General features: G+C 39.8%; 3 protein-coding genes and 3 long non-coding RNA genes across 7 annotated transcripts; 2 read left to right on the top strand and 4 right to left on the bottom strand.

The window, feature by feature from the left end:
• Nucleotides 1–1584: 1584 nt before the first annotated feature.
• On the bottom strand, nt 1585–7946 carry LOC147331710 (uncharacterized). Its single transcript, XM_086290452.1, has 10 exons — nt 7842–7946; nt 7602–7696; nt 5445–5658; nt 5255–5330; nt 5083–5113; nt 4842–5033; nt 2272–2477; nt 2096–2192; nt 1833–1995; nt 1585–1692 (listed from the first exon to the last, which is right to left on the bottom strand). Exons 1-10 carry the CDS (start codon nt 7944–7946, stop codon nt 1585–1587), a joined length of 1287 nt encoding a protein of 428 aa, XP_086146578.1.
• Nucleotides 3509–4600, bottom strand: LOC147331711 (uncharacterized). Its single transcript, XR_015128715.1, has 4 exons — nt 4563–4600; nt 4212–4253; nt 4059–4132; nt 3509–3706 (listed from the first exon to the last, which is right to left on the bottom strand). It is a non-coding gene; the product is annotated as an uncharacterized LOC147331711 (long non-coding RNA).
• A 2443-nt stretch (nt 7947–10389) lies between the features above and the next one.
• On the bottom strand, nt 10390–12082 carry LOC147331712 (uncharacterized). The gene is made up of 2 exons (XR_015128710.1): nt 11550–12082; nt 10390–10922 (listed from the first exon to the last, which is right to left on the bottom strand). It is a non-coding gene; the product is annotated as an uncharacterized LOC147331712 (long non-coding RNA).
• Nucleotides 12083–14303: 2221 nt separating this feature from the next.
• Nucleotides 14304–16117, top strand: LOC147331713 (uncharacterized). 2 transcript variants are annotated; one of them, XR_015128712.1, is made up of 4 exons: nt 14304–14333; nt 14783–14851; nt 15058–15132; nt 15528–16117. It is a non-coding gene; the product is annotated as an uncharacterized LOC147331713 (long non-coding RNA). The 2 variants fall into 2 exon arrangements; XR_015128711.1 differs by having other exon boundaries at nt 14783–15132.
• A 12058-nt stretch (nt 16118–28175) lies between these two features.
• LOC147331714 (uncharacterized) lies at nt 28176–39916 on the top strand. Its single transcript, XM_086287908.1, has 13 exons — nt 28176–29252; nt 29871–29991; nt 30296–30458; nt 30623–30815; nt 31001–31072; nt 31362–31433; nt 32257–32362; nt 32932–33002; nt 33083–35111; nt 35174–35410; nt 35482–35529; nt 37665–37763; nt 39056–39916. The coding sequence occupies exons 2-13, from the start codon at nt 29874–29876 to the stop codon at nt 39289–39291; spliced, it is 3444 nt and encodes a 1147-aa protein (XP_086144034.1). The 5' UTR covers nt 28176–29252; nt 29871–29873; the 3' UTR covers nt 39292–39916.
• A 28670-nt stretch (nt 39917–68586) lies between these two features.
• On the bottom strand, nt 68587–70145 carry LOC147331715 (uncharacterized). The gene is made up of 5 exons (XM_086287917.1): nt 69798–70145; nt 69180–69241; nt 69041–69103; nt 68897–68956; nt 68587–68814 (listed from the first exon to the last, which is right to left on the bottom strand). The coding sequence occupies exons 1-5, from the start codon at nt 69988–69990 to the stop codon at nt 68587–68589; spliced, it is 606 nt and encodes a 201-aa protein (XP_086144043.1). The 5' UTR covers nt 69991–70145.
• Between the last annotated feature and the right edge of the window lie 1793 nt (nt 70146–71938).

A 71938-nucleotide genomic window follows, 5' to 3' on the forward strand; every position in this document is an offset into this window, starting at 1 on the left:
AAAAAAAAAATGAAAAAAGAATGTTGCAGTTATGCTAAATGTAAATATTAGACCATGTAATTTTAAAATCTGTGTTTTTCTCAACACATGACAAAATAGTGAACTTAGAAAATATACACAAATTGTGAAATTGCACCTCTTTAAAATGCAGCTCAATTAAACCTAGCTCCAAGAATAATTTTCACCGACAGTTCTGAGATAAGCTGCATGTTATTCTTGGATGCGGTTGTAGGACCGGCTTTAAAATCGAATGACAAAAATATCATACACATTAAAAAAAACTGTATCACCAACGTAGCCTGGACAACATTTGCTAGTTAGATGAAGTCAGCTATCTCATTGTAGCATATTTATATGCATATTTATAATCATACGGTTCTTGGAGTGAGCGCATACACTCGTGAAGTTTAGTAACTTCCGGTCACTGCAACAAGCCCAGGTACAGTTTACCGCCGGATGGGTACAGGACCTTGAAATGCACCGTGTAGAACGAAAGACCATCGTACGTATCACAAGTTTACCAGTCTCACAAATCGTCGTCATAAATACACATTCCTTAACCATTTATTAATAGGACCTTTGAGCTCAACGGTAATTAATTAGTAGTGGAAATAATTTCTGGTACGCGTTACAGAAATGTAGCAGTGACAATAATACTGTATGCTGTAATCGTACTGGGCAATTAGTGATACAAAAAACCTGTTTTATCCTGTGAATAAAAGTATATGTTTTTGTCAATGTACCATAATAACAGAGGCGAAACGCAATATTGTGTCAGGACAATTCACTATTTATGCACAATAAATAAAGGAGCATAGCGCGACAATTTCTGCTCAGTGCCAGACTTGCTTGTAACCTATATCACCAATTATGTTATGAAAATGACGTATTAACTACTAAAAAACACTGACCTTCGTGTAAATGCTTGGAGCAGACTAACCTGAGCTGGAGTGTTCTGGGACGTTATATTTGATCTTTGAATGGCTGCAATCCAGGCCATCCGTCGCGTCTTTGTTACTTCGGAAACATGGCTCGAACAATTTCTCTTCAACGACGTAATCCGATAACAACCGATCTCTTTACCCGTCGGCTTCCCGTGGCTGTCATGCGACCGGCTATTGCAGTTAATAATACAACGGCTTCTTGACATTTTTGTGTTTCTTTTTATCGCTGTGTGACTGATTTCAATTGAAAGCCTGCGTGCGCTAGTACCTCTTGCCACGAGTTCCCAGAATCCTTTGCGGTTTACCCCTGAATGACGTCACATTTTCAATCTCTATATGCATGTTAAATTTTATATTTGGGGTGAAATATCAAGTCTTTTCAAGTAAACCGGTTCAAGTCCAATTCAAGTCCCAGGTCATTGGTGTAAAAGTCCAAGTCAAGTCACAAGTCTTAGAACATTTTTTCAAGTCAAGTCTAAAGTCATAAAATTAATGACTCGAGTCTGACTCGAGTCCAAGTCATGTGACTCGAGTCCACACCTCTGACAACAGCACTGAAATGCAGAAAGGAAGAAAAAGTAGCATGCTGCTAAATGAAAAAAAAACAACTTTTTTTGGGGGGGGAAACAGTAAAACAGTTTTACCGAACAATTTCTTCTTTCTTTTCGACATTAACAGGTCCATGATAGCCACAACTCAAAATTTCATCAGTGAGTTCTGTCATTTTATCTTCTGTGGCCGAATCAACCTTAAAGGACACAAACATACACATTAACATGACCAATTCCAGAGTCCTATAATTTGCAAATAACATAAGGGATGGTAAAATCTGTGCTAAACATGTAATTCAAAACACTGTAGAGCAGTGAAACCTTTAAGACTTCATACCTGGGAGATAACAGAAGTATAATGAACATCACAGACATCCTCTTTCCTAATGTTCTCAATCTGCAGCTCTCCACTGCACAAGTACTGGTAACACCAATCTTTGAGGCAGCAGGGTGGTGGCCCACCTTGCGCCAGACTAACTGCCCAAATTTCACCAGCACTACTGTGAGAGGAGAAGAGATAAATAACATCAATCAGGTAATTTCCAATGCGTGTGTGTGTACACACAACTGCAGACCCCAATGCATGTGAGAAAGGCCTACCGGAAGTTTCCTAGATCGAGATCCAGCAATGAATATTTGGGAGCCTTCCCAGTCTGGTCACCCTCAAATAGCCGTTGCTCCAAGCCTGCAACCATTTCTTTTAACACAAATAGTTAGTCCGGTTAAGTAGCCATTTTCACTCCTATCAATTTAGATCACATTTTAAATATGAGTACCTGTGAGGAATTCTTTCCGTAATGCCCCTGTATCAATTCCTGCCTCTCCGATGAATGTGACCCTCAGCTGATTTGTAGGCAATGCCTTTTTTTGCCTCTTCCACTCTGCAAGTCCCCGCTCCACCATATTGGATCTTGAGACAGTGATACGGAATTCTTCCTCTGTATTCACAGCAGTACTTATGGCCTGCAGGATTTCATCCAGGCTAATGGAGAAAATACTAATTACTGATTACTTCCCCAAAAAAGTAATCCCGTTACTTTACTGATTACTTATTTTCAAAAGTAATTAATTACTTAGTTACTTAGTTACTTTTTAAAAACACGATTTACAACCTGAAGAGGTGATAAAGCGATAGATCTTTCAGCCCAATTCTACTTTTTCTACATAATCCATCATACAAAATGTAATCAAATGGAAAAGTCTCTTTTTTTAACTTGTTTTATCATTTTTAATCTTTTAACTTTATGCATCAAGCAAAAATGTAATTATATGCAACATTCTCTGAGTTGAATAAATGAGTTTAACATTTAAACCTATTTTCTGCACATTCCAGCACATAAAATAAAATAATTTTTTGTGTTTACACTCACTCTTTCAAATAGATGCAAGTAAAACACAGCAGAACATAAATAAAGTCAAAGACTCAGCGGTCCTGTTGCTCTATTTTCACCTGTAAAGCAGGACTGCAGTAGGCGGAGGTTTACCCTGGTGCAGGTGTGCAGCGGTCAGTGGAAGGATACGGCAGTGTCTCTGTGAGTTTCCCATTACGTCGTTGCGCTCTTGGTGCTTCCTTGGAAGTTTAGGGGTTTTTTTCGCTGTAAAAAGAAGTTTTCTTCCCACGCACGATGGACGCTAATGTTTTTGTCACTTTTTATGGAATCAAACTCAAAGTAAGGTCAGTACTTCCACGCTTTAAACGCTGCATGCTCATACTCTCTCCCGCACTCGATATGTGATCCATTGTTGATCTGCACACAGCTGTTGTCACTAACGGCGCACTCGCTTACGTCACTGTCGTGAGACATTCTCGCAAAAAATCACGGTTTTAGTAACGCAGTGTTCCTACGGGAAAGTAACGGTAATCTAATTACCGATTTTGCAATAGTAATCCCTTACTTTACTCGTTACTCGAAAAAAGTAATCAGATTACAGTAACGCGTTACAAGTAACTCGTTACTGCCCATCTCTGTTCGTTAATGTCTTTTAGGTTTTCAAACTGAATTGTGTCACCACTAGCAGTATGTGACTTTGACCTAACAGAAGAAGAAAATGCAGTAGGCAGGCTAAGCCTTTAGGTAGCTGGATTCCTTTACACAAAGGGTACTTGGCAGAAATTGTTTGAAAACCACTGTACAGAGCATTGAAGAAAGACTACTGATGTGTACAAACCTAGAAATGCCCATCCTTTGTTGTGAAGGTAGGTTTGCATTGCTGTAATGAAAAAATGCCAGAGTAAAAACCACATCACTTGACCTCAAACATGTACTGTACAAAAGCAACAAATAAAACAATACCTTTAAAACTTAAGAGAACTTCTTCAACCGTGTTGTAATAACTTCTGTAAGACTTAAACAATTAAAAATGTTATGGCAACAATGACAAAACCTAATGCAAAAAAAATTTTTTTTATAAGGATCAAAACCAAAGTATAACATACATGGCACAATCACTAACAAAGCATAAAATGCTGTCTATCAAAATATAAATTAATAGGTGGAAAGCAAAAGGCTTGTAGGAAAATTCTCAAACATACGTTGGAAGCCATATTAAAAGACTGCATTACCTCTCACAACACTCGCTTGCATGTGCCTCCACCTCATTCTGAGGAAATGTCTCACCGCAGACAGGGCACACAATCTGTAACAGGAAACAATATCAACGATAGAATCAATAATGCCTCAAAGACAGACATTCAACACGTTGCACTCAACATTACCTTTGCAGTTGAGGACAAAATAATGACATCTTCCTCCACATCCTGTCAAGACAAGCAAAGAAAGGGGAAAAAACCAGCAACTTTAAAAGAATGGAATTGTGATGTGATTGCATACATCTGATGGTTGCTTATCTGTCAACTTTCATTACAAATACAGCTTACATGGGCTACCCACTTTAGATATAAGGAATAAATCCAACCTCTAATAATGAACCTCTTCAACTTGGCTATTGTAGGACACTTTAATCAAACTCAATTTTCTCCCCATTCAATGTAAGGCATCATATTTATGTTCCTGTCTTTGTCATGCACAGTCAAATAGATAAAGGTTAAAGGGGTACAAAACTTCACCTTTAGATGTGAGTTAAGTTGATCGTCTTCTGTATGTGGTATGGGATGTGGTGTGTCCTCTATGTCTTCATTACAAGTCTGATAAAGGAGAATAGCAAGTACAAACTTAATAAATTACCTACAGAAACACAAGCAAGTGTAGTGACATCCATTGAACATGAAGCTCCTGACTGATAAAAACATTTTCAAAACATGTTTCAGTCATTACGTAGTTTTATAGGACAAAGCTACGTGTAATGTGATCTCCCAGACTCATCCATGCAACGGGACTGTACACACCACTCTGCATTAGTATCTGAAGGCTGACATGTTTCAACATGCATTGCTAAGAGTTGAAGTGGGTAGCTGGTTTGACATGAGTGGCACATCGCTTTTGGCATATTGGAAAAGGAGCTAGAGTCAGGAGGCAGCGGCTGAGTGTCTAGCTCTTCCTGGATTGGAGCAATGTAAAGGACGGTCATTCCCCCAGCACTTGCATTTTTTTAGCAGTGACCCAGTATATCCACTGTCCTCAGGAGGCACCATATTTAGTTTCCGAGAACCCCATCCACCTGTCGAGAAAAGTGAGTGACTCAGTACTATTTAAAATGTGGCAGTACACATTGCAGTGCATTCATGGTCATGATATCATCAAAATTCTTCTATAACTATCAATTCAAAAGTTGGAATGGCCATTAAGAGGTTTTTTCTACCTGCTCCTTTGTAAATCAGCCAGCCCCCAGAAACACTTTCCAGTTTTGGATACAGATCTTTGAGTCTTGAACATACCTTTGAAATAAACCATCGGCCAACAAATTAATTGACTCTGAATAAAGACAAACACTTTTTGCTCGTTAACTTACAACAAATATATTTTCCTGTCAATGTGGAGCAGTACCTTACCTCATCATGACTGTAGCTGTCAGGTATCATTGTAGACCTACGTCCCAAACCAGCTTGCAGATGGACAAATTCTTCACTGCCTTTTGGAGTAGACTGAACAAGCTTGGGTAAGAGATAAAAATTAAGTTGTATCTCTTTAACTGGTGTGAATTGGTTGGCAGGCCCTCGAAAGCATCGGCGCTTTGCTTTGTTTCCATAAAGAGCAGGAAAAGACCTGTGAAGACATGTTGTAAGTTGATATAAAACAATACAATTGTACATCTGAACAAGTTATGGGTATTGAGAACTTAAATGAGTAAGTATAAGGAACAACAAGTCTGACAAAGGAACAAATACAACAAGGAACCTAGTCATTTCTGTGTGGATACTTGGTCGGCCATCTCTCCCTCTCTCCTGACTCGTTTCCTGTCTGCTAGAATGACACAATATTCAGAAGATGCATCACATCATTTTATGCTAACTAATTAATATAATACAACAGTAAAACACATGTCAAATGATTCAAAAGTCATTTGGTAATCTGTGCATGTGTTGTTTGTGTCTAGCTTCACAAAACCTGGGAGGCTCTTGGTGAGTCTGAACACTGGGCTGAACAGTGGTAGAAGTTAGTAAATTTAGCAGGTGTCTTGCTGACCTGACAATTGAGTATGTTAAGAATTGAGGAGTATGTTAAGTATGTTAAGAGTACTGTGTATTTAATCATACACTATGTAACAGAAAAGTTATATATCATATCACACCGAAGTGATCAGTAATGATCCAGACACTGATGAGTGTTAGACTAAATATACACTGTAGCTAAGGGTTTTAAGTAAGCTAAAGACTTGGGATGCTGTGTGAGACATAAGAAAACCCAAATAGCAATGGTTTTGACATTCTTTTGCACATTTTCCTACTGTAGGGGCCTCTGCAAGTGTGGAGGACTCTGGAGGGCTACAAGATGACAACTTTGGGATTCTATTGAAAGGAGTCTTTCATATTTGTTTGTCAACGCTGAACCCAGGGCAATCTACGCTAAATTAGCGTTTTTAGCTAACAGCTACAACACGCATAAACGTTACTGTACGGGTATTATTTGTTAACATGACGCTTGTTCTTATACATGTAATACATTTATTACCAACCTGAGAGTTTCTCAACTGGTCATTTGACATCACGAATGTCTTCAGAAGAATTACTCCAGCTCCAGCTCAAGATGTCGTAGATTGCCACTTGCGGTCCGCTAGTAAAACGAAGTTCGATTACTCTGCGCACGATTACACAAGAACCGGATGAAAGTTCCAAAAAACTGAATTGTAGAACTGAAACTGAATGGTGAGAAGTGAAACTGAAATTATTCGAGAGCTGAATTTTTAAAGGATAAAATGTCGTTTCAAAGCAAATGAATTCATTTTCAAAATATAAAATTCAATTTCAATTTAGTGATGATCATTTTCAAACCATAAATTCAATTTCAAATTAGACTAATTCAAATTCAGTTTTCAAAAGCATTTATTCAAGTTACAATTCAGATTGAATCTAAGCAATTCAAATTCAAATTTAACTTATTCAATTTCAGTTTCTGATGCCACAGATTTCTGCCCATACATTCTGCTGAAAATTTAAATAAAGCCTTTATTGGACAGCGCATAAAATGTCAAATTTCAAATATAACACCAAAAAAACGATAATGGCCAAATGGAAACAGCTGGGAGGAGATCTGCATAAACAAATTAAGAACAATAAGTAATACGAAAGAGAAAACAAAAGTTAAAAAAATGTCATTCCAATACAGCACTTATTAATTGAAACGAAAGCAAAAAACAATAACAATAACATCCAATTAAAGAAGAAACCACCAATTGAAATAAAGTAACAAATATACCAGAAACAGGGGGTATAGCGGAAGCTGAACACCAGTAAACCATGAAACAACATATATATTAATTCTTTTCCCACAGTACCTATAATGTTAACATGTTAGGAAACAAAAAATAATTGAATAATCCTACAAACTAATTCAAATCAAAGCTGAATTTTAATGTTGTTAACAATACAGAAGCACACACAGCAACACAAACATAAATAAACAACTAATTAATATTATTGGAGACAACGATACAAAACACACACATTTCAAAGCCTCAGAAAAATTGCCAGAGAACCTAACTGTCTGACCAGCATGCTTCACAGACAAACTTGTTTTCTTTGCTCTTGCGGGGCTTCTTTGCACAGCCCCTGTGGTACCACCGTGGGCAAATGTCACAGCCAATCTGAATTAGACAAAACAAGGAAACACAAGTATTATGTTAACAGTGTTGTACAAATAAGTATATAAATAACAATTTTGCAAAATACTCAGATCATAAAGCAGTCCACCATTCATTGCAACTACAATAAGTCAGATGATGTATTCACGTGGTCTGTGACATTTTTAAAATTAGATTTGTAGAGGCTAAGCCTACGCTTGAAGCCACTGAGGTGGTCGTTAACGGGGGGCGACGCGATGTCACTGGTATGCATGAATTAAGTTCACAGTCCAATAAATCCAGCAGTATGTATCTTGTCCTTTTTGGTCTTTATTCTGTATCGACTTAGCATAACAGCGCAACGGTCACAAACTGTTTGCCTTCTTAATGAAACACCTGACGCCGATTACGTGCGTCTACCTTAAATACCTTTACATTACATAATCAAAACAGAAAAAGGTGACCTCTAGTGACCACATAAGGTATTAACCCAAGAATGGCTCCTACACAGCAAATCTAGCATGTCCAAATTAACACTGTCGGATTTGATTTCAACACTATTAAAGTGTCCATATGGGTCCACACCAGAGAGTGTTAATTTAACTCTTTTTAGAGAGTTGGTACGTTAACTCTGATTTAGTGTTAAACACCAAATCTGTCTGGAGTTGATAATTTAACACTTGGTGTTAAGAGTTTATATATTAACTCTCAAAGAGTATTTTAGTTTAACTACGTAAGAGTTATCTTCTAATTCATTCTAAAAAGCAGGAATTTTACGGTTCTGAACTTCTAGAAATTTCTTTTGGAAATAAACATTTACTAAAAAGATGCAATGGTTTTTGAAAAACATTTATTCTGAACTGTGCACAACAATTTCAAAACATTTTCTGAAAGATGTACAGTATACATGTTCTCACTTTCATTAGAATTGTGTTTATCAAAAGGTCTGACATGGTAAATGCAAATAACAGCATTCTCATCACTTATTTCTTCAATACAATATGCTTGTCCTTCATTCATCACTTTGTGGAACTTCAACGCACTTCTGCTCTCCCCCATATTCCATCTTCACAAGCATATCCTGTGTGGAGATTGAATAAAAATTAGTTGACACTAATTAATGGCACAAATAATCCAGTAAACAATTGCAGCACAGTTAAAAAAAAAAAAGGAAAAAAAAGAATCCTCTTTGAGCCACTACTTGTGTAAAGTATTTTCCCAAAAGACAAGGACACAGGCAACCCCATACGGTAAAAAAATACATTTTTCCTGGCCAAAATATATTTCAAATATATGGTAAATATATTTTGTATTTGTGATGCTCCAAAAAAATATATTTTTGAAATTGAAAATATATTTCTTTCAAACCAAAATACATTTCAAAACATATTTTAGGGTGAAGAAAATACATTTCCAACCTTACAGTAGAATGTATATCAAAGTATCCTTTATTTAAAATATATTTAGTGCAATAATGATGATAATGATAACAATACTAAAAGTAACATGTTTTATGCACATCTGCAAAAAACAGTTGGATTCAAACAAAACAGAGTCAAAGGTCTATCACGAATTAGGTTGTTTATTCATTTGCTTACAGTATTTCACATTACACAATATCTCACTATAATGTAGCGTTCATTGACTTTGAAATTATCTGTCAGTGATACAGTAAACAAGATACAACAACTGCTATGTACACTTTAGTTTTTGACAATATATACAATTTAGTACTTAAAGGAACACACTCCACTGTTTTGGAAATAGGCTCATTCTCCATCTCCCTCAGAGTTAAAAATGCAGCGTCTTCTTTCTAGATCCGTACGTTAATAGGGCTCTGGAGCGTGATCTTACGGGATGGGGCGTAGCCAGGATTTTTGGTCAAGGCGCCATATTAGCAGGCCAAACAAATGCTTGCTGTGTGGTCGGTTGTAATGTTAGATTGCACTACCGACAAAGGAATAAGCTTGAAAACAGGCTCTCTTTTCATTGTTTCCTCACCTGGAAACATCATGAGGGAGCTTATGTGTTGGATGTTACCAAAAGAAGGCGTCTAGCCTGGATAGCAGCTGCGAGACGAGCTGATATTCAGTTCTCTACCAGCCACAGATATCTGTTGGTGTGCTCCAGTATTTTCATTCAGGTAAGTTCTAAATAAGTTCATATTATTATTTATAGTCTGTTAATTTTATTTTCAATAGCACAAACTTAGAACAAACATGCAGAACTACCTTCTATTTATAGAGTTGCTAATTATTTGGCATTATTGCAACAAACCAGCCTATGAAATGAATGAAACAAATCCTGACTGGGTTCCAACACTACACATGGGGCACTACGAAATCCCTGCTTCAAACTACATGCTACATACCACCATGCCAATCAGATTACTTCTTCCATGTGAGGGTAAAAAGGTGACCTTCCTGGATAAGATGGCAAAGGTTTGCTGCGTTTTGGTGAACATGTGCCCCAGTGTGGTAGTAAAACCAGGGAAAAATGCTCTTGTTAAATACTTTTAAGTCTTGTGCTGTTTATGTAGTGATAAGTTTTCAAAAGAGACAGTAAATTACAGAATGCTAGTAGTGGGTGATATTATACAAATGCTGTCATGATTTTATGTGAACATTTTGTCATTTGTAAACTATACATAACATTTTTTCTACATTGTAACTGATGTGATGTTCGACAAAGTGCTTTTAATTAAAAATAGGCAAACATTTCTTTGTTTCTTTATTCAACTTTTGAACAGTGGTATTTAGTAAGTACATATTCAGTAAATGCAAAGTATTTACATGGCCCCCTAAATTAAAACATTATGGGTTATTCAGAACAGAACTATGCTTGGAAAAATATTGTCCCATCAGTTGATCCAACTCCTCCACAGTAGCAGGTGGAACCTTTCTTTTTTGAGGATGGCTTCTTTTACCTGTCACAACGAATGGTCTGTTTATGTTTTGATCAAGAACCTTTTTTTTGGGCAGCTGAAGAGGAGAAGTCTATCTTATGGCCAACCTCTGGCTGTATCTTGGTCATATTACCCAGCAAAACCCAGTATGCAGGTTCATCTGTAACAGTCCTTGTGCCACAGATCCTCACTGTTGCTTCTACATTAAACAGAAGAGCAGTGACATGGCTGCAAGTCTCCACGACTCTAGCCATACAGCTGCAGTGGGCGGCTTCAACCTTCCCTGTGATGCTCACAATGACCTGTGGCTGCAATGCTGCAATTCAGTCTTTAAGAGTGCAGGACCTAAAACACACACAGACAAAGTTCATTTAAAGACAAGAACTTTAATAAGCCAAGTCCGACACAAATGTGTTTTATTTACTTTCAAATCCATTTATCATAAATGTAACAAATAAAGTGTTTTTATGTATCCATCTATAGAACGCTGCATGTTATATTCTAAATCTGCATGTTTCTTTTTAGAAACCTATCAGCAAAAAATGAACCTAAAGTATGTAATGCAAGGATGTAATCACTTTCAAGAGGGAGAAAACATAAAGTTCGACTTTAAGTGACAACTATGGACACCTAATATGACAAGCAGATTCTGCAGGTCATTAATCAATGTATAAAACTAAAACAGAATGTATTTTTAGTGACACAGGACACAAACAAGGAAGCAAGATGTGTAATTAGGATTATTTATAATAAATATGAATTAATTAGGGCAATTTCTTTAACCATAAAGAATAACTAAATCCTTCAGGACAATGTCACATCAATGCACTGAACTCACTATGTTATCCCTCTAACAGAGCTTCTACATGTTCTCACTGTAATTTCCCCCTCACGAATGAATTTTTGCTAGCACTAATTTGAATGCTGGGGGGAATCAAACGCATTTTACTCGCAGTACTCAAGCTGACTTACCTTTGCTTGAATGACGGCGTACTCACAACGTGGAGGCTTAAAAATAGCCAAATCTTGTACCCAGTCCTTGGTGAATTGGATGTGCGCCTCCAGAGATTTATAATTGCGAAATTGGTGCGCCGTGTATGCTCTGACTCCACAGACAAGGTATGAGAGTAGATCATGCTAAGTCAATAGCGGTTTGGTCTTCAGGGTTTCTACTCCACGGCTATATTTCATACGGGTCCACATTTCAACAATCAAGTACCGTCTCTTTGCATCTGGACAGAATCTGTCTCTATACCGTCATTTTCTTTTGAGCTACGTTTCAGAATGGTTCGTAGCAATCTTGTTTTGATTCGTGACCTGCCAAGATGGTGCTGCGCTCCCACAATGCATTGCGACATTACGTCAACTCCAAAGCCCTTTGCGTGCAGGAGTGTATGCGCATGCGCATTGCCACGGTGGTTTAAAAAATAAAGATATAATGAAAAGTAATTAATAAAAATTAAATATTTAAACATTCCCACAAATGTGCAATGAGCGTGCAAAAACTCTCTTTAGTAGTTGTTACTGTTTCTTTCTTTCTTCTTTTTTTTTTTTTTTTTTTTTTGAAAAATAACGACGTCTCTGAGGCGCGAAATCTGACAGCGAGAGGAACGGCCGGATACAGGAGACGGGAAGAAACAAGCCGATTATGTTCGCGTTAATTAAGTGGTTGGAAGATGTAAAATTCTCAATTCTGCCAACTGAACATATACGAGATTTTAATGAGGATGAATAATTAGCTGGCATGGAGGAAACGGACCTTTATTTCGTGGAGTGGCGACAAGAAGCCAAGGCGGGTGGCCAGTCTAAGAAGCCTCCATCATCAAGCTAGCAGGTGCCTTTTCCCATATAATATTACTTTATTCTCGTGTATTTGGAACGGAAGCGTAGAGCTGCCACCCAGGCAAAAGAGAAATATAAGTATATCACGTTATAACGTGAAAAGTTTATCGTTCTAACAATATACTATCATGTTTGAACAACATTGTACGAAAAATGTACATAATTATCACGTCCGTACAATATTGTGCGAACGTGACAATTATGTATATTATAATAACGTGATATTATATTATACAAACATGAAAAGCATAATGTTAGAACAATAAACATTTCACGTCATAACGTGATACAGCTCTATTTTTCTTTTGCCTGGGTGGCAGCTCCACGCTTCCATAATTTGGTAATCAAAATATGTAACTTAATTAATTATATTGTGACGTACTTTTGCCTTTTCTTATTATTCTGCCTTCTCAATAACTATCAAAGCCTATTCACATTTAATTTGGCTTTCACAGAAATCCTACCTCTCCTTCTGGCTACAGAGTACTTACCAAGGTTAGAAACAAAGAACAGTTATGCTTTATTAATGTTCGCTAATTACAATGTTCCACATTTCCTTGCTTTTTAAGTCATTTTTAGGCTTTTTAGAGTTTTTGTTTTTTATTTTTTTAGCAGTAATGTTTCTGCCTATTTATTTCAGCCCATGAAATCGAATGCAGATATTCCTAATGTGAGATTTACATAAATGTAAGTAATTTTGTTTGTCATTGTCATTAATGTTGTTGCCGTTGTTGTTTTTGTGCAGTTTGCAATCATATAAACCTAGCAAGCATCAGTCAGCACAGTGACTAACCTAAACAGATTCTTGCTTTATTCACATATATTATATGTAATTATATATACCTGCACATTGTACCTAGGGTTGCAGCCACTTGGCCCCACCCCATTGTTGTGACAGCCCTGATTGTACTTATACACTGCATCTGAACAGGGAACAATCTGCCACATTAATGTATTTTTAAGTGACTTGTTTGTAATACATGAATTTGTTTTTTACAGATGTCAAAGTCTCAACCTCATGCTGCCCTCCCCCATCCTCCTAAAGTAAGTATTTGTTGTTGTAGTTTTTTATGCGGTGTCTGTGTCACATGCTAATCATAATTATTGAAATAACTGTTTTCTAACAGATTTTCCAAAACACTAGTTATGTTTGTTGTCATTCAGACCAATACTACTGCTTAGACATTGTTTAGTGGTCATGCATGTTTGACAAGCTCGTTATGATACCAAAACAGTAGGCCTATCACAATAATCGATATATCGACTTAACACACAATACATGTACATGACCTCAATAATTGTTGATGATGTAATTTATCCGCCATTATATTTACAAAAATAAAATATAATGATAACAAAACAATAACATTAAATAACATTGTTTTCTATTTGTTAGAAAATTTACTATTTATTCAAGTTTTTAAGGTATCTAATATTTTGATTCCTAATTTCAATGATCTAAATACTTTAAGAATTAGATGTTGGTTTGTCAATTGAAAGTGTGTAGATCTTGCATTATTATGGTGTTATATTATGATTATACATTCAAAGACATAAAATGGTCTTAAAATGACAATGACATAACTTGTCGCAATTGTTTATGGGGCAATATACCGACCAACAAAAAGTCGCTATCGTAACAGGCCTTCAAAACAGACGGTTTTATGATTGATAAATTCAAAAAATAAATACATTTAATTTCTCTGAGATTCTCTAATATTCAGTTACAGTTCACAACACAGTTACCCGTACATGCAGTATTATACTGTAAATATAAATCTCTGCATTTAGCATCCCACTAGAAGCGTCACAGTTACTTCCGGCTTTTTTTTTTTTTTACAAATACCTGTACTATCACTAACACATTTACTGTTTTACTTTTAGCCTGTGGATACAAATGCAGATTTCCTTAATGTAAGTTGTGCATTTTAATTACATCATGTTATTTTTATTATTATTTATTTATTTATTTTATTTTACATTCAAATATTTCAAGCTTCTTGGTTAAAGAAGCTTGATCGCTAGTAGGTAAAGAATAGTTCACCTATAATTCATATTCCCAATTAATTTCTCACCTCTAATTGAATGCCTTTGTTTGTTTTCCTTTTGACTATAACAAAACATTTTTGCTGGATATATATGGTGAATTTATATGCATAGATACAGTCGTAGTGCTTGACACATGCAAACAGCAGTAGATGTACTAAAAAGGAAATAATTACAATCATGATGTTGATTGCTGATGTCAGTATATATATTTTAGAGGAATGTTTTGTTTTTCACCCAAAATGAACTATATTGCTTCAGAAGAGATTTATTACCCTACCGGACTCTTATATATTGTTTGTTTTTGTTATTTTCAGGTTCAATGGTGCGTGTTCTTCTAATGGCCGCCTTCCCACTGGAGGTTTTGATCCACAGCAATTTAAAAGGTAATCAGCTTTGAAAGTCAGTTCAAATGGTTAGCTAATAGTACTTTAAAAAGCCTACAACTCTGTCACCAGTTTCTTTACCAAAAATTACCCATAAAAGTATCGCTCAATAGCATATATTGTAGTTCAAATGTTTAGTTGTACAAATATCAAATTTTTGGAAATCTAAAACTAGTCAAACACTCAAATGTTCATGCTTTTTATAGGAGGACAGAGCAAAACGGACATCGGCGCAGAGTGAAGAACTGCCCTTGATAAGGACACTATGACAGCCATATATAGTAAGTGAAGACTTTCTGTGTATCTAAAATTGCATACAGCACAAGTAACTTACTTTGCAACCATTAAAATAGGTTGTAAAGTAAGTTACCAATACAAATAGGTGATGATGCATTGTAGTGGTTGGTCTCAGACAAAGAAGGTCAACAGATTTATGAATGCTGGAAGGTAAGGAGAGATGACCAAAAGGGGTGTTAGCATTACTGTAATGTGAACTGGATAGACTTCCCATCTAGGAAAAAAAAGAGGTAAAATTATGCGTAAAATATATCTGTATTAATATCTGTATCTATATAAACAGAAATATCTGTTTGCTAAATGAAGCCAGCTAACATAAATCACATTTTTATTTTAACTCTGATAAAAGTAATAGAACTGTGACTTTTGTTTGTTACAGTGGCGGTAAGGAAGGGGTTTCCCAGCGTGTCCAGAAGGGCTTTGAGGATTGCCGTGAAAGCTGGGGGAACTGAGACTGCTGGAAAAGGAAAAGAAATTACATTTTAAGTATGCTGACTTATGTTCATACAATCACACACACATACACACACACACACACACACACATGTGCGTTGGTAAACATGTATTAGCTGGACATTTCGTCTGAATACACACCACACTAGAAGGACATTTTGAATTAACAGGACAGAGGCGGTGTCCTGCTAATTTTGACTGAAATCTAACAACGTAGAGTGGTTTCTATTGGTCCACTAACCCTAAAAAAACAAAAAAATCAAGATGTCGGTTTAATACATATAAACTTGATTTTGTGTTAAATCTGTGTATCACCAAGAGTGTCCCTGGTGGTAGCGTGTGTAATAGCAGGACCTCATGAATATTCACACATGTGTGAATAATAATGAGGCTTGTGTGTAGTTGTCCCGCCAATTCTTACACAGTCCTTCCAATTCACATGTGGGTTAGATAACTGGTAAATGTTCCAAAATGACCACACCAAATGAACCACTGTATGTTGAACTTAATTGTAATAAAAGCCTGCTTTACCTTGTTGGAAAGAAGACATATGAAGCTTTGCTTTTATATGAAACACTAAGGTTTTGTGTAATTATTCACAGTTATACTAAGTAAATACAGTTACGTACTTACAAAGTGGTATGAAAAAGTATTTGACTGATAAGTTATTTATTTTTTGGTTTGTTCTCTCATTTATCTGTTATCAGATTAGATGAAGAGAACCTGAGTGAATACAAATATAGGTTGTTTTCTATTATCTTATTTTTCAAGGGGAAATGCTTTCCTGGCCCTGTGTAAAGAGGATATTGCAATTCTAAAACAAATGTAAAAAAGAGTGACCTTTATTGGGTACACCTCGAACTGCTCGTTAACTACTCACTAATTGGGCAATCACATAGTGGCAACTCAATGCATTTAGGTGTCATGGTCCTGGGTCTCTCGACCCAGCATTTTGAGTTTGTGGTTATTTTTTATTCACTGTTTTAGGTCCTCTTGCCTTCACGTTTATCTGTGTTCCCTGGGTCTTGTGTTCACCCTTTCCCTTCACTGTGTGTTTTGTATTTATTGCTGTCTGTGTTTTGGTTTTTTGCTGCTCCATGCTTTGTTGTTCTGCTTTCTTAGTGTACAGTTTTGATTATTATTTTCCCATGTTTCGGTTATCATGGTTTGGTGTTCTGTCTCTGTGGCTGTATCCCAATTCAGGGTCTGCAGCCTTAAAATACGCAGCCTTAGCAGTCCACAAGGGCCGCGTACTCAAAGACCGCTAAGGTCGGAAGTGAGAGGCTTGTGAAATGGGACGGTCTAGGCTCCGTCGCACTGCTCAGGTTGCCTAGCAACCATGATACTCACCGCTGGAAACGTTTCTGTTGGATTGTGTGTCCACAGGTGTTTGTACTTTGCGTCACAATAAAATGACGGTAAAAGGCTCCGCCCACTTCCTATCCATGTCTCACCATGCAACGACTTTGTGAATGGACTGGAGAAGTGTAGTGGCAGAGTCCTCCATCAGAAATAAGATATGTGTGTTGACTTTTTATTCTCCCTCAAAAATATTATGCCATGACGTGGCCCAGAGCAGCTCTGCTAACAGGTTATGGGCCCAGCACGCTTCCGCTGCGCAAGTTACCGGCAGGTGTTAAAAGTTTGGCACGATTGAGTGAGTAAGCGTTTTTGTGCATCATGAGCAGACGCACGGCAGAGTCGGGCAGTCGATATTCCCGTTTGCAATTTGATGGAGATGAAAGGAAATATGAGATATGGGAAACGAAGTTCCTTGGTCATCTCAGACTACAAGGTTTGAAAGATGTCATCTTAAAGGCTGAGGGTGATGAAGAAGCCGATGGTGAAGATGATGACAAAAATGCAGAAGCATATGCAGAGTTGATACAATTTCTGGATGACAAAAGTTTATCGTTAGTTATGAGAGATGCAGTTGATGACGGACGGAAGGCCCTAAAAATTTTGAGAGGTCATTATGCAGGAGTGGGCAAGCCAAGGATCATAAGTCTGTACACCGAACTCACTTCTCTCACAAATGAAAAGAATGAAAGTGTGACGGACTATATTATCCGAGCAGAAGCAATTATCACAGCGTTAAAAAATGCGGGTGAGTCACTAACTGATGGACTTCTGATCGCAATGATAATGAAAGGTCTACCAGAGACGTTTAAACCCCTGATTGTGCACGTTACACAGAGTGAAGCAAAAATCACATTTTCAGATTTTAAAGTAAAACTCAGAAGTTATGAAGAAACCGAGCGAATGCGTGTGGCTATAACTAATGACAACGTAATGAGGACAAAAGTGCAATCAGACCAGGATTCTACTTCATGGCGAGCAGATGACCGAAGATCAAAGAATAATGAGATTGTGTGTTTTAAATTTTCGACTAAAGGGACACACTGCAAGAACGTGCCGATCTAGAGTATGGTGCAGTTTTTGCCGGAGTAGTACACACAAAGATGCGACCTGTAGAAGGAAGCTAAGACGGGATGAAGCGAGAGGGGTCGTGGAGAAGGACTACGCGTTCAAGACGGGCTCCAAACCCCAGAGGGTCCCGGACGGCGGCCAAGAGATGCTGAATAACCAGCTATTGGTGGATACGGGAGCGACGTCACATATCTTCACGAAGATCGAGAGTTTTAAGACTTTTGATGACACATTTCAACCCGAGGCTCATTGTGTAGAGTTGGCTGACGGAAGGCGGAGCAGAGGAGCTGCAAAGCGGCGAGGAGATGCTGAGATAAGTATGATCGACAGTAAAGGACGCAGCCACAAGGTAACATTGAAACAAGCACTCTACATTCCATCGTTCCCACAGGACATTTTGTCAGTAAAAGCAGCTACTAGTAACGGAGCCACTGTGGTTTTCAAACACGGGGACAGTTTTCTTAAACATGTTGATGGAACAAAATTCCCTATATATGAACACGAGAGACTGTTCTTTATAAACACTGTGCAAGAGTTTGAAGATAAATGTAATGGATGTTTTGATATGCAAACGTGGCATGAAATCCTAGGACACTGTAATTATGAGGATGTTCAAAATCTGCAAAATGTCGTTGATGGAATGGAAATTAAGGGTAAAATCAACAAAAATATGCAATGTGAAGCCTGTATACAAGGGAAGTTTATTCAAACTAGGAACCGAGAACCGGATGAAAAGGCCAGGGCAGCATTAGAGTTGGTACATACGGATTTGGCTGGTCCGATTACGCCAAACTCTAAAGAAGGGTTTAAGTTTGTTTTGTCGTTTGTTGATGATTATTCAGGTGCAACATTTGTATATAATCTGAAACACAAAAGTGATACAACTCAAGCAACTGAAAGATTTATTGCAGATGTGGCGTCATATGGGAAAATCAAGTGCATTCGTTCTGATAATGGAACTGAATTTACAAGCAGTCAGTTCAGAGATTTATTAAGTAGACACGGCATTAGGCAGGAAACTTCGGCGCCATATTCGCCTCATCAAAACCGAACAGCAGAGAGGAACTGGCGTACACTTTTTGACATGGCGAGATGCATGTTAGTTGAGAGCGAATTGCCAAAGTCTTTATGGCCATATGCAGTACAAACCGCGGGAGTGATTAGGAACCGATGTTTTAACAAACGCACAGGTCAGACAGCGTATAAGATGTTAACTGGAAAAAGACCTGATCTTTCTAGAATGAAAAAATTCGGATCATTGTGCTATGCTTATAAACAAAATAGGGGAAAGCTGGATCCAAGATGCGACAATGGTGTTTTCTTGGGATATGACAAAAATAGTCCAGCATATTTGATCTATTTCCCAAAAACCGGGAAGGTTGAAAAGCACAGATTGATAAAAATACTAAATCCCGCGACAATGGATCAACAAACACAGAGTGATCAGATGTATGAAGATGAGGTTTATGAATCCAGAAAAGATGGTGAACCCAAACAGACGAAGGATGAGGACATTCCAGATGGTAGTGAAAGCAGTCAAACTGAGTCCGAGGTTAAAACTGAGGATAAAGTAGATGCTGGAGCTACACGTTATCCATCCAGAATCAGAAAGAGACCTGATTATTTGAGTGATTATATCACGGATGTGAAAGAGTGTGAAAATGAACAGATGCAAACTAGTGTTGATTATTGCTACAGATTGTTGTGTGAAATACCCACATCATTTAGTGAAGCTATTGTGTCAAGTGAGTCAAAAGAATGGGAAAAAGCGATGAATGAAGAAATTCAATCCCTTAAGGAGAATGACACATTTACTTTAACCACTTTACCAGAGGGTAAGAAAGCAGTGGGGGGTAAATGGGTTTATGCCGTTAAAAAGAACTCAGATGGATCAGACAGATATAAAGCTCGATTTGTGGCTAAAGGTTTTAGTCAAACAAAAGGAGTTGATTATGAGGAGACTTTTTCACCGACTGCTAATTTATCGAGTGTGAGAGTTTTGATGCAGAAAGTGGTTCAGGATGATATGTTGGTTCACCAGATGGATGTAAAAACCGCCTATCTACACGCACCAATAAATGAAGAAATATATATACAACAACCAGAAGGTTTTGAGACAGAATCAAGTGAGACTAATAAACTGGTGTATAGACTAAAGAAATCACTTTATGGGCTGAAGCAATCGGGTCGTAACTGGAACCAAACCTTACATGACTATTTAAGCAGTTGTGGATTTAGACAAAATATTGCTGATCATTGTGTGTATTCAAAAGAAACTGAAAGTGAAAAAGTAATCATCATAGTGTGGGTGGATGATTTACTCATTGCAGCTAACAATGAAAATGTGCTTTCAGGCGTGAAAGAAATGCTCTCTTCTAAATTCCAAATGAAAGATCTGGGGAAACTTAACCATTTTCTAGGAATAGATTTTCTTCAAGAAAAAGAATGTGTCAAAATGTCATAGAAAATATATATTGAGAACATTTTAAAAAGATTTAACATGCAAAACTGTAAGCCAAGGTTAACACCCTGTGAACAGAAATGGACTCATTCTGATAAATTCGAGACATTACCAGATGTGAGGAGATATCGTGAAGCGGTAGGATGTCTTATTTATCTGAGCTATTGTACGCGACCTGATTTAAGCTATGTTGTCAGCAAACTGTCACAACACTTCAATGCGCCAACTGTTGATGATTGGACAGCAGTGAAACATGTTCTGAGGTATCTAAAAGGTAGTCAAGGAAAAGAACTGTGTTTTAGGAAATGTTCAAGTGGAAAACTAGGTCTACAAGCATACAGTGACGCAGACTGGGCATCCGATGTTTCTGATAGACGCAGTATGACAGGTTATTGTGTAAGCCTAAATGAAAATGGTCCTTTGATATCATGGAAAACCAAAAAGCAGACAACTACAGCACTATCAACTTGTGAAGCCGAATACATGGCATTAGCAGCAACAATTCAGGAGTGTATGTATTTGACTTATTTGATTCAAGATCTTGATGAGTTTGAGTATGAAATACCTATGATATTGGAGGACAATCAGGGAACAATCGCTTTGTCAAAAAATCCAGTGAACAGACAAAGATGTAAACACATTGATGTGAAATATCATTTTATAAGGTCAGCTGTACATGAAAGGAAAGTGCTCATTGATTACTGTCCAACTGAGTCAATGGTAGCAGATATGATGACGAAACCAGTTTCAAAGTCTAAGTTAGACAAATTCTCTGTATTTGTGTTTGGAATGTAAGATGTTTTTTTCGGAGGACTGTTTTTCCCCAACCTGTGTACAAGTGGGGGTGTTGGATTGTGTGTCCACAGGTGTTTGTACTTTGCGTCACAATAAAATGACGGTAAAAGGCTCCGCCCACTTCCTATCCATGTCTCACCATGCAACGACTTTGTGAATGGACTGGAGAAGTGTAGTGGCAGAGTCCTCCGTCAGAAATAAGATATGTGTGTTGACTTTTTATTCTCCCTCAAAAATATTATGCCATGACGTGGCCCAGAGCAGCTCTGCTAACAGTTTCATACAGTATTGTTTGACAGAAATAAAGGAGAAAATTCATTTGTTTTTGTTCATGTGTTTGTTTTTCTATGAGCTTTGATGTGATAAGTATCTGAGGCTGAGACCACGGGACTGTAAAACATGATTGTTGGGCTTCATTTCTGTACTGAACAGTCATTTTAAAATTAGTTAGTAATTAACAATTAACTAATGTTGTTCATGAAACTAAAGTGGCAATGGCAATGAAAATATAATATGGCCAATATTAAAGTTATTATTATATTAATCATTACTTGTTATTACAGCAGTGAACTTGAACTCTGTGTCAAATACTGAGCTTCAGTAAAGATTCAAGTTGCAGTTATTTATATTTCCCATCACCTTAAATCTTCACTCAAAGACAAGTATCTTTGACAGTGTATATATCGATGTATTATATATAAGAGACAAATGTTGTTCTTTTAATATGTTGGTATTACTAAATTTGGCTCAATGCTGACATATGTGTAAAAATAAAATGTACGAGCTGTGATAACCGTTTGTGATAGAATGAAGAGTAGACTGATATATTAAATATTCCTTTATTGAGTGAGGAAATCAGACCATGTCATGTCATAACTGCTTTAAGTCCTACAAAATAGATATCAGAGCCTTAAACAGGCTGACTTCTGCTAAATGGGTCAAACTGGGCACAAAGTATACAAACACATAACATATTTATAGAATATGATGGAACACTATAGATCAACTTACCTCAGAATATATAAAGCATAGAAATAATTACAGCAATATGATCCAACAAACACAGCAGTACTACTAATGCAAAATACTCAAAGCTTCCTAGAACTGAAACAAACATGGACATTTATTTTGAGGTCCATTCTGCTGCTGATACATACTTTAGGTTTGTGAATATTAAACTTGTTCCTGCCTTTCATAGTGTTTCCCTTGAAGGCCCTGAGTACTTTCTCCCACACTAAAAACACTGGAATGACAACATTATTTGAACATGACCTAATCAGACTGATTCAGGACAGACAATGAGTTCTTTTAACCTTTTCTAGCGTCCTTCACACAGAGGGAACAGTCTGTCTATTCTCTCCATCTGTCAGCTGCTGCTGGCTCTTCCTCCTCCTCTTCCTCACACACTGCTGAGTTTGTCCTGGTGGATCATCAGGGGTGCAAAGCCTCACAGATGATGTGCAGCAGTGGGTTCCTCAGTTTGTCCTCACTCTGGACACTTGCAGTTGTCACACATGGAAATCAAATGTGTGATAAGCTGCAGGATTCAAACACAAGTGTAACTTATAAATACATGTTCATACTTTTATTCCACAATCAGAGAGAAAGAAAAAGAGAGAGAGTGCAGGACAGACAGACAGGTGACAGTCTCAGGTGTACACACTGCTACAAAACAGCAAAAGAGAAGGAGGATTTAGTGTTTGTGTTATTCCGAGTGCTAAACAAGAAGAGTTCCCAGATGGTACAGTGGACACATGTGTGACTCCTGTGATTAAAGCTTCTTTCTTTCAGCTTAACGAGTGAAACAAACGTTCAAACACACGTTAAAGTCCGTTTGGCTCGACACCACCGAACAGAGGCAGCAATATAACATAGCTAACATTAACAGTGCAGTGAATCCTCCTTGAGCCGTGATATTCAGTACTGCAAACCGAGCAGCATCACTGACTTTCAGCTTGTTGTGTTTGTGGATATATGACTGACTTTAATTATCCATAAAAACATCACATTCTCTGTAAGATTAAGGTCGACTATTGAACGGCGTATATTTTAAAGTAAAGGCTTTAAAACAAAGTAAACGCTGAAAGTACAAACATCACTAATGTCACATAACTTTGCCAACATGTGGCCAACAGTAATGTTTTAATGTTCTTCGTTATTAAACATTTGTACATAAATAAGTGAATTAATATTCAGTACTTACTTTTCCAAGTTTACTCTTTGGCCGCCCCGCTTCCGCTGTTTTTTTTTCGGCAAAATTATCCACACCCAACGCCGCGCTATGCATTCTGGGATATGTTGGGCCATGAAGTCTACACAGCCACATCCTTCAAATTCAGGGAAATGAAGGACGCATTTGTGGGCCACATTTCGAGCAGCCTTTGAATTGAAACTTAAAATGCGGCCTTTAAGGCTGCAGACCCTGAATTGGGATACAGCCCCTGTTGCTCTCCCCTGTCTGTGTTCTCTGTCAAATCCCTGTGTGAAGCCATGTTTCTGAGTCTGTCTCTGTGATTTTGTGTTTCCTGCTTTACTTTCAAGGTCTTTGGCTGTATCCCAATTCAGGGTCTGCAGCCTTAAAGGCTGCATTTTAAGGCCGATTACGTCACAGCGGCGCGCCGAAGGCTGTCCCAATTCAAAGGCTGCTCGAAATGCGGCCCTGAAATGCGTCCTTCATTTCCCTGAATTTTAAGGCTGTGGTGATGTAGACTTCGTGGCCCAACATATCCCACAATTCATAGCGCGGCAGTCACTGTGGACAATTTTGCTGCAGACGGCAGAAGCGGAGCGGCCGAAGAGTAAACTGTTAAACGTAAGTACTGAATATTATGTCACTTATTTATGTGCAAATGTTTAATAATGAGGAACATTAAAACATTACTGTTGGCCACATGTCGGCAAAGTTATGACATTAGCGATGTTTGTACTTTTAGCGTTTACTTGGTTTTAAAGCCTTTAAAATATAATAATACAATAGTTGACCTTAATCTTACAGAGAATGTGATGATTGTATGGAAAATTAAAGTCAGTCATATATCCACAAACACAACAAGCTGAAAGTCAGTGATGCTGCTCTGTTTGCAGTCCTGAATATCACGGCACAAGCAGGATTCACTGCACTGTTAATGTTAGCTATGTTATATTGCTGCCTCTGCTCGGTGGTGTCGAGCCAAACGGACTTTAACGTGTGTTTGAACGAGCTGACGGTTCACTCGTTAAGCTGAAAGAAAGATGCTTTAATCACCGGAGTCACACATGTGTCCACTGCACCATCTGGGAACTCTTCTTGTTTAGCACTCGTAATAACACAAACACTAAATCCTCCTTCTCTTGTGCTGTTTTGTAGCAGTGTATACACCTGAGACTGTCACCTGTCTGTCTGTCCTGCACTCTCTCTCTTTTTCTTTCTCTCTGATTGTGGAATAAAAGTATGAACATGTATTTATAAGTTACACTTGTGTTTGAATCCTGCAGCTTATCACACATTTGATTTCCATGTGTGACAACTGCAAGTGTCCAGAGTGACGACAGACTGAGGGATCCACTGCTGCACACCATCTGTGAGGCTTTGCAGCCCTGATGATCCACCAGGACAAACTCAGCAGTGTGTGAGGAAGAGGAGGAGGAAGAGCCAGCAGCAGCTGACAGATGGAGAGAATAGACAGACTGTTCCCTGTTTATGAAGGACTGCTAGAAAAGTTTAAAATAACTAATTGTCTGTCCTGAATCAGTCTTATTAGGTAATGTTCAAATAATGTTATCATTCCAGTGTTTTCAGTGTGGGAGAAAGTACTCAGGGCCTTCAAGTTACACACTACGAAAGGCAGCAACAAGTTTAATATTCAGAAACCTAAAGTATGTATCAGCAGCAAAATGGAGCTAAAAATAAATGTTTGTTTCACTTCTATGAAGCTTTGAGTATTTTGGATTAGTAGCACTGCTGTGTTTGTTGCATCATATTGCTGTAATTGTTTATATGCTTTATATATTCTGAGGTAAGTTGATCTATAGTGTTACATCATATTCTATAAGGATGTTATGTGTTTGTTTACTTTCTGTCCAGTTTGACCCATTTAGCAGAAGTCAGCCTGTTTAAGGCTCTGATATCTATTCTGTATGACCTAAAGCAGTTATGACATGGTCTGATTTTCTCACCCAATAAAGGAATATTTAATATATCAGTCTACTCTTTGTTTATCAGAAACAGTTATCACAGCTCGTACATTTTCTTTTTACACATATATGTAAGCATTGAGCCAAATTTAGTAATGCCAACATATCAAACGGACAATATTTGTCTCTTATATATGATACATCTGTATATACACTGTCAAAGATACTTGTCTTTGAGTGAAGGTTTAAGGTCATAGGACATATAAATAACTGCAACTTGAATCTTTACTGAAAATCAGTATTTGACACAGAGTTCACTCACATGAATTTCACTCACATGTGCTGTAGAAGTGATTTGATTTGAGAGTTCAAACTCACTGCTGTAATGGCTTATGATGATTAATATAATAACTATAATATTGGCCATATCATATTTACACTGACTTTAGTCTCATGAACAACATTAGCTAATTGTTATTTACTAGCTAATCTTAAATGACTGCAGTACAAATATGAAGGCCAACAATCATGTTTTACAGTCCTGTGGTCTCAGCCTCAGATACTTATTAAATCACACAAAGCTCGTGTAGAAACAAACACACAAACAAAATATGTTCTCTTTCATTTCTGTCAAACAAAACTGTATGAAACGTTTCCAGCGATTGGTGTTATGGTTGCTAGGCAACCTGGGCAGCGCGATGGAGGCTAGACCGTCCCATTTCACAAGCCTCTTACTTCCGGCCTTAGCGGTCTTTGAGTACGCAGCCTTTGAGGATCGTTGAGGCTGCGTACTTTAAGGCTGCAGACCCTGAATTGGGATACAGCCTTTGTCTCATGTCAGTGTTTTCAGTTTTGCTTCCTTGGTCTCGTTAGCCCTGATGTCTCCCACCAGTGTTCACCTCCTGCCTCTCATTCCCCTCGTTATGCCCTGTGTATTTTAGCCCTGTATTTTCTGTGCTCCCTGTCGCGTCGTAAACGGCACTAATCCTGTGCTGTGTGTCTCCCCGTGGATTAGTTTTGTATTGTCTCTTATTTTCCAACCAGCAATAAAGCTGCCGTTTTTGAGTTTCACTCCAGTCTTCCGAGAGTCTGCATTTTGGGTCCTTTTCCTCGTTCCTGCCTGCACACAGCTGAACTATGACATTTAGGTATGTAGACATGGTCTACATACATACCTGCATGTTAGACCTAATCCCGAACCAAACTATTTAAAGCGGTATTTCCTTTAATTGTTGCTCCAGTTTTGGATATAATGAATTTATTTTTAGAAAATGGATACGTACCATAGGATTTTAAGGTTGCTGTAATTAAACCTCTATTTAAGAAACCCTCTTTTAATCAAGACAACTTAATGAACTATAGACCTATATCTAATCTTCCCTTCATATCTAAAATTCTTGAGGTAATAGTTGCCAATCAGGTGTGTTAGCACTTAAACAATAACGACCTGTTTGAAGAGTTTCAATCTGGCTTTAGAGCTCATCATAGCACTGAAACAGCTCTGGTGAAAGTTACTAATGATATTCTCATGGCCTCAGATAATGGACTGGTGACCATTCTGGTTCTACTGGACCTCAGTGCTGTTTTTGACACATTCAATCACAATATTCTCATAGAAAGGTTTGAAAATGTTGCAGGGATCAAAGGAACAGCACTAGGCTGGTTTAAATCTTACTTGTCCAACAGACTCAAGGTTTGTTTACGTAAATGATAAATCCTCTTCAACCTCTATGGTTACTTGTGGCGTACACCACAGGGTTCTGTACTTGGACTGATCCTTTTTACTATATATATGTTCCCTATTGGTAAAATCATTAGACAGCATGGGATAAATTTCCATAGCTATGCACACCTAAATCCTGATGAACCTAATCAGTTATAAAGATTACGGGCATGCTTGGAAGACATAAAAACCTGGATGTCTTCAAACTTCCTCCTTTTGAATTCCGACAAGACAGAAGTTGTCTTTGGACCAGAAGCTCAGAAAAACAAATTACTTGGTCAGTCCCTTCATCTGGATGGCATTAAATTAGCCTCCAGTAATAAAGCAAAGAACCTCTGTGTTATTTTTTGACAAAGACATGTCATTTAGATCTGACATGAAAGAGGTTTCTAGGGTCTCCTCCTTCCACCTCCGTAATATTGCTAAAATTAGAAACATCCCATCCAGGAGTGATGCTGAAAAACTAGTTGATGCCTTTGTTACTTCAAGGCTGCATTACTATAACTCTTAACTATCAGGAAGTCCACATAATGCAACTAAAAGTCTTCAGCTGATCCAAAATGCTGCAGCCAGGGTTCTGATGAATATCAAAAGAACAGATGACATCTCCTCCCGTGTTTTAAATGCACTTTAGAACAGCACGCAGCAACACTACATATGAGCGAGCGGAGGGAGGCATGGGGTCTTCACAGAGCCCCACTCTCTGCCAGCCGTCAGGGCGGGGGGGGCTGAAGGTGGAATTGGCCATCTGATCGAGGCCTGGGTTGCAGCGGCCCCCTGCCACTGCGGAGCCGGGGACGGTCTGCTTGATTTCCACCTCAGGTAGGAGGGCAACATCTGGGTCTGGGTATGAGTTCCCCCTCCGGGGCAAGAATACCTGGACCTGGGATGTAGAGAATGTTTGGGGAGTGTGATTGTGTGTACAGTGTCCATTTGTCTGTGTCCACGTTGGGTGAGGGCCGAGTGTTTGTGGTTGTGTGTATGAGGGTGGGAAGGTATGTTTGTGTCTGCCGTACACATCACCACAAACAACACCACAAGCAGAGCACAAGTTTTTAAGCCAGCGTGGTGTGATTATAGATGCCGTGCAGGTGGGTCCATCTCACATGCAGCGGCATCGCAGAACACGCCCCACCACATACCCTCTTCCCCCGACTAAGACCGAGGAGCCACCTCCCCCCCCCCTCCATGAGCAAGCGAGGGAATAGGCCTGGAGCATCAGCGCCCCAGCCCAGCCACGGGGAAGTGACTACCTGGGCGTTCGCCTGTAGATCTAGCGGCGCTGGTGACGAGGTGGTTCCAGGGACCGCCCACGCTTCCAGCGGCACCCCCATCCCGCTAGCGCACCAGCCTGTGGCTCACCTGAGCCGGTCGTTCCCTCGCGCTGTCCAACAATTACAATAATTATACGGTTGCTGTAACAGATTGTAGATACAATGCAGGTGAGTCCATCTCACCTGCAGCAGCATCCCAGACCAGCCACAATAATAAAGATTTTTCTATTTCATTATAAACTTTGTCCTAATTATGTCATGAGTTTTTACTATTTAAAAAGAAAAAGAAAGCATCACAAAAACACTTAAGGTCATGAAAATTAATTGTATTGCTGCAATACTTAAATATCTGTGGTCTAATCTATTTTTATTCACCAATCTCATTGTAGCAATGATATGCCTTTTTGGTCCAAGTTAATTATTTGAATTTTAAAACTCTTTTAGCCAAATAACTTTGAAGTTGTTACTAAAACTCATCATCCCCATTTACTACTTTTGTTTCATTCTTTAAAAATTTAGAAGCATAAATATCAGTCTTTTGGAAAAATTACATTTTATACAGTATTATTAAGTCTACATATTCCAAGTGAGTTATGTCAGAATGCACTAGAGCAATTTAACTCTATTACATCATAGCATTCTATTTGCAAGAATCCCAGTGTTAATCCACTGTTCTTGGCCAATGATATCCACTCCTCAGCACTATGGGGGTGCTAATGTACATCTACGCTGGTTGCCAACCACCATGAACATTTAAAGAGCAGAAGAAGAAGAAGAGGACACTAAAGAGTTCAGGTGCACGACATGAGGATTTAATGAGACAGCTTTTATCTTACTGCTTTCGTGGAAGATCAGGTGAGAACCATACAAATTCCCTTACACATGATGTTTATATAAATATATTCATCCAATAAAGCAAAGTAATATAGGTTATTATATTACGTTCGGATACACCAAAGCATCTAATTTTTGACAGTTTAGCTAGCCAGCATGCTAGTAGCAAAAGTTTGACATTCTGTTGCTGTTGGTTTGATTAATTTTGGTTTTAGCATCACAAAACTTGTGGTTTTAAAACTAGTGAGATCTGTTTTCAGAAAATATTTTACAAATGAAACAAAAACTGTAGGACAAATATGCTTATTGTTCAACCATACTAAATCATTATTTTAATTTATAACTTTAAGAAATATAAAAGGTTAAGGAAATGTGGATATGAAAATTAACTCATTAAGATTTGCAGTAACCTTAGACCAAATAAAATATACGAAACAGAACTTCCACAGGTAGGGCATGCAGCCTCTGACACACAGTGATACAAGATAGGAGGAACTGTTGGGAAACACAGATATTTGGAACCTTTAGGGGAGCTCTCCCCAACATAAATAGATTTTTCGATCTGTTTATTTCTATGTCTACATACATTTTGTAGTATAATGTGTTATTTCTAAAGTCATTAATACCTGATCTTTGCAGGGGATGGCGGCAACAAGGCCACGGAGAGCTAAAATAAATCCCATACAAGATGCTAGGTATTACTGCTCCTTAGGTGAAGACAAGGCAGGATTTGATGTGAGGTATATTGATTCATTTAAAGGTGAGTTGATTCCAAAGAATGCAGTCAGCTTCTCAAAATAGAAATTTTTATGTTTTTTGTAGTTTTTTTGTAGCATACCATGCATGAGAAAATTAATAATCACGAATATAATTATACTTGTTTTATTATTATTATTATATTTCTATTTTTTCCTTGTCTTTCCCCAAGGAATTATGAACATGTTACATGTTCCAAAATAAATAATACAATATAATCAAATAAAAAACATATTTAAAAACAAGAAGGATTTTAATTAAATGGTTTATAGTTTATTGCCCAATTTGTTTTTGATGTGTGTCTTTAGGTCGCGGTGTGTTCAGCTGTCGGTCATTTCAAAAGGGAGATTTTCTTTTTGAGTACAGAGGACAAATCATAACTAAAGAGGAACAAGAAAACCAAATGAAACTTTACCATGATGCACTCAAGGTTTTCATATTTGATTTCAAGTTCAATGGAAAACAGTTATGGTATGTAACTGCTTTGATAAAGGATAAAATACATGAGGTTTACAAATTATAATATTCAAATAATATTTTGAATTGAATATTAAAATGTTATTCAGACGTTCTACAACCTAATATACTTAATGACTTTCTTTACAGAGTGTAATTGTTATTGTATACTTTTTTAGTGTTGATGCTACCAGAGAGGACGGCTCACTTGGCAGACTTGTAAATGACGATAATGTGAATCCAAACAGTAAAATGACAGTTACCAGAGTGGATGGAAGGCCCCATCTCTGTTTGTTTGCAATCAAAGATATTGGTCCAGGAGAAGAAATCACCTATAACTATGGTGATTCCAACTGGCCATGGAGAAGCAAGGTATAATGTAAATAGTACAGTATAAGTATAAATAGTATTAAATGAATAAAGGCTATACTGAAAAGTATGCATACACACACGGGTCCTGTGTAATACTCAACTGGACAGGTCCAGACATTAGGAGGACTGTATTCATCTTGGCTAGACCCAAAGACTGCCATTCATTATTCATGCTTCTTCCTTAGAAATCCAACATGGTGGCATCTCAGGCTGTGGATGAGATTGCAGCCAGTTCCTCTCCTAACGACGCAACAAAGGTAAATTGGAGTTTCAGTGTCAGATTGTTTTAGTTGTAGACTGAGGTGCTAGTTATTAGGCAGTATTGAGGTATGTGGGTCCTTGGTTATCTTGACCAAGTAAGATGCACGCATTAGGAGGACTGAGATTTGAAACAGGAAGTATAAACAACTGAGTTCTACCTACAAGTGCGCCCACACACACGGGTCCTGTGTATTACTCAACTGGACAGGTCCAGACATTAGGAGGACTGTATTCATCTTGGCTAGACCCAAAGACTGCCATTCATTATTCACGCTTCTTCCTTAGAAATCCAACATGGTGCCATCTCAGGCTGTGGATGAGAATGCAGCCAGTTCCTCTCCTAACGACGCAACAAAGGTAAATTGGAGTTTCAGTGTCAGATTGTTTTAGTTGTAGACTGAGGTGCTAGTTATTAGGCAGTATTGAGGTATGTGGGTCCTTGGTTATCTTGACCAAGTAAGATGCACGCATTAGGAGGACTGAGATTTGAAACAAGAAGTATGAAACCCCAACCCTAAATCTGGTTTGCATAAAGACGTAGTTCTCGGCTTGGTTGAAATGAACTCTGATGTAGTTAGATCGCATATTTGAATTTCAGCTGATCAAGGAGCAAGAATGAAGCTTACTATAGGAAGGAGCATGTAAATACAACTGAAACAATCGCTAAACTCTTTCCTGTTAATGCTAAGCACATTTATGTAACATTGTTGTGTAAAGGCCATCCGTTATGTCTTGATGGATTCATGACTTCATGATTTAATTATACTTTTTTACACTCCCAGTCAAAACTTTGGACACATCTTCTCATTTCAGAAAGAACAAATTGTAAGTCTAATCTTTTTTGGGTGTTGTGGGTCCACAATGAATTTTCTTTTCATTGTGGTTTTGTAATATATACCATAATATAAAACCTAGAAGAACAAATTGTTTTGAAAATTGATCTATATACAGCAGGTATTTTTCCCTTTAAATTTTGCATTGCAAAAGTTACAAAAATTGATTTAATAGTTTTAGTAACACTTGAACCTGTTTTTTTTTTTTTTTTTTTTTTTCTTCCGTCCTTAACTCCTTTTTAAAGAGGAACCAAAACAACTATTTGGTTGTGATATTTTACATCACAAAAGTATGAATTTTGTTTTTGATTACACTGTTTTTTTTTTTGTTTTTTTTTACCAAACAGGACTGCGATCATGATCTAGTCCCTGACGAAATGTCAAGTTTAGAAAAATGTTTTGCATGTGGAGGACCTTTTTCGCCTCTGAAATGGAGTGGTGTGAGATGTGAAGGTAATTATTTAATTATGGAAGGTTGGGTACATTAGAATATCTTAAATATGATCCATAAGGAACACTATAAAAACTAATCCATAAGTGATATATGTTCATAATGAACCTTTTACATCTGCACTTTTTACATATTTACTTACCATGTCATTATTAAAGCTGCTATACCCAATTTGCAAAAACAAGTTAGCTTAACATATTTTTTTTTCATGTTCATAACAACATTTTAACAAAGCATAGCTATAAATGTTGTTTGGAGATTAAAGAAAAAAAAATGAAGTGGTTCTGTTGCATTTGTCTAAAACCATCAGCCAATAACATGGCTCAGTCCAGAAAAACGATAGAACAGTCTTTCCTGACTCCTTAAATTCTACATTAACATGGCTCCACCACACTATGCACTGGCCTGTTTAGCAGCAAAGCACACCAGGGGGTGTGGCCTATGGATAATATCCAATGGGAGGGGGGAGCCTTCTTGACTGTGTTTATGCTTCCATCTAGCCTGTTTTTTTAAATTGGGGAAAGCGGCTTTAACTACCTTTCTTTTATTAACTTAATTTTTCTCTGTCTAGTTTGCTACCAGTCCTGGCACAAAAGATGTTATGTTAGCCACAAGGTGAACCTCACTGAACCTCTTCCAGAGGTAAGTGTTTTTGCAGAATTCTTCTCAGTAAAATATGTAAGGTAAACAAAGTCTTACTTTGTGTTTTTGATTGTTATTAGGTCTTTAGTGAAGATAGTTCAAGTGAGGGGGCTTCATCAGAAGAGGAATATGTGCCAGATTCTATAGCTGACTCAGACAGCTCATGGGACAACAAATCAGAGCCTTTAAATATAAGTTGCAAACAAGTACAGAACTCTGAGATCTCCAGCAGTCAATCTGCTTGCAAAACGAAAAGACCTCGCCTAGAAAGTTTTTTAGAGAGAGTAGGACAAAGAATTTCAGAAGATGCCGAATCAATATCTGAAGATGGAATTGGCACAAGACAGCTCGACGTATCAGGGGTTATTGCCACAGCAGAAAAGTCTGATGCTGAAGGCATTGTTGATGACTCTAATACTACGGCTGAAGATTCCTTAAAAACATCCTCCTCACTAAGAAACAAAACATACTGCTACATTTGTGGAAAACTACAGACAAAGTTTACACGTCATTTAAAAACTCATGAGAAATCACATGCAGATGTTGCTCGAGTTTTAAGTCTTCCCAAGAAGTCCAAAGACCGTTTGAAAATGCTTTCTAAGCTGCGAAACAAAGGAAACCACAGACATAACTCGGAGGTCATCGCAAGTGGGATTGGATCATTAAAAACCAGACGCACATCAAAAAAACCCTACAAAGGAAAAGACTATATTCACTGCATTTATTGCGAGGCATTATATCTTAAAAGAGATCTTTGGAGACATGTTCGTAAATGTTCTTCAAAACCAGTGGAGGCCAATTCAGAGGGGGGACGAAAAAAGGTCTTGTCCCTGGCCTGTATGAGTGAGTCAGCTCTGTGTCAGCAAGTTTCCCCCGGTGTTTGGAAGATATTAGCTGTCATGAAAGATGATGAAATAACTTCTACTGTGCGAAGTGACTTCTCTATTCTTCAGCTTGCTCAATCATTCTTTAACAAACATGGGAAAGATCCCACCAAATTTGACTACATTCGCCAGACACTCCGAGAATGTGGAAGACTTCTGCTCACACTTCGGAAAGAATGCTCAATACACACTTTTGAGGATGCTGTAAGACCTGCAAATTTCAATGTGGTTATCAAAGCTGTTAAGAAGGTGTGTGGGTATGATGAAGAAAAGAACTGCTACTCGACTCCAAGCCTTGCTTTAAAGTTGGGACACTCACTGCAGAAAGTCTGTGATATTATACATTGCAGAGCACTGATGGCAGAAGACAGTGCACTGATAAAGTCAACCCAGAGTTTCAAAACCCTTTATGCTACAAAGTGGTCAGAACTCATCTCCCATACTGCATTAACCACACTAAACGAGCGGCACTTCAACAAGCCTTCCACACTTCCTTTCACAGAAGATGTTCAGCGTCTTCATAGACATCTGGAGAAGACTACAGAACAAGCACTGAAGGACTTGGAAGAGCATAGTTCACCAAAATCATACAGTGAACTTTGTAAAGCTACCATGGCAAATGTAATACTATTTAACAGGAGAAGAGGGGGAGAAATTTCAAAGATGACACTGAATGGCTTCCAGGAGAGAGACACTAGTACCCTGCACAAGGATGTTGCAATTGGACTGACAAAATTTGAACTTTACCTTTGTCAACACTTCAGTCGTGTAGAATTGAGGGGTAAACGAGGACGCAAGGTTGCAGTGCTACTTTCACCAGACATGGTGAATGCCATAACACGGCTGACAGAGAAAAGACAAGACTGTGGTGTTCTGGCAGAAAACATATTCCTGTTTGCCAGACCTCATTGTCTGACTCCCTACAGAGGACAGGACTGTTTGAGGATTTATGCGACTGAATGTGGGGCTGAAAACCCTGAACACCTACGTTCAACGCAGTTGCGCAAACATGTCGCAACTTTGTCTCAGATCTTAAACCTCAAGAATCACGAGTTAGACCAAGTTGCCAACTTCCTAGGTCATGATATTCGTGTTCATCGCGAATATTATAGACTTCCAGAGGCTACTACCCAGCTTGCCAAAATATCCAAACTACTGATTGCCATGGAGAAAGGGTCTCTCAAAAGCCTTCAAGGCAAAACACTTGAAGAGATTGAAATCGAAGGTAAAGTGGTGTTAAGGTTAAGAATTATACACGTTCATTAAGACAATCTTTTATTTTGTTAGATAACCTACAGTTGACAGATTCAAGTGAAGAAAGTGAGGTCGGAGCGGAGCGTGAGGAGGTCGGAGCGGAGCGTGAGGAGGTCGGAGCGGAGCGTGAGGAGGTCGGAGCGGAGCGTGAGGAGGTCGGAGCGGAGCGTGAGGAGGTCGGAGCGGAGCGTGAGGAGGTCGGAGCGGAGCGTGAGGAGGTCGGAGCGGAGCGTGAGGTCAATGAAGGAAATCTTGTATATCCACAGATTGGTAAGTACAATGTGATTAGTCTCAACTTTGTTCAATTTATGAAATCACATGACTAATAGACTTTATTACAGATTCTATAGATACTAGAATGATGAAGAAAGTTGTCAAGGAACCTCCAGGTATGTGTTTGTCATCATTTATTGAAGCTTTTACCTTTGTAACTACTTCCTAGACACTTTTGCTATCTTTGCTATCTTTATGTAAAAAAAAAAAAGATAATTCATTACTATCATTTTTCCAGTGATTGTTACCTTTGTCCAAATGGTAATTTAAAGAAAGTCAAGGATCTTTCTAAAGACCAGCTCAACAGAATAGAAAGGTCAGTTTTGGAGGATGGTCAGGTAGGAAATGCTAGTTTGAACAGGTGATTTTGAGCTGTGATTTAAAGTTCTAGAGAGAATCTAATGAGCAGAGGAAGTTCCAGAGGGTGCAATTAGCAGTGGCAAAGGATTGTACCCTCAGATTTATGATTTTGATGATGGGGGTAAGGAGGTTAGTGTTAGCAGTGTTGTGGGAGAGTGACAGTAAAGACAATCCCTCAGGGTGGCGGGGGCGAGGTTGTTGAAGGCTTAGGAGTTTGCACTCAATACTATAGTCAGTGTGCAGCCAGTAATGTTCTTTTTAGGATGTGGTGATATAGTCTCTAGAGTGAGTGCAGTAGAGTAAGGGGGCAGCAGAGTTCTTAATAGATTGCAGTTCTTGGAGGTGAGTTTGGGGAAAGCAAAGATGCTGGGATTCTTTTTGAGGGTGGAGAGAATGGATAGGATTAGGAAGAACAATATCATTGGGACTGCACATGTTGGAAAAAATGTCTACATTGTTCTACATTGGCCAGGTTGAGGTTGTGTTGGGCATGTGCAAACAAGGGACAGTGAGGAAGGTTTGTTGAAGGATGTTAGAAAGGAAGCTGCCCTGCAGGAGACAGAAGGAGATGAGATTAATCAAGAGAGATGAAAATAGTTGGTGTGTGGAGGGCTGATCTACTACTCTTTATTTACCTGGTTTGCGCTTCTGAAGTATTCCCTCTACGCTCTCATCCTCTTTCTACAGTAAATCAGTGGTGAGTGGAAAGTTGACCAGTCACCGGAGTAGTGATGGGTCGTTCGCGAACGAAATGGCTCTTAGAGCTGGTTCTTTGAAGTGAACGATGCGAGCCGGCTCCTTATTGGGAGCCGTGGATTTTTTTTTTTTACTTTCTCTTGCCCTCTCTCTCACTTTTTTCGCTGCACGTCAGCCTTGTGTTTGCGCTGAGTAGAGACGGGAGGGGCGCAAACAGAGCCTTGCGTTTGCACCCCTCCCGCCTCTGAGCAGAGGGAGGAGCTAGGGGCGGTAGTTACACTCGCAACAGCAGTAGCACACGAAAAGAGCAGCAGGGAGAGAGAGAGAAAGAGAGCCGGGAGCAACAACAAGAGACAATGTCGTCACATTAGAAAGGTGGAGTAAAGAAAATGAGTGACACCAAGAAAAGAAGCAAAATCTAGAACCATTTAAATTTTACTGACAATACATAGGCAGAGTGTAGAGTCTGCAAGAAAAGGATATCATATAGAGCCGGTGCACGGGCACCTGAAAACTGTCCACTCATCAGTGCGATGGGAAGATAAAACACAGTGAATTAAGTGTGATATAAGTGAAGCTGCCAGTGTGTCTACCCACTGAGCTGAGCACTGGGCACTTGGTATTTTTAAATTTAAAGTTTAAATTTTAAAAGTTAAATTGTAAATGGTAGGTTTTTGTATTTTATAATTTATTTTTTAAATTTTATTTGGAGTGAATAAATAAAAGCAGATTTATATAATGAACATATATACATAGAAAACACGTTTTTAAACATTAGTAATTCATTTTGTGCATAATTTTATATTGTTGTTAATAATAAATGAATGAAAGCAACAAAATAACCTGAAGAGCCGGTTCGGGAGCCGAAAGAGCCGGCTCTTTTTAGTGAGCCGAGCCGAGAGAGCCGGATCTCTAAAAAGAGCCGGAAATCCCATCACTACACCGGAGTCTTGTTTGGAGAAAAATTCAGCCTTGTATCTTTTAATATCAGCTGTAATAGCTCTAGCCATATTCCACATTCACATGTGTCACCTTAAACTAAAAGTCATAGTTGCGACTCTGGATTTATCTTAGAAACCATATTCAAGATTTCAAGGTCCATTAGTTGCTTGACCACATTCAGGAGCATTTGACATTACATTATAAGAGATTTAATACAACAAATATATGCTTACTGTTTTGTTTTGTTTTTCAGCACAAAGTAAAAATGGAGCGGGTAAGGTCATTGAACCCAACAGAATACTAAACAAGGAGATGAAGCCAAGCAGTAAGAAGAAAACAAATAAACAATCTGGTAAATGGTGACATGCATACAAAAGTCACTTAAGCACAAATGTAAACTTCATGCATTTTTGAACCCAGTTATCCACACCACCCAAGCCAGTATGGTGACTATGCTCATCTTTCTGCCAGGGACCGTACCATAATTCTACAACTTGGTTAGACAATTATATTAACCTACTTGGTAAGGTAAAACATAAATCACATTCAATGTGGAACAATACCTTGTATTAAGTAATGGGATAAATGTTTAAATTACTTTCCCTATGCCTGTTTTAATCTGTAATACATTTAAATACTTATCATTTTCAAAACAGCAATGCACCAAAACAATTAATAAACAAAGCAATGAGAACATATTATGATTTGGGTTTTTAATTTTGAGGATTCCTCAACCATTGGGCTTCTACATTATCTCCATACTCTGAACATCATCTTATTCCCATAGGCAGAATCTGGATAATATTGGAAAATTTGGGCTGGTTTGGCTAATTGTGGGCTGTAACCTGAACGTCTTGAAGAAAATTATGTTCACTGAAAAAACCTGAAGGCCCACCTCATGGTCAGGCAGGGTCCACCCTTGTTTTTAAATAAACATTTGAGTCAGACAGTTATATATGAAATGTTTGAGTATATGTTATACATTTCAAATTATTACAATATCATGCTATACATGTTTTTTGTTGTATAACGGTGTGTGGAATAAAATGCTCTCCATCCATAGTGATTTGCCATAGCTATTTATTGGAATTCTGACTTAATGTGGGCTACCTTTCAGAATTTTACATTTAAATAAATGTATTCATCCATTGTAATAAGTATTTAAACAGTCAGCATTACAGGATTTATACCAAAGAAACACTGTTACAACAAATTCACCTTAAAGGGGACATATTATGCAAAACCCACTTTTTTTTGTTGCTTTTGTATGTATATTTGGTTATGAATTGCCTCCCGACTCCTTAAGTGTAGGTTTTCAACAACTAAAAAAGGAGCTCTTTTAGGTCCCAGGTAGTGTATTTTGCACAATCCAGCATAATCACAGCCTCAGCACCTGTCCTCGTGGACAATGCAAAGGCCGTCTTTGGGCTGTGTAGACTAAACACTAACTGTTCTTAGCAGGGCTGTAAAACTAGTGTGTGCAGAACTCAATTCTTCGGCTTATTTGAAGGAAGCCGATTATCGCCATTATATTTTTGCATCCTACAACCATGTCAACTCACACAATTGAGCATAATACGTCCCCTTTAATTTAAAAATTGTTTAAAAAGTAGTTTTTTTACATTTATTTTTTTCTGCTTCTAGCTTCTCTGGAAAATGCAAGGAGGGTCAAAAAGCATCCTTGGTCTCCCACGGAGGTTGCTGCGATAATGAAGTATTTTGGCGAACATATCAAAAAAGGAAAACTGGCCACTATTATCGAATGCCAGCAATGCAAAACTGCAGAAGATCCTGCTCTGGCTGGTCGTTCTATTCAAAACATCAGAGATTTTGTGAGGAATCGGGGCGTGTCGTTGAAGAAAAAAGAAAATCCTATGTAGAGGAGTCTACATAACTCCAAAGTACTTCTTGGAGGAGTTACAAAAGATATTTTGTATGTTTTGGTTTCTCATTTATTTATTTTAGAATTTTACTATTAGAAGATTGGTAAATTCATTTTGTTGACACTGTTTTAGTGCATCTGATCTAAGAGGACATATAATTTTATATTGCCAGTTATTTTCATTTCTGTTAACAAAACAATCCTGTTTTTGTAAAATGCACTCAATTTGTTCCTTTTATTCACCTGTTGCCCTTTTAATACACACAAAATACATGTTTGTGTATGTGTATGGCCTTTGTCCTGTTAATAAAGTTAGCCCTGACAATTACTGTTCATGTCAGGGGGAGGAGCCAAGTTACCTAATTAGTGTTGTCCTCTTATTACACCATGTTGTCAGGTTCTTATATTTTGAGTTCTGGTGTGTTTTTCACAATTTTAAAGTGAGATTTGTGTTGTACAACTCAAATGGGATTTTTAAAGATGCACTTCATCTATCTAGCACAAGCGGAAAGGGGGGTCCGTTTAGTGTTGCAAAAATCTTGTTTGAAAAAATTGTCCTTCCAATTCACCTTTACCAGTGTGTGTCTGTGTGTGTGTGTGTCTGTGTGTGTGTGTGTGTCTGTGTGTGTGTGTGTCTGTGTGTGTGTGTGTGTGTGTGTATATATATATATATATATATATATATATATATATATATATATATATATATATATATATATATATATATATATGTATATATATATATACACACACACACACACACACACACACACACACACACACACACACATATATATATATACACACACACACGTATATGTGTGTGTGTTTCTTTTAGAATGTTTGAGTATGTAATGAGAATAAATTTATAAAATGAATATTCCTTGCTTGATTGATATGCTATATGTATGTTTTAAACATCAAATAAAGATTTCTTTCAGATGTTACATGTGAATGTGTTTTCTTAGAAATATATGAAGGGTTAAATTTATATTTTTTTGAATGATTTTAAATAAATTTAAATTGTATTTTGAAATATATTTTATTAATATATTTCAAAATATACAAAAAATGGCCAAAAAATATATGTGCTAAAATACATTTTAAATATATAAATATATTTTAAAATGTATTTTAGCACATATATTTTTTTACCGTATGGGATCACTATGGCATTACTGAGAGTTGAAAAACTGTCTAAAGTCTTTCATCTTTAATAAAATGATCAGCGTTCTGCTCTACCAGGTAAAACAATTGAGTTTAACATCCAGGCATCCATGAAAACGGAATTTATGACATTTAACGGAGTTAGAAGTTAGCAGGGAGTTAGCTCGCTAGCTTCTATCTAAATACAATATAGCATGTCCTGACTGCGGGGTTTTGGAAACAAATTAAAGCGTACAGCTCTGCTATCACTTCCAGCATAAATGAAGACAGAAAACTAAACAGCAGTGATGTTTGTAGGGTTACTGAAGTTGGGCTAGCTGGTATATAATGATGTGCTACGTGACCGCTAGCGACACAGCTATTTTAGCATAATATAAACAAGCTAACTTTTTTTCCACTCGATAAAAGTTAACGTGAGTGTTCTCGGTGGTCAGGAACAAATGTAATCGCATGGCAGGATGCTGTAAAAGGACCAAACTTCAGCCAGGAGAACAACTGAGATAATCCATCCACAATACGAGGTTCGTCATTCATATACTGCTGCATGGGCTGGGCTGTAGTTACATCCTAAGGTTTTAAAAACTGAGCTTAAATAAATGATTAGCGGTAATAAAAGCCGAGGGAGGTCAACAGTGATCACTGACTGTTTTAGGAGATTTTTGAGATCAAATAGAAGAAAATACATAACATTAAACATGTTAACAACACAAAAGCCATATTAAACGCAGACTACTTTAGACCCGGAAGCAGGATTCGTCGCGTCATCACTGAACAACCGGATAGGTTTAATTTGGAATTCAAAAATGGGTTTGGACATGGGGCTTTTGAAAATCAGTCTTTTAAATTGAAATTTGAAAACTTTTTTGAAAAGAGGTTTTTAAAAAGCATTTTCAAAAATAGTTGTTTTTTTTTTTTAATTGGAATTAAAAAATGGTTTTTGTAATGATGAGATATTTAGAAAAACATTTTGAAAATCAGTTTTTTAAATTTGAAAATGGTTTTTGAAATGAGGTTTTTAAAAAGCATTTTTTAAAAATCACTTTTTTAATGTGGAATTCAAAAATGAATTTACAAATGGAGTATTTATTCTACAATTCATTATTTAATCAAAATTGTTTTATCTCGATGCGCGTGGCTCTCAACTGATGTCGATGGAAATGTAAAGTTTCTCTGGGCAGCTGCAAATAAACAAAAACCATCAGAAAGCAAAGAGGTAGAACCCATACTTTCTGATATACTAATTACATTTACTAAGTCAGAGCCTATGTCAGATGCCTATCTACTTTTGCTGCCCCTTGTGTCTTTAGGTTTGATTAGTCCCAGCTGTGTTTCCACCTGTTCCCAATACTTCCGTTAATCCTGCCTGTTTATTTTAGGCTACGTCCACACGTGCATGGGTATTTTTGAAAACTGAGCTTTTCTGGGGGGGGTTTAAATCCTGTCCACGCATGCAGTTTTGAAAAAAATATCTCCACATGTAAACACTAAAAACAAAATGTTGCCCAATCACAAGTCTTAAAGCCTAGGAGGGAAAGACTAAACGTGTTTGTGCCCTCACAAAACCTTAAGTTTCTGGAAAGGCAGCTAATTTTGTGTTACTTTTTAAGTGCCTTCATCATTTCGAATGTTAATAACTAAATAAAGTATTTTAGTTGGTGTAGACTCACAACTTAGGAATGAACAAAATACATACAGCATTCATAATTTTATTTTTTTTAAATAATTTACAAAACCGACTGGATTTGGGTTATGAGAGCATCTGTGTAGAACAGCGGTCCCCAATCCCCGGGTCTCTGACCGGTACCGGTCTGTGAGTCGTTTGGTACCGGGCCGCGAGAGTAGAGGCTCAGGTCTGAAACGTATGGTTTTTATTGGTTTTCAGCGTTATTTTGTTACTCTTTGTATCGTTAACTCGGTCTTCCTGGGTCTTTTGTTATGAATAAATGTTATTTTTTTCGGTACCGGTACTACTTTTATTTTGTTGCATTTATCCGCAACACCTTAAAGGCCGGTCCGTGAAAATATTGGCGGCCATAAACCGGTCCGTGGCGCAAAAAAGGTTGGGGACCGCTGGTGTAGAATGTAGAAGCCATGTCCGAAGTTTTAAGATTACTTTTCCGTGTTCCGAATCCTGCATTTGGGTTCTTCCTTCTGTCTGCCACAGCACACACCTTGACAATTTCAGTCCTTCATTAACAAAAATTATTTTTTGAATTTTCATTCTTTTACTGTTTTATTCTTATGTTGCAGAAAACACAATCTAGTTGCACCTGAATACAATTAGCAGGTCATTAGCAACACTCTTGACTGCATGCTGAGGTGGCAATTCAGCCATTTAATTTATGTTACAGCAGCTCATGAGTGAACATGGTGCAATAAAAGTACCTTTTTTTTTTTTTTTTTTTTTTTAAACACTTACATTTACTTAAATTTACTTGAGTAGGGGTAGGATTAGGGGTTGCCACTTCATATTTACAATTTGGTGGTGAAACGATTGCAGGTATAATTAATTGGTTTGATTACTGCAATGTGAAGGACCTTCTGTGACAAACTACTGGTTTGTATTTATGGGAGATGGTGTTACAGCCCTCGCAGAGCCCCCTCCTGAAATTGCCCTCGTGTAGGTGTGTCCTGCCATCTCTCCTGCCTTAGGTGCCACCTTGTTTTATTCAGCTGACTCCCATCAGCAATAAAGAGTACTTAAGGCCAGAGAAAGGCGAGCTCTCGTGCTAGAGAGGCTTGACCTGTGTGTGTGGTGGTTGAGTGCTCCTGCTCTGTGGAGAGGAGTCTGTTTAGGGTTTTTCCCTTCCCCTTCTTTCTTTAAAAAGGTGATAGTGGCTTGTCTGTCTGTTTTTGCTTATTTTAGGACACTCAAATTTAACCATTTTGCTTCCCTGTCTCCTCTTCCATCCTGGATACCTTTTTGTTGTTTTCCCTCATCCCCTGGACCTCTTTAGGGGAATGCAAGTCAGGTCAAAGCTTTCTGGACTGAAAACACAATTCAATTATATCCAAAGCATAATTATTGCATTTGTTTTTAAATATTTTCACATTACAGATAACATTCAGTAGGAATTTTTCTACTTCTACACATCACTGAATGCATGTTTTCCATGCATAATTTTGATAGACCTGCCTCTTTAATAATATAAAACATTAACCTTTTGATCTTGATTTCTATTTCTGATATTCTTGTTTTGCAAACATTTTTCATCTTCTCATCCTGCCACAAAAACATAACCCTCACCCACTCACAAATGTTTCATGTTGACCAGATGGGCAACTGTTGCCCTTGTTCCCCATCCAAGTAGTCCTTGTGTAACATTTGTCTAGCTCAAGGGTCAGCAACCTTTAAGACCCAAAGAGCCATTTGTACCCGGTTTGCATGGAAAAGAAAACACTGGGAGCCGCAAATACTTTTTGACATCTAAAATGAAGACTAACAATGCACACTGGTTGTTTTTACCTTTTATGCTTTGTATAAAAAAAACTATAGTGTGTTGCTTATGAAATCCATGAAAGACTACAAAGTAAATTAAATTTTATTTATCTAATGAACACATTTTTAACGCTTTAAAAAATTATAACAAAAAATAAAAACATCCAGTTGAAGGTCTCTTTTAAATGAATTGAGAAGCTGAACTTAAATTATCCATGTAGCAAACAAAAACTGATCCTTATATCGCCTTTGGGCTTTCGGAGTGTGTAGAGCCTTGACCTGAATTTTAAAAATAATTGGAGAAAAGCACTATGCTCCTAAAAAATAAATAATATTCGCAAAATATCTGCATAAATATTTATTTTACCTGGTTAATGTGTATGGCGGGGCGTGGCCTGCAGTGCTGCTGCAGGAGAGGTGGTCGCACCTGAGCGTCATCCGCAATCACTCCTCGCCGCCTTAAAGTCTGCTGTTGTGTTATGTGTCGGGCTGTGTGCTGGAAAGCTAAAGCCAGCTGCATGTGTGAAAAGTGGTCAATAAAGAGAAGCTGAAAAGGATGTTCATGCAAACATCATTGGGTCTGCCGTAGTTTACAATGGGACTCCTGCTCCTAAACCTCTGCGCACAGCGTCGGCGGACAGGGGCTGTACGAAGTCACTTTCGTCTTTACGTAGGACTGCAAGCTGTCGTCTGTGAGGTGTGAGCGGTTTTTGTTTCGACAATCCACAAATTAGGCATGGTAGGCCGCTCTCGTCAGAAGTAAATGCAAATAAATCTACCCAGGCATCATTAAATCTTCTTCAGATAATTTTCTTTTTTTTACATTTCTCCATACTGAAAGTCTCGATAAATGCACGTCGTTTCGGCAGATATACCGGCTTCTGCGAGTGTGACTGAAAAATTATTTAAAAATCATTTAATTATTTTGAGCGATGAAAAATAAAATATCATTTTATTTTTATATTTCAAGATCATGATAATCTTCTCATTTAGAACTAAAAGTTAAAAAAGAAATAGCACAAATAAAATACACTTCAGCTAAATACTTTTACAGTTTTCCCAAACCACGGAGCCGCAGTATAAACACTAAAGAGCCGCATGCAGGTTGCCGACCCCTGGTATAGCTACACAGCCTGCATCTAACGGTTCTTTAAAGACTGTTGTATTAACCATGCTTTTCAGTTTCATTTCATAAACACAACACTGTATGCATTTCCAACTCTTTATTACAATTCTTTTCATATAAATACGTCACATTTGAAAACTCTTTAAACTGCTGTTCAACCCCCCCCCTCCCATTTCTAATCTATAATTCTTTTTTTTTTTTTTTAAACATTCTCAACGACACACAAACCAAAAATACTTCCATACTCCCACTGACTTTTTTTTTTTTTTTTTTTTGTGTGTGTGATAATAGGAACTCGTTTCCTTCTTCACTGCCAAACACTGAGGAGGGAGTAGAAGAAAAACATGTAGCAGCCAGAGCGTAACAGGGGAACAAAACAGTCAGGTCAAACCTTTCTTTGGACACAATTTAGCATCTGTTTGAAAACAAATGATTGATATTACTTCTAAATGCATAAAAACACTAATGGCTTCTAAAACCTAAAGCAATATCAATTCTGATGGCTGCACAAATACTAACCTCCCGTTCTATTGTTATAAGCCCCACATTTGTTGAGCTCCTCTTAAGGTTAGTCACAGGAGCCAGGGGATGTAAAAGATCCTCAGCTTTTACAAGAACGTCTTCTTCTGCAAAAAGACGGGCAGGTGCCTTGAAAAACTGGGTCCGTGCAGTGATGTCTATGTCTTTAGGGGGAGCTTTATCTCTTAGTTCATGCCCCTTAATTATATAGGAGACCCCCACTTTGGAGAAACTCATCAGACATGTTGTTTTTACTACCATCTCCCCAACGGTGATGGCTGCCACTTTACTACACTTTGTAATAAGTGGTTTAACCACTTCCTCTTTCGGATCCCAGGTGAACACCTTGACCTGGTTGCACATTTTCAAAGTATTTCTCTGAAAATATAAACTCTCACAGAGTAGGACCCAAATGCAGGACTCTCTGGTATGAATATTCATCCTTGAATCCTGTGCATGCTCCAGCTGTGTGTGTGTGTGTGTGTGTGTGTGTGTGTGTGTGTGTGTGTGTACGTGCAGTGTCTTCTGCCAGTGATAGTGATCTGTTTCCGCTCCCTTTGTTACCAAATACTGTGTTGCTTGCTTTGTCCCCTCATGTCAATGATCCTGCTGGAAACCACAGAAACAGCCATTAGAAACTTTTCACCAGTGGCAAACAAACACTTTAAAACATCTAAGCTCACGGACTACACTGGCAGATTCTCACGATCCAGCATTGACGGAAGCTCAGCCACTCTAAGTAGCTCCAAAGGGTCCCGGAATCCACAGAAACCAGGACACCAACACGCACAGACACATACCTGTTTTCATGATATATCGGTACGAATGACAAACATGTGACAAATGGGTACATGCTTTTCCGAAGGTCCTAGAGGCATGGGAATCACAAAGTGTGACCCATGCGTCCAGTAACATGCCCATCTGTTGAGATTTTGGCTAGGGCTCTCTTGCTTGTTTAAACTAAAAACAGACCCAGGAAAGGACTGAGCAACTTACGACCAACGCAATAGACTTAAAGACAAATTTAAAATTAAATGAAAGTAAAGTTAATTTTAACTGATACAGCATTCCACCTGAACCTGCATTTTATAGTTCTATCTATTCATTTTTCTTTTTAATGCTATCATCCTGTTGTTGTTGATGTAGTACTTTACAGCAACCCAGTCTCTGCCTTTCAGAGCTGCCGGCTCTGCTTGGAGGCAGGAGTCACATACCTTTTTACCTGGTACTTTGCAGCTTGTTATGAAATGAAACGTGTGCTGCTCAACAGCCTTCACTTCATCATTTGTCCACTTGCTTCTCACCTTCCCAGCTGTCATAAATGGAAACAAAAAACATCTCAATGCGAAAGCAAGAAAGACAATATTCTAGTTAATAATGTGAATACGGAATGTTCTTATGAATACATGACTGAACATGGAGTCCATGTTCCTGACTTCTAACTTCTCCTGCTGTTGTCAAAAGAGCTCTCAACACTGATGTAAAGCAATCCATTTCCCAAGAAATCCAATCATACACTAAACAAAAATATAAACGCAACACCTTTGTTTCTGCTCCGATTTGACATGGGATGGACATAAAGACCTAAAAGTCACTCCAGATACACAATATTACCATCCCTCCCAAACATTGTTCACAAATCAGTTTAAATGTGTGATAGTGAGCACTTCTGCTTTGCTGAGATAATCCATCCCACCTCACAGGTGTGCCACATCAAGATGCTGATCTGACATCATGAGTAGTGCACAGGTGTACCTTATACTACCCACAATAAAAGGCCACCCTGGAATGTGCAGTTTTTTTGCTTTATTGGTGGTCTGGGGACTCAGAACCGGTCAGTATCTGGTGTGACCACCATTTGCCTCATGCAGTGCAACACATAGTCTTCGCATGGAGTTTATCAGATTGTCAATTGTGGAATGTTGGTCCACTCCTCTTCAATGGCTGTGCGAAGTTGTTGGATATTAGTGGGAACTGGTACACGCTGTCGTATACACCGGTCAAGCACATCCCAAACATGCTCATTGGGTGACATGTCCGGTGAGTATGCTGGCCATGCAAGAACTGGGACATTTTCAGCATCCAAGAACTGTGTACAGATCCTTGCAACATGGGGCCGTGCATTATCTTGCTGGAACATGAGGTGGTGTTCATGGATGTATGGCACAACAATGGGCCTCAGGATCTCATCACGGTATCTCTGTGCATTCAGAATGCCATCAATGAAATGCACTCGTGTTCTTCGTCCATAACAGATGCCTGCCCATACCATAACCCCACCACCACCATGGGCCACTCGATCCACAACATTGACATCAGCAATGCGCTCACCCACACGACGCCACACACGCTGTCTGCCATCTGCCCTGAACAATGTGAACCGAGATTCATCCGTGAAGAGAACACCTCTCCAACGTGCCAGACGCCATCGGATGTGAGCATTTGCCCACACAAGTCTGTTGCGGCGACGAGCTGGAGTCAGGTCAAGACCCCGATGAGGACGGCGAGCATGCAGTTGAGCCTCCCTGAGACGGTTTCTGACAGTTTGTGCAGAAATTGTTTGGTTATGCACACCAATTGTTCCAGCAGCTGTCTGAGTGGCTGGTCTCAGACGTTCTTGGAGGTGAACCTGCTGGATGTGGAGGTCCTGGGCTGGTGTGGTTACACGAGGTCTGCAGTTGTGAGGCCGGTTGGATGTGCTGCCATATTCTCGGAAACGCCTGTGGAGACGGCTTATGGTTGAGGGATGGACATTCAATGCACGGGCAACAGATCTGGTTGACATTCCTGCTGTCAGCATGCCAATTGCACGCTCCCTCATTGCTTGTGGCATTTTGCTGTGAGACAAAACTGCACATTCCAGGGTGGCCTTTTGTTGTGGGCAGTCTGAGGTACACCTGTGCACTACTCATGATGTCAGATCAGCATCTTGATGTGGCACACCTGTGAGGTGGGATGGATTATCTCAGCAAAGCAGAAGTGCTCACTATCACACATTTAGACTGATTTGTGAACAATGTTTGGGAGGGATGGTAATATTGTGTATCTGGAGTGACTTTTAGGTCTTTATGTCCATCCCATGTCAAATCGGAGCAGAAACAAAGGTGTTGCGTTTATATTTTTGTTGAGTGTATAAACCAATCAGCGTGAGGTTAGGTGACAAATAGGACAAAAATATCAAATTTGGTCAGAATAAAGATCAATTTGATGCTTTAAGGGAAAGTTTGGACTAACAAATGGTATAGCCAATTTCTTTCTGCTAAGATATTCACAAACAAGTAATTCTAATGTTTACATTGAGAAACCTTCACTCAAACTCATTGTTTTAATACAATCACAGGGCATTGCATTTATGCACTAGGCCCAACTGACACACATACTTGAAAAATGTGCAACCTGTTGGAAGAATGAAGTGTCTGTCACTCACTACTTGGTCTGTAGGTTGAGACAGGATCTCAACACTTGGTGTCTGCAACAAAAGACAACAATATGTCAGAAACATTTAAATCCCAAAAAAAACACATCTTGTGTTAAAATGTGTCCTCCATAAACATGCCAGTCCACTATTCACATGCTAATCCTTCTTTGTAATCAATGTAAGATGACATTCTGTGTTCTAACAATTATTTATTCATCTTTATTTTTCTGCTGTAGTGTAGTTTATTAAGCTACTAATTGAAAAAAATTATATTACGTGGTTTGAAAGTACCTGATTCGCTTTAGATTCAGCCCTTGGTCCTGTCACGTTTCTAGTGACATTAGAGTACCTAATATTGTTATCATAATATACAGGTAATAATGCATAATTACCGGAATCTTTTGGTTGCATGGTCAGACTCTTCCTGCTCCAGAGAATTTCTTTAAGGATCGACCAAATACAGACAGCTGTCATCTGCATTTATGTACTGTGATGGATATCTCATTTTAAAAAGTACATAAATTATTAAGACTGTTATTTGAAGAAAATAAAAGTCACAGAAATGTTGCCTGTACTTACCAGTTACAAGTGAACATGGCTTTGTAGTTATCAAACCTGTGACATCTTGGAAATTAATAGCCAGTTTGCAGAATCTCTCACTCACTCACTCAAAATACTATAGCAACACACTTTCACTGACCTAAGGAGCATATTACATTTTTGGAATATGCAGAAAAACAATTTCAGCTGTGATAGGACAAAGCTTGAATTAAATATCCAATCACTCTACAGGACCCCCCCCCCCCCCCTTAATGTATGCCTGTGTTAGATATGGCTGATAACGGTACATTTAAATCTGAGACCGCTTTCAAAAACTCTGACCAACCGATGGGTCTCAAACCCTCAGAAGGTGTGTGTGGTTGTGACGGCTTTAATTAGATCATAAATGTGTGAACCAGGGATGGTGTGTTTATCAACAACAATTTTGCCTTTGTCATTGTAAGAGATCAAGTCTGGCGAACAGCTCACCACTGACAGAATAAGTTCTGCATTCCTCCTACTCCTTTTAGGTATGTGTGTTAAAACATTCTCCGCAACAAGATCCCTCACCCCCGCATCACCACGAACAGGCAATGTATCCGCCAACTGGGGTTGCACATCCCTGTTAAATTGTTCAGGTAGTGATAAAGACAATACATTCTTTTCACGAACACCTTGTCTCACAAGCGTGAGGTATCTTTGGAGAATATCGCCGTATTTTTTTAGCCTTCTCATACACATCTGTCAGAATCTTGTACCACTTGAAGCATCTCTTTGTCCAACTCGTTCTGAGCCTGTTGTCTGATGCTGCCTGCGTGCTGCAGCTGCTGCTGCTGTTTTATTAAGTCCAACTGGTGTTGGGGTACCAAAAACATCTTTTGCACATGTTCCATTTTCACCTGTTTGCTATCAGACTGCTTATGAAAGGGATTGCAGCCCCTAATAACGGCAGTAAAAACCCTCCAGATTGGTTGATTGTCTCTCTTTTTCAAAGTTTTGATCTTTTTGTCAGCAATCAGTCTGATTATTGTAATCACTGATCACTTTGGAACCTTGCATTATCAAGTTTGGTTTTAATCCTCACCTAACTAACCCGCGAAGGATAATGTACGCATCGAAACCCTTTGCATTATGAGCGATAAAGATTGAAGAGGGGGCGTCTAAAATGAGCAAGAAAGTTTTCAATGCAATGCTCGCCCTGAGAGCTCCAAGATTTACCATCTGATGTTTTTGTACACACCAGAAAAGGGCTGTGCTCACCGTGTTCGTTAACAAACGTTTCAAAATCATAAAAAATCAACTTGTTATTATGTTTTGTTTCGCGTTGTAAACCTGCATATAGCACTGATGTGTTTGATGATCACTAGAGATTTCCTGACGAAAGATTGGGCATTTTCTCTTTTGGCATTTGTGAGGTTTTTCACGTGCTGCTAAACAATATAGCCTCGAGCACTCGATACATTTCTTATAGAGATCGCAGTTGCTGGCGGACCTTTGATGCCTCTCAACGAGTTTTTTATGGCTCTCAAAACAATAAGGAGATCTACAGGTGCGATTACAATCGGTACATACAATAGGCGAGAGGAAATGATCGTTGCAGTCAGGCTGCATACAGACTGAGCAGAGCAGAAATGGGATAACACATGGTTAAAGCCTATGTAACAATGAGTACACAAATACGCTGTGCCCAAAAATCCTTTTAGATTTTTGATAGCGTAGTAATTGTCAAATAAAAATAAACAGCGCTTTTGCGCTATTCACTGTACTAGTCTGAAATTTACAAAGGGTGCGATCATGCTCGTTACGGTAAAATACTATAATTTTACATCCTAGTAACCTTTCAAATGTAATTATTTGATTAAACCCAACAGGCATTTGATCATTTAGACCAGCTTTTTGTTGAATTTCTCTAGCAAAGTTTGTGCTTGATAGTCATTAAAATCGGGTTGCAGAAGGTGAGCAAGACTTGTAGCAAAACATAACTTATTCGCGGGGTTATGGACCACATATAAAAAAACGTCTTTTCTTTTTCACAATCGCTGTCGAGTATGTGTTTAAGCAATCTTTTCCCACTCCCATTTGGGGGTCTAACAATCTGAGCTACAACCGCCAGCGAACCATCACACATTACTGACCAGTTTGACTGTACCGCTCTCAAGAATAAATTTTCAAATTCAGATAAATCATGATTATCACGTAAAATCACTGAAACATTATTTTGTAACTGCTGGCCTATCAATTCTAACTGGATATGATCACCTGGACGTGCGTGAGAGAAAAGCCTGTTTGATATTTCACGTGGACTCGACATTACGCCTTGATAATAATGCGCATAGTCGGGTATATCGTTTGGAGGAGGAAAATTCAAAATTTCTCTAATTTCAACGTTATTAATTTATTTCTAACGACTATAGAGGGTTGTGCTGAATTACTGGCACAACTCTGGTCTGGATTACCCCCTTGTTGAAAGGAGTGAGCATGGTTTACTGGGTTAAGTGGGTCGTTCGCAGAGACAATGTCTGCGGGAGAGCTGAGTGATTGATGATGATTAGTCATTGAAAGTGGTTGACAGCTGTAGCGGTGGGCTGCGGCTGAGCGGTTCGTTGGGACACGCATTGTCTGGGGAAAAGACTAGCGAATGCTGGCTTTGAGAATCAAACTATTTTGATTTTAACCTGTTTATTTGACTCAATAACTCGGTGGTATTTGGACCTCATTTTGTATCTGGGCCAAAGCTTCTAAAGCTCTATTAATTGCTAAAAACGGATCAGAAGAGATGTTTTGTGTCAGACTCATTTGTGAATGAGCCGCGTCTGACTCTGTTTGGATCTCATCATGATCCACTCCAAAACTCAAAGAATTATTTTGAAAGGCCCTTTCATTGGGCGCTAATCGGGCAAGAGCTAAATTAAGCAATTCTAAAGGATCATTATTGATCACCTCAGGTTGCTCACTGTTTTGTGAATATGTAATCTGAGAATGCTGTGTATTTTCATTTAACCTAGCGAACGCTGTTTCTAAAGCAAGAAATGGGTCTGTAATATCTTGTTCCTGGTTATCCATTTTTTTTATTATTATTGTTTAACAGGAATATATTAAAAGAACAAAACCACAAAAGACAGTTTGTTTGAAAAAGCAAAATGGAAAAAAACCACAAACTTTTTATAAGATGAGCTGAACTAATTCAGCGAACTGCCTCCGTGTGCGTATTCGCCTTGTCCTCGTTGTCCTTGCGATCCTACCGGTCCTGCTATTCCTCCTTCTGAGATGCTCTGAGAATTTGAGGGTAAGATACAAACAGTTAGTAAAGTTAAATAGAAAAGGGATAGTTTTTATAAAATGAGAAAAAAGCGAGAACCTAGAGAGACTGACCGTGATTGGGTCTCAAAGGCAGGCGCGGTGCATTTCGTGTGTCTGATGGCGGAGAAGAAGCGTTTCTGGGGCTCTGATTGGCTGGAGCATCGGGAGTGAGATCGGAGAGCAAATCTTGCCTGTCTCCGGCGGACAGGCGCAAGTTTTTCCCAGAGGGTCGCGGGAGAGAACAAGCTCCGGCGGGGATGGACCTGGGGCCAGATGAAGTGGGGCGATCTAGCGTAGAGAGCAGATGCTGTCTATCGCGTGTGGAGAGACGGATGTTCTTGCCTGTGGATCGCTCAAGCACTGGTGGAGAAGAATTCGGCGAACTCGAAAAAATAAAGGTGTCCAAGTCTGAGATATCTAGAAAGTTTGATAAAAATGAAAAAGAGGGTAAATGTTTTGTTTTTCTTGTACAATTAGCTGTTAAGAGGGAGAACAACAATGAACCAAACCTACCAATTTGATCGAGAGAACCAAAAAGAGACGAGTTGAGCACGCTTATCTCAGAGTCTGAAAAGAAATAACGAATATTTACAAACGGGAAAAACGGTAAAATATAAACATTATATGAACAAGAGTGAGAAAAATGAGGTACCTGATGAGGACATGATCGCTGCTATAGTTTAGTGTACAAATGCACTTTTTAGCTCTGAGCGTTAGAGGCGAGGTTATACAGTGGGGCAAAAAAGTATTTAGTCTCTTTGGTCTTGGCCATGGCGGAGTTTGGAGTCTGACTGTTTGAGGCTGTGGACAGGTGTCTTTTGTACAGATGATGAGTTCAAGCAGGTGCCATTCATACAGGTAACGAGTGGGGGACAGAAAAGCTTCTTACAGAAGACGTTACAGGTCTGTGAGAGCCAGAGATTTTCCTTGTTTGAGGTGACCAAATACTTATTTTCCACCCTGATTTACGAATAAATTCTTTACAAATCCTACCATGTGAATTCATGGATTTTTTTTTTTTTTCCCCCCACATTCTGTGTCTCACAGTTGAAGTGTACCTCTGGTGCAAATTACTGACCTCTGTCATCATTTTAAGTGGGGGAACTTGCACAACCGGTGGCTGACTAAATACTTTTTTGCCCCACTGTATATATTTTTGAAAAGTGTATTCCAAGTGTTACAGAGCCTATTTGCATGGCTTTTGAAGATGGAAAAAGCTTTTTTGACAGAATGGTAAAAAGGAAAATGCGAAAATGTAGTAAGACGGGGAAGATTAACACTTACCGAGTGATATGCACATAGGGCACGCGAAGGCAGTTGTTGTTGATCCCTGGTTTCGTGGCTGTAGCGAGCTCACAAGCAGTCTGAGCGGCGCCAGTTGTTGATATGTCTGAAGTCAGAGGTCTTCTGGGAGCTCGACGGCAGTCTTAACCTCAGCGGGAGATCATAAAATCGGACCTGGAGCCGATTGGCTAACCGGGGTGCGAAGGGAGCCGTGCCATTGTTATGTGATTGGCAGCGGGGCGAATTAGCAGAGTTGGTCTCCGGCGGAAATTTTCAAACGAGGTAAGCAGTGCATTCGGGAGCAGAGCGGGGAGCGAACAAGCAGGAAAAAATTGTGCTCTGCTCTGGAAGCAGTTGCAGGTCGGCGATTAAGAGCGAGGTAGAACTTAGACTGTGCGTTGAATTTTAGAGGTTGCTAATAAGAGGGAAGCTTTTGAAGAAAAAAAGACTAAGGACTTTTCCCCCTGTTTTGGATTATAAGGCTTTTGGGAATAGAGGGTAGCTAACAAGTTATTCTAGGGTTTTGGAGAAATCGCGGAGGATTTTTTAAAGGAGTTTTGACTTTGTTCGGTGGGCGGGAGCCGCGGGGCGCTTAATTTGAGAAAAGACTAAGGATTTTTTCAGGATTTCCCCTGTTATCGAATATAAGGTTTTGGGAATAGAGGGGGTACCTAACAAGTTATTCTAGGGTTTTAGAGAAAACGCGGAGGGTTTTTTAAGGAGTTTTCCCTGCTTATGTTTCTAAAGATTAGGTTAAGGGGGCTGCGGGGATCGCGAGAGTTTTTTGGCGTTGGAAAGGGAGGGGGGATGAGTGAGTGAGTCTGCATCTTAAGGATAAAGGACACTCTTTCGAGGATGCCAATGTTCACATTTTGGACAGAGGACAGATGGTTTGAAAGAGGAGTGAAAGAAGCCATCTATGTCCACTGTGCGCGACCATCTTTGAACAGAGGCAGGGGTTTACGACACCAACTCTCTGCCATCTATAATCCAGTTTTGAGATCCCTTCCCAGACGCCTTAACGCCCACTCACATCCTGGGCCATCTGATCTCAGGAATTCGCATGATAAGGTGGGGCCAGGTTTCACAATGAACTCACCCGAAACTCTGGCTGATTGGGGCCCACACCCAGTTTCACACCTTGGCTCAGGCGATTAGAGGATCATCAGGGGGTCCTTTTGTCCCTCTGTGGGGGGGGATACTCCCACTAGGTTTATAGCTGGGACTCTCCACCATTTGACCTTAGAACTGAAGAAGCTTCTCGGATGAGAGGTGAAACATCTTCAAGCAACTTAAAGAAGTCCAGACGCTTTTCTTTGCAAGCTCCTTTGACTACGATGACCTGGATGACTGAGAACCTTCACAGACATAGTGAGTGCTTATCAGTGTATATGTATGTGTGTGCGTGTCCATAGTTTAGCTGAGACAGTGTCCTTCGGCCTATCAGGCTAAGTAAACAGTCCTCCAGCCAATCCAGGTGTCCTTGCATGGGACGGGAAGAATAGCTGTAACACAGTCGTTATCAGGGAGTGATTGTTCGGCTCCAGCCTTGGGCCTGCAGCTAGCGCCGTTATGGGGGTCCGCAATCTCAATGTTGATTTTGTAAATTCCCATGCGAGCAGCCCAGGAGAATTTTCAGGCTGCCCTAACGTACTAGATTTAAAACACGTGGGGATCGAGCTTTTCAGGCACTGGCACCTAGGCTGTGGAACTCTCTGCCGTTGTCTTTACGCTGTCTAGACTCTACTGACTCCTTTAAAAAGCAGCTGAAGACATTTTTATAAAAAAAAACGGGCTTTTAATTAATTTAATTAATTTTTACTTGTATGTCTGATCTTACTGTAAAGCACTTTGTGATTTTTATCTGTGAAATGTGCTATATAAATAAATTTTACTTACTTACTTACTTACTCACTTACTCACTTACTTACTAACTTACTTACTAACACTCCGACACTGGCCTCTCGATCTCCCGTTGGAGAGCCACGAGCCTCCCCATGATGGTATCAAACTTCTGTTCCATGGTGTTGTCATTCTTTTGATTCTGAGACCTCACAGCTGCAGTGATCCATTCCGTAATGTCTTCCAACTGTCGCTCAAGGGTCCCCCCATACGCTCAATGTTGTTGCTTTGAGCCTTCACAGCAGCTGTAAGCGTCTCCAAGGTGTTGACCATATTACGTTCGTTGTGAGAGGTCGCGCCTCGTCCCATCGCTTCAATTCCAGCGGGCAGCCTTGGGGGGGGGGGGTTTGAACAGCCGGTTCCGCTCTCTTATTTCTCCGATAAACCAGGGCCAAGCCAACTCCGATATGCACGAACCCTGTTATCACGGTTCCAAATAGATAGATATCTTCAGCGTCCTCGATCGACAGTCCCGCCAGACACATGACCCTCCAGTTCTGCCACCCGTCCATCGTGCAGGGAAAGTCCCTCCAGGCCACTCAGGCTCTCCCGAGCCCAGACTTCTCATTGAGAAAAGGGTGTCAATAGCATTCAGAGACCAGTTGATCAAATCCATAATTCTCTTTTAGGTTTTAGAGAATGACCGTGTGAGTCTATTCCAGGGAAAGTAATGCACACGAGACAAGACAAGGACATAGAGGCTAAGCAGGGAAGATAAGGGTGAGGAGGAGAGGAGAAAAGTGCGACCGCCTTCGCTGAGAGCCAGAGAGAAGAGAATTAGAATTTTTATTAGAATTCCTGCTTTTTCCATATCTTTTCATATCACTGGCTTAATCCCTTCTGTTGCTTCCTTAGATAAGGGGTATTGTGGTTTAATGGGCCTGTGGGATGAAACAGTCTGTACTGTTACTGAGTCTGCATTTTTTATTAATCCCACATTCGACCACAGTGTAGAAGGTAAACTTTTAAGTGCTGGCTCTTCTTCCAGCAAGAGAATTTCTCATTCTTGTGTGCTGTCGTGCAAATGAGCGTTGGGTGTAGTTCTTATCACCCAGCCCAGTGTGTATCTCATGCACCCTGTTCTTTTACCCTGTGCCCAAGCCTCTTCCTCTGTAGGTGTATATTTATCATTTTCTACCTTTTGCAGGATTTTACCTAATTGATACCATTGTGTACCTGCTGTTTTTGCAACTGACACATGGGGTTTTGTGATCCTGTTTAGTTTTTTTTTTTTTTTTTTTTTTACTCTGTCTGGTTCACTGAGCATACTGCATTTCCGCATTTTGTGACATAAGTGTTGCAGAGTCAGATATGGGCTTTTTAGGCTGTGTACCGGTTTATCATACGAGGGTCTGGGCCTGGGGTTTGTTTATAGTGCAGGGTGTTGTGATACTCAGTTGGCTTCATTTTTTCGGCACTTGCGGGGAGATGTTTTTCTGATGCTTCTTTGAGCTGTGTAAGCGGTGGCAAATCTAATGACCAGTAGTAGTTTGGCTCTCCTTTTCCTTCCCTCTGATAGGGGTCTCCCTCTACTAACATTATTTCCGCTGTCATACCTGTTTCTGTGGGGATGACTCCTATCCCTAGTTTTGTCATTGCATCTCTTCCTAGTGAGTTTACTGGGCAGGTTGGGTCTATTATACATGGCATGTAACAGGAGCGTTGACTAGGTTTGTGCAAAAATGTCAGTGGCTTTGTTAGTGGCTGGGTTTTTACGTGCCCTGACGCTGTTTTCACCATTACTACTTCTCTAGAAAAGGTTGTGCGTGGGGGCTCTGCCTTAAGTACTGTTTTACAAGGTCCTGTGTCACACAACACCTCCAGCTTTTTGCCATTTACATAGACTGTAAGTGTTGGCTTTCCGTCCAGTAAACTTACTAGCTGATGAACATTGTATACTTCAGCTTCATCCTGTTCTAAATTGTTTTCTTTGTTTGTTAATGCTTTTACTTTTTCATCTATGTGGCTCTCCCTGTCAGCTGTCTGGGTGGTTGCAGTCACAGTGGTTGCAGCTAGTCATTCTGTGTCGGGCATTCTCTGTGTCCTACAATGGTGTGCAAAGTGACCTTCTTTCCCACACCTCCAGCATGCAGTACTAGAGTCACCATCTGTGGTGTATGTGCCTCTCTGTCTCCCTCTGCCTCTTGCTCCTCCTCTATACATTCCTCTTCTCTTCCTCTCCTTTGAACTCTGAAACCTCCCCTGTAGCCTCCACTCCCACTAAAAGCTGTGAGAGCAGTGTCAGTGTCTAGGGCAAAAACTGAGGCCTTCTCTTTGTTTTTCACTACCGTTTGTGCGTGATTAGCATATTGGAGCGCCTCATCTACTGTGCCTGTATCTTGTGTTACCCAATATTTTTCTACATGAGGCCTAATGCGTGGTAGCAATCCTTTAATAAAATCACGTTTAAATTGTTGCTGATATGGTGATTGTGGGTCATCAGCATAATTTAGACCTGAGTTCTGTCTGAAAACTGGTCTCAGCCTGTCCATGTATTCATGTGGGTTTTCTGTGTCACTCTGTTTAACTTGCCCTATCTTACCATAGTTGGCTCTTGGCGCTAGTTGTTGACGGGCCCTATCAAACACAGGTATTAATGCTGCTTGGAGGTCAGCATGACCTGGGGGAAATGCTCTACCATCTGGTTGGGAGCCAGTAAAGTCTCCCCTAATTCTTCCCCAGGAGAGCCCTAGGCAGTCCTGGAATAACTGCATTAACTTGTGACCGTTTAAATGCCACTGGGTGATTACTTCATGCACGGCAGCTTGCCATGGTTCATACCCTTCTTGTATTGATGGAATGCCTTTTATTACATTTTGTCTGTCTTTATGTGTCCATGGGCGGTACACAAAAAAATTGTGGGTCTGTTGTCCCTGCCTCCTCCCTGACCCATCACCTAGAAGTGTGCCATATCTGGGATTTGCTACTTCAACTAATGGACATGCTAGTGTAGATGGTGGTGGGTCTGGGTGTGAACCACAATCGTCGCACTCTTCTTCAGAGCCATAATCAGATCTTCCTGGATGAAAATCTGTTTCATGCTTGGCTAACATTGTTTGTGTAACCTCATATGCATTGTCGAATTTAATTTTCATTGCTCTTGTCCATATGGGAGATCGTTTGAAACGAGATTTTGGTGTAATACTGGTTGTTTTTTCTGCAGCTAGTGTGGAAGATTTAACGTAGGGATTTAAAAGAGTTATGTGGGTCTGTCAGTGGAGGTCTTTGTTCAGCACATGCCTGCTTTGTAGTTTCATCATCAGGGGTTATTAAAGCTGCTGCTTTGTCTTTTGCCCTTCTCCCCCGTCCCTCTTCTCAGCTGTTTCTCTTTCCCTCTTTCTTTCTCCCCTTCTTTCCCCCAGTCAAGTCTGTCCCGTATTCAGTAAGTGAAAATAAAATAAACAATAAAAGGTGAATCAAATGGACCATTACGGCAAGGCTGGGATGGTCAGTTTGGTAAAGTAAATCCGTTGGGCATCTTTCTTTGCCTTTAGACAACAATTCTGAGGGCAAAAGAGCCAAACGGGACAGGCCAAAAAAAAAAAAAAAAAAAAGCTGCTGCTAATTGTTTTTTCTTTTCAGTTTCGTTTTCCCATGCTTGTAAAGTGTAAAAGTAAAGTATAAAGTGTGTAAAGTGTGCGTGTTAGTCCCCATAGGGAAATAGTTCCTCTGCATTTAACCCATTCACCCAGTGAAGCAGTGGGCAGCCACCAATGCAGCGCCCGGGGAGCAGTGTGTAGGGACGGTACCTTGCTCAGGGGTACCTCAGAGTAGCCGTTCAGTGGAGTCGAACCCCCGACCTTCCGATCATGGGACTACCACTCTACCTACTGAGCTATCCCTGCCCCGAAAAGCCTATACTCTTGTTTTAATTTTTTCTTTGGGTCTTTTGTTAATGTAATTTCTTGCTTCAGGACAGCTCTCAGCTGGGTAACAGCTGAGGGACTGCATTTCCCTTCCCAGCTGCGGTTTTTAGCTTTTTGTGGATTTCTCCACCTATTTACAATTATTTTACCTGCTCCGGTTTGTTGTTTTTCTAACCATTCCTCATCAGGTGTTAATTTTGCTTGTTTATTCCCCATTTTCAAAGATTATCCTGGGCCGTCCCTGTCACACGTGACTTCAGAGTGGTTGCTGATACGGCCTTTGGCTTCACCCTAGAGGTGAAACGGTATCAGTTTTGAGATGAAACTCAACTGTTCTCCTTTGTCACCAGTACGTGAGCCTCAAGCAAAGAAAACAAAAGGTAAGTAGTTCAGCAGCGTATTGTGCTGTAAAATCAACTTACTTCCAGACACATACACACATAGACTCAGGTTTTAGAGGTAGCCATAATTACTTTGTAACAAATTGTAAAAGCGCACAAATGTCTAATTCGGTTCCTTTCGGCGAATCCTAACCTACTTTAAACCTTTGCGGCGGTTTTATATACCAAAATAGTGTTTAAAGAAGAAACCACCAATTGAAATAAAGTAACAAATATACCAGAAACAGGGGGTATAGCGGAAGCTGAACACCAGTAAACCATGAAACAACATATATTAATTCTTTAATTAATTTCCCACAGTACCTATAATGTTAACATGTTAGGAAACAAAAACTAATTGAATAATCCTACAAACTAATTCAAATCAAAGCTGAATTTTAATGTTGTTAACAATACAGAAGCGCGCACACACAGCAACACAAACATAAAGAACTAATTAATATTATTGGAGACAACGATACAAAACACACACATTTCAAAGCCTCAGAAAAATTACCAGAGAACCTAACTGTCTGACCAGCATGCTTCACAGACAAATTTGTTTTCTTTGCTCTTGCGGGGCTTCTTTGCACAGCCCCTGTGGTACCACCGTGGGCAAATGTCACAGCCAATCTGAATTAGACAAAACAAGGAAACACAAGTATTATGTTAATAGTGTTGTACAAATAAGTATTTAAATAAAAATTTTGCAAAATACTCAGATCATAAAGCAGTCCACCATTCATTACAACTACAATAAGTCAGATGATGTATTCACATGGTCTGTGACATTTTTAAAATTATATTTTTGTTTTGTTTTTTTTAATCAGCTTTTTAAGCTGAATGGGCTATGGACATGTAAAACATAAGCATTTACCCATTCCGTGTCACCATCATGGTTCCCACAATAGTGGCATAGGTCAGTCAGGTCATCTTCAACAACAAGAAGCAAATACTTTAATTTTAATAATAATGAACTCTGTTTGCATGACTACATAATAAGATTATAGCAATAAAAGAACAATGTTAAAAACCCGTTCAATGTAACAGTTTGTAGTTTACTATTTAATTTATATTTGTAATGATACCTGTATTCTCAAGAAGACATATTGCAATCTGTTGTCTCAGACTTGCAATACTTGAAGCAGAGTTCTCAAACTTTACTGGAACATCTTTTAAGATGCACTCTGCAAACTGTGAATAAAATATATAACAATGCTGTCATTATTTGAAATAACATTTGCTATTCAAAAAATTGGAATCATATTTATTTTTAGAAAATCATAGTAAGTGCTTGTGTTGAACAAGAAAGAGGACACAAATGGAGACACTGGAGGAGACAGAGCAGAGACTAGAACCAAAAGCAAGTGATTTTATTAAGGCAGGTAAACATGAACAGAACGCCAGCAAAGATGGAACAGGAATAACAACTAAATTGGGAAAATAATTGTGAAATTATGCTAAATATGAACCAATTTAGACAACTATCACAGCTCCTTCCTGAAACATCCTTGCTGCAGGAAGGAGCGCTTTCGCAGATCATTCATCCCAACAGCAGTTAAACTCTATAACTCCTCAATGACGATGTCATAATTCACTGGACTTTGTGGACATCCATGGTCAAAATTAATGCAAAATGCACCTTCTCTGTTTATGGAGGTGTGCAGGTATATATGTATACATATGTATACTTAGTGTCTACGTGTGTCTTCATGTACATGTGTTCCCTAATAATCCACCCTGGATGACACACGGAGTTCAACAACTTATTCGAACAAGGAACAACGCTTTCAAATCCAGAGACCAGGAGGCATACAGTGCTGCCAGGGCCAACCTGAGAAGAGGCATCAAGACTGCCAAGCAGCAGCACAGGAGGCGTATCGAGGCCAGGTTTGAGAACAACACAAACCCAAGGCAGGTCTGGGAGGGCATCAGGGCTATCACGGACTACAAAAGAAGAACACCATCACCCTCAGCCGACAGTTCTACTCTGGCTGAGGATCTAAATCTCTTTTATGCCCGTTTTGACAGGGAGAACACCGACCCTGTCCTGTCCCCTCTCCCCTCAACCAACCCTGCTCCGGTCCTGAGCACTCATGAGCTGAGGCGTGTGTTCCGGAGCATTAACACCAGGAAGGCGGCCGGGCCGGATGGAGTGCTGGGCCGGGTGCTAAAAGACTGTGCTGCGGACCTGGCGGACGTCTTCACCTCTATATATAACACCTCGTTGTCCTGTTCACTGGTACCATCCTGTTTCAAAGCAGCAACCATCGTTCCCATCCCAAAACAGTCAAATGTCACATGTCTGAACGATTTCAGACCTGTGGCACTCACCCCCATTCCCGCCAAATGCCTGGAGAGACTGGTCATTAAACACATCAGAGCTGCTTTTCCACCATCCCTGGACTCGCACCAGTTTGCATACAGGGAGAACCGGTCAACCGAGGATGCGATCGCCACAGTGCTGCACACATTACTGAAGCACTTGGAACACAGGAACACCTATGCACGGCTCCTCTTTGTAGACTACAGCTCGGCTTTTAATACCATCCGGCCATACAAACTCCGTCCCAAACTCCACCAACTGGGACTTAACTCCTCTCTGTGCAACTGGATTGTGGACTTCCTCACTAACCGTAGACAGAGTGTCAGAGTGGGTAAGAACACCTCTTCCACCCTTGTGGTCAACACCGGTGCCCCTCAGGGGTGTGTTCTGAGCCCTCTGCTATACACTCTCTTCACCCATGACTGTATTTCCTCCTGCGCGTCCAATCTCATTGTTAAGTTTGCAGATGACACTACAGTGCTCGGACTTATATCCAACAATGATGAGACAAACTATAGGACAGAGGTGCAACAACTAGAGTCATGGTGCCACGACAATAACTTGGTCTTAAACACCAAAAAGACCAAGGAGATCATTGTAGATTTCCGGAAGAGGGGTCATAACAACCATCTGCCTCTCTTCATTGGCAGTGAGGCGGTGGAGAGGGTGAGCAGTTTTAAATTCTTGGGGGTAACTGTGACCGAGGACCTGTCCTGGGGCAACCATATCACCTCAGTTGCACGGAAGGCCCAACAGCGCCTCTACTACCTGAGGAGACTGCGGAGCGCACACATTCCCAGATCTCTGATGTTGAACTTCTACAACTGTGCCATCAGCAGCGTTCTGACGTATGGATTTCTAGTGTGGTTCCCCAGCTGCACCAAGGCCGATCAGCAAGCACTCCAGCGGGTGGTGAAAGAAGCTGGCAGAATTATTGGAACAAGTCTGCCAGAGATCAGTAATATCTTCCCCACTCGCTGTCTGAGGAGGGTGCACAGTATCCTGCGGGACCAACATCACCCTGCGCGCCACCTTTTCCATCTGCTGCCCTCAGGGAGAAGGTACAGGTCTATACAGGCCAGAACATCCAGACTGGCCAACAGCCTGTATCCACAGGCTGTGAGGCTCCTGAACTCTCTGCCCCCCTCTCACGGACAATAACCATATCCAACTTCTTAATAGCAATGAACTGGTCTGCATTGGTGCATCATATCTTTATTCTCTTCCCCCTCCTGCCCCCCCCCCTCTTTCTTAAATAGATAACTATCATATCTGATATCATATCTCACAGTACAATAATATTGAATGGGTTGCATTGTTGTATTTTGTCATGTTTCTCAGGTCTTTGTCTGAATTTCTACGAACATTATTGCTAAGGATTGTCTTATTGCATTGGAGTCACACTGGGTTAAATATGTACACTTGGGTTTTAAGGGGTATTTATTATTTTCTTCTTTTTTTTTGGGTTGTATGGAAGCCCCAAACGCAGTTTCATTGTTCTTGACAATGACAATAAATAAATAAATACTAAATACATGTAGATATCTATTACTTCACAGGAACAGTAATGGTAGAATAGTTATGTTAAGCTATATAGTTTGTCTTGGATATTTCCACAAGCACATCCATAAGCACATACTTTGTATGCTACCGTTCTATAAAGTGTATTTTCTATTTGTTTGTATTTACTGGTATTTTTGTATTTTCCTTCTGATACATACTTTACCTACTTGAGCTGAGGTAACGCAAAAATTTCACCTATCCTATCTATGATGACTACAATGCGTATTGTGATGAGATGTGGAGGTAAAATACACAGATGACTTGACAGCAAAACAAAGGAAGAAAAAGGTCTGAGATACAGACAGGAGGTGATCATGGAAATTGGAAACGTATAGGGAAACAGCTAAATGAAAATTATGACATCACATTAGAAGAGTAAAATTAAACACTAAGAAGAAAGAAGCACAGGACTGTCAAAGTAAAACAGCAAGCATAACAACATGCCGACATGACACGAACCAACAAGGGAGGCTTGACAACATCAAACACACAGACAAGAAATACATGTCATATTAACTACATGACAAGAACTGGCTTACACAATGGGCTATAGATGATAACATTAACCCTTGTATGGTGTTCGGATCTGTGAGACCTGTTTTCAGTTTTTCTCAAAAGAAAAATTAAACAATGAATTATTTTTTCAATCTGAAATTCATTGGCTTTGGCTTATTTTCTGTGAAGAACATAAATCCGAACTAATTTTCAATGACCTCATACTGTACCTCCCCCCACGCATTTACATTACATACAAGGTGTTCGGGTCCACTGGACCCAGGTCTAATAAAAGTGTTGAAAGTGCAGGTCCTGTGTTCCCACACTCTGTCTTCCTCCTTTCTGGTGCTGCTGATAGTGTTTTCTTCCCCTCCTGCTCGCGCACAAAGTTGCAACATTGTTGAAAATTCAACTATCAACACCGTCTGCTCTTACATTCCCACACATTTTACCCTCTTTCTTGAGGGATCCAAATTTTATTTTCTCATACCCTGTCCCACCTGCAAATTAGGGGCATAATACTATAAAAAAGACTTTGCCAGTGTGGTTCTTTATCACAACTGATCAAGATGGCAAAAGATTATCTGCTGCGAGGGCCATCCAATTGATTTTGGAAGAGAGGGGCTTCGGATGATGATGTTGACAAAGAGGTTTCAGAATATTTCACATTTCTGAGTCTGACAGTGACTTTGAAGAAGAGGATGAGGTTGAGCACCAATTAGTAACAAAACAAAGACGAGTACCCCATCAGCAGACAGCTCCAGGACCAGAACAAGCCCACCAGACAGCAAGTGAAGAAATATGGATGTCAATAACTGGTGAAATTGAATGGTCTTCTTGCCAAGAAATGAGCCACCCTGCAGAGCTGTTACTGTGATAAGCCAGGGCCAACACGGCTGACAGTTACTCATGTGCAGGACATCAAGTCTTCATTTGAGCTTTTCATCCCAGATTCCATCCAGAAAATTATTCTGGATTGCAGTAATCTAGAAGGAAGGTGTGTTTTTGGAGAGAGGTGGAAGGAGATGGACCAAATTTATCTAAGAACCCCAAAGGCCTACTTTGGGGTTCTTATCCTTGCAGGACTTTTCAGGTCCAAAGGGGAATCCACAGAATCCCTGTGGGATGCAGAAACCGGCAAGAACCTTTCCGTGCATCAATGTCTCTGGAAAACTTCCACAAAATTTCCAGGATTATCTGTTTTGATAACCAAGACGACAGACCAGCTCGACGGCAGAGAGACAAGCTAGCTGCCATCAGGACAGTGTGGGATAAGTGTGTGCACCACCTCCCCCTGTTTTACAACCCTGGGACTAATGTCACCATTGATGAGCAGCTGATCCCATTTAGTTGGGAAACATATTGCTTAACGTGTAAATGTGTTGTGTCTTTCCACTCACTCCACTTGATTAGAACTGATTTTTTTATAACATTTTATAAAAAAAAAACAAAAAAACAAGAAGCACATTAATTCAGAAATGTGATCTAACAAAGGTAAAGGGAAAAAATTAACCATGTTTGCTGTTCATATGGCTTGTAATTGGGATGAAGTAAACATCTGTTGAGTAATTTAATATAAAATTATTTGATAGTGTTAACAATCTTACAGATTGTTGTTACTTACAGATAGGCTGGGCTGAGCATTTGTGGAACTAATGGTCTACTGAGATTTTCACACAAACATCTCACAACAGAATGGTTGCAAAAACACAATTAATTTAGTGAGTGGCAGTTCTCTGGGACAAATTGTCTAGCTGATACATACCAGAGAATGCATTGACTGCTACAGCTGGTAGGGGGACTACATAAACCCAACATAACTGACCATTTACAACCAGGGCTGGCAATAGAGCATCATGCACCAAGAATTGAGGAAGTTCAAAAGGAAATTTGAAGTCCATGGATGGTTACATACTCAGAACATAAAATATTGAAAGCTGAAATCTTATAAACGTTTACTCTTACACCATGTAAGTAGTTATGAAGTTAACCTCATTTCCATTAACATAAGGAAATTAATGTAAGCAATTGTGAAAAATATGTATATTTGATCATGTAATTTATCATAATTTGCTGCATGCCTTTTATTCATTATGTTTATTTCAGTCATGGTCTTACACATACCTTCAATACGTAGGCACCACATGAAGTTGCATACTGTTGAATAGGATGAGGCAGTGTGTCACATGCCCATCTTGATGCATTAAGCCCTCTGTGTCTCATGAAAAACCTGAAAGACACATGTAGTAAGGATTAATAAGTTGTTCTGTATAAAGGATTTGCGTGCTAAACCTAGACATGTAAGGTGCGTGTGGGGTGCTGGTACAAGCCAGGGGAAGGACATCCAGCGGACATCTTGGCCAAATTAGAAAAACAAAACACCAGTGTTGTTGACCAGGGCCCTGTTTCAGGAAGCCGGTTTAGTGGAAAAACTGAGTAAGTATACCCTGAGTTAACGAAAACTCTGGGTTTTCGGTTTCACAAAGCGAGTTCAGCTGAAGCCTAAGTGAGTCACTATGACGACACACGCCGTGAAGCTAACCTGCCCCCTAGCAGGTTTACTACAACTAACCCTGACTGACCCCGCCTCTTTGTCGGAAACCTGACAGCAGGAAGTGTCAGACATGGCGTGTCCCTTCCTTGAAGAGCCAGTAGATCTTGAAGCCCAAATTCTCCGCAGAGCACTCCGCCGGGAGAGAGTGATCAGAGCGCGTATGGACATCTTATCATTACCTGATGATTTCCTGTGCGAACGTTACCGTTTCTCAGCACAATCAATAAGTTATTTGGATAACATCCTCAGGCCATATATTGCGCATGTGACACATCGCGGACATGCGCTCAGTCCATTACATATTCTTTGTACCGCACTCCGTTTCTTTGCAAACGGGAGCTTTCTGTATAATATTGGTGACGCTGAGCACGTTTCCAAGGCTACCGTCTGTCGGGCAGTCAGGAATGTTACAGTAGCACTGAAACGTCTCCTGCACTCGTTTGTGGTGTTCCCCGGTCACAGACCCACAAGATTCATCAAAGAGGGATTCCACAAAATTGCAGGTATCAGGATGAACAAAACTCAATGCATGATGTGGTGATACGTGAACTACCACTCAAATGGTACATAAATTTCCAGGGTTCCCAGGCGTGATTGGCTGTATAGATGGCACCCACATCCCAATCATTGCACCCTCAGCAAATGAAGGAGACTATGTGAACAGGAAGTCCGTCCACAGCATCAATGTACAGGTACATAATTCCCTGTAGCATTTCACACCAACAAGTGATGGCATCATGGTAATGGATGCTAATATGTGTTCTCTGCACTGGGTAGATCATATGTGATGCTGCCAACATCATCACAAATGTGGAAGCCAAGTGGCCAGGCTCTGTACATGACTCACGAATCTTCCGGGAATGTACACTGAGCACCAAATTTGGACATGGTGGGTCGAAGTAACTGTGAAATATACAGAGACCAATTGCCACAGGGACGTTTGCACTGACATGTATTCTTCTGTCCTAGGAGAGTTCACTGGCCACCTGCTTGGTGATAGGGGGTACCCATGTCTACCCTATTTGCTCACCCCTTACCCTGACCCTGAACCGGGCCCACAGCAGCGTTATAATCTGGCCCATTGCAGGACACGGGCCAGAGTTGAAATGACCATCGGAATGCTCAAGGCCCGGTTCCAGTGCCTTCGTGGACTCAGGGTCACCCCAGAAAGGGCATGTGACATCATTGTGGCATGTGTGATCCTACACAACATTGCCACGATTAGAGGTGAACAGTGTCCAGCTGAACCAGACAACAGCAGTGATCCACACGATGAACATCCTGACCCACCCACGAACGTACAGGATGGAAGAGCAGTCAGAGACACCATATGCCACAACCATTTCCTGTGACCCGTCACCCCAACATGTTACAAGACAAATACACAGATACTGTGGTCAACTGGCTTTATTGCTCACCCTGTATGTCCTGTACACAAAGAATAAATGCGTATATTAGTATGTTGTACAAACACTGACATGATTCGTCCATCTATGATCACTCCACCCACCCTTAACTGTTGTTCCAGCAGTACAATCTCCAGCTTCGACTTTTGGATCTGCAGCTGGAGGTGCACCATTTCCATGTCGCACTTTCTTATCTTCCTGGCCAGATATGTCTTATACAGCTGCTTCACAGGGAGCTATTGCAACAAGGGACATAGCATTGGCATCCATAGTACATGCCTACTTAGGTTGGTTGTAAATCAGTGCTGAACAACCCACTGTGGAAAGGTTCGTTGTAGGAGTGGCTGGACCCTCTTCCTCTTCATTTCCAGCATCACTCTGCCGGGGACATAGTAAGTCCATGGTGTCATCATAGTACCACATTGTCGTCAGTTGTTATATTTTCCACTGTACACTGTATACCTCATAGTGTGGCTCTGTTGCGGCCTCCTCTGTAGCAGCTGTCACTGTTTCGTCATCATGTGCCTGTGGTGGAGACATTTAACAACATTGCTGTTCTACTGTTGACACATGTAGTCTGTGGAGTATTACGAGTACTCACAACTGCATGTCGGTCTGGCTCAACAGGGGGCTGCACCAGATGCAGTACACCATCACCGTCAACTGGAAGAATATGGGGTTCATACAGGTCACTCATGACTTATGTGGGCGCAAATGGCAATTACCAGACATACCAATCACCATACACCTCATTGTCAGTATGCTCTCAGAGACAACCGACACTGAGGGAAGGCACAATCAGTAGGTGTTAGGGTGGAAACGCTTTTATGAGCTTTATGTTGCATTGAGGTATATGTTCATATGTTACACTTATTGGGAAAGGTACGGAATGTACTACTCGCTCTGTCTCTGGGAACAGGGACCTCACCCTGTGGGAGGTTAACACACACACACGCATGTATGCAAAATTAAAGGACACTGCTATGCTCATAATAAAGACGTACCACTGCAGCTCGGTGTGTGTGAGTCTCTCCCTGGGCCCTCACCCGTGCAGCACGTTAACAGTTTCCAAGTGTCTCAGTGTTGTTTATTCACCTAACTGTTTGATGACTGTCATTCTCTGTCAGTAGGACAGTAACTTCACTACGACATAGTTCATTTTGGTCAAGGTGACTGTGCAGAATGGATGTATGCACGCCATGTATTGTTTTGGATTTACCCCTTATGTAGGCACTTGTGTCTTGTGGGGTTGTTGCCACAGAGGATGTCCCCGCAGAGATGCCTTCAGCCACAGGGCGCCCACTGTTTTGGCTGAGGGCCAACTGCTCAGCCTCTGTGAGTGGTGGTGGTGGAGGACCCCCACCTGTTTTTCGGGCCTCCGCTTTTTTTCTGTTGGCTGTGACGGCACACATTTGGGCATACAGAGTAGGCAAATGTGTACTTGTGATGTGCTCAGATAATTTCAATATGTGCTTACAGGTGGTATATTACTGTAGCCTCTAACTGCAATTGATTTACATAGGACACACAGACCAAGCACTATGGCTCATAATACAATTACACCTTACCTGTTTGGACTGTTTTTATACTTCATTTTTACTTGCTGCCAGGAACGTTTGGGGCCTGTTGGGTTGCACCTGCGCTCACATCACATCACAAAATAAAATGTATAACATAATAAATAGAATGACATATGATAAAATAACGTGTTATATGGGTGGAAATCCCTAGATCAATGTTTAAATTAACACTCACGCATTGACTCTGTCGGTTATGTTTTGCCATGCATGCTCCCTTTCCTTTGCAGCTGTGGCTGTGTTACTTTTTTTTCTGCATGATGTGCATGCTGTCGGCATATGCTGCCATCAGAATTTCCGCCTCGAGCGCTGTGAAATACGTCGACCGCGCCTTCTTTCCCTCCGTCTCCATGGTGACTCGCTCAATCTGTGCTCCACTGATCGGGGCTTTATGTATCCTCGTGCGCGTGCTTAACTTGGGGTTGCAACTCCGCGTTGATTGAACTAATTGTTATCAGCCTTTCTGAAACGGAATATTCCGAGTTGGACAGTTCGGGGTTACTCAACCGTGAGTGTCGTTTTTCACTCTGAGTTTTCTAAACCGGCTTCCTGAAACAGGGCCCAGGGGTCCGTTCTTCGTACCTCGCTTACTACATCCAAGATCAAATCATCGCGCCAACTTTGAGCTCGCTATTCCGGTTCTCCGAACACACCTGTTGTTGACGATTAGTATAGCTGGATGAAGTAATGTGAGATCACTGGGTGGTTTAACAGGGGCTACGCATCAATAGTAGAAACATTGATCGGCGAAAATGTCGGAGCGCGCTCAGTATTTTTCGGCAGCAGAGCAAGAACTCTTGAGTGAGGGATTTCAGGAGTTTCAGAGTTTAATTAAAACGCAAGGGAACACTGCAAAGGCTGCAAAAGCAAGGAGAGAGGGCTGGCAGAAAGTTGCTGACAAATTAAACTCGTAATTTAATAATAATAATAATAATGGAGTGGATTTATATAGCGCTTTCCAAGGCACCCAAAGCGCTTTACAATGCCACTATTCATTCACTCTCACATTCACACACTGGTGGAGGTAAGCTACAGTTGTAGCCACAGCTGCCCTGGGGGAGACTGACAGAAGCCAGGCTGCCATATCGCGCCATCGGCCCCTCTGGCCATCACCAGTAGGCGGTAGGGTAAATGTATTCTATTACACTATATTATCCAATATTATATTACATCATATCCTCTTTCACATTAGAGCCACAACAGGACCCACTAGAACATGGGAACAAGTAAAAGTGAAATATAAGAATATTCTACAGAATGGTAATATTTATCACTTATATTGCTTTTCGTCTCTTGGAAAGAGACCCTGAAATAATCTGTTTGTTTATAACAGCAACCAAGAAAAGGGCAGAGCAAAAAAAAGACAGGTGGTGGTCCTGCACCCCCTCGTCAACAAGTTGGTTAAGTAAATAATACTCTCACGGGAAAATCGATATCTCTATGAGCACACTGTCGCGCTGAGCTAAAGGATCCTGTCTATCCCGCAATATACGGTGAATTCTGGAAACTCTCCTTATCAATCTTGCACCTTCCGCAATGGGTGGCTCACGTATACGGACAGGACATGGCTGCGACAGACTTCCCAAATCCACCTTCGCTTTTATAGCCGTGGTCTCTCATCTTGATTACACGAAGTAATTTACTATTACTACTCTGAAATATGAATTACATCTGTAATAATCACATACATGTAATAGAATGATTGATAGTACCTTTTTTTTTTTTTTTTTTTTTTTTTTAGAAAATGACCTGTATGTATCTGTATGAAATCAATAAAAGGATC

This window comes from Aulonocara sp. 'chitande type north' Nkhata Bay, linkage group LG4, assembly GCF_057382095.1.
Source record: "Aulonocara sp. 'chitande type north' Nkhata Bay isolate Kocher_YH1m ecotype deep benthic linkage group LG4, A_spYH_male_GT1.1, whole genome shotgun sequence".
In the NCBI taxonomy this organism is placed as follows: domain Eukaryota; kingdom Metazoa; phylum Chordata; class Actinopteri; order Cichliformes; family Cichlidae; genus Aulonocara; species Aulonocara sp. 'chitande type north' Nkhata Bay.

Excerpts from the sequence above, each read along its gene's own strand:
- LOC147331710 (XM_086290452.1), bottom strand. The coding sequence starts at position 7,946 with ATGCATACCAGTGACATCGCGTCGCCCCCCGTTAACGACCACCTCAGT. Across the intron at positions 2,193-2,271 it reads ACGGAAAGAATTCCTCACAG|AAATGGTTGCAGGCTTGGAG; the intron begins GTACTCATATTT and ends TTGTGTTAAAAG. Across the intron at positions 1,693-1,832 it reads ATACTTCTGTTATCTCCCAG|GTTGATTCGGCCACAGAAGA; the intron begins GTATGAAGTCTT and ends GTGTCCTTTAAG.
- LOC147331714 (XM_086287908.1), top strand. The coding sequence starts at position 29,874 with ATGGCGGCAACAAGGCCACGGAGAGCTAAAATAAATCCCATACAAGAT. Across the intron at positions 35,112-35,173 it reads TGAAGAGATTGAAATCGAAG|ATAACCTACAGTTGACAGAT; the intron begins GTAAAGTGGTGT and ends TTATTTTGTTAG. Across the intron at positions 35,530-37,664 it reads AGTTGTCAAGGAACCTCCAG|CACAAAGTAAAAATGGAGCG; the intron begins GTATGTGTTTGT and ends TTTGTTTTTCAG.
- LOC147331715 (XM_086287917.1), bottom strand. The coding sequence starts at position 69,990 with ATGTGTGCCGTCACAGCCAACAGAAAAAAAGCGGAGGCCCGAAAAACA. Across the intron at positions 69,242-69,797 it reads CACAAGTGCCTACATAAGGG|TTGACGGTGATGGTGTACTG; the intron begins GTAAATCCAAAA and ends ATATTCTTCCAG. Across the intron at positions 68,957-69,040 it reads CAACAGAGCCACACTATGAG|AGTGATGCTGGAAATGAAGA; the intron begins GTATACAGTGTA and ends TGTCCCCGGCAG.